We start from the raw sequence: 71,379 nt of genomic DNA on the forward strand, positions 1-71,379 counted from the left end.
TGCCTTTTAACGATGGCAACAACTGTCATACAAACAACATTCTCTCAGTCTAACAGATGCTTGTGATAATGAAAAAAATGGCCATTGATAATATACAGTATATGACATTATTTCCACTTCACTTACATACACAAGTTTTATTAGCCATGCAATCAATTTGAATCAATTGTTGGAATGTGCTAAAAAATATATATATATTGAGACAACACACATGCACACCCCCAGGGAGAACAGAACTCTGGGCTCTGGCACAGGGTCAGCCATCTTCGGCGTGCCTGTAGCAGTTTGGGGTTAAGTGCCTTGCATCAGAGCACAATGGCAGTTATGATGCCAGCAACCCCCCAGTCACCAGCTCACATCCGGCTCCCTCCTGGAGTGGGGATAAAACCAGGAATCTACTGATTGGTGGTCAGCCTCTCTAACCTCTAGGCTACCTGCCGCCCCTAAACATCTGCAGTAGGCTACACTGTTAACAATGAAACACTTTCACTGTTTTTATTTTATTTATTTATAATTATTTTTACATAATAATAATAATAATTAAAAAATAAAAAGATGTGGTGATCTATGTTGCAGTGAATATTACATTCAGAAAATACTAGCGCTTTAAAAGTTCCTCAGAAAACAAAATCAAGGTTGCTTATACCCTGAAGTGCAAGTCATTATTTTGCCTGTGCAGTTTCGATACATCACTTCACACATCAGTTCAGAATGTGAGGTGTCTAGGTCCTCATTAGCCACTGCTAGCTTGAACTCACAAAGCTAAGTTAGACAGCAATTAGGCCCTTCGGTACCTGGCAGTTCATGTGGGCTAATAGCACTGTAGCAAATCAGAGAGACTAACCAAACCACCTACATAACTGGTCCAATGTTGCCACCTTGTGGCTATACTATACAGCATTTCATTATTAAACTTGCTTGCGGTCGGCCTATTGTTTTGTCTAATCCATATTTGAGAGAACAACAAGACCCAAGAGAAGCAACATATCTTACATTTAAACTTGAAGTCTTAAACCACAAGTGCATTCAGTGTTTCAGTCCATACAAATGTGAGAGTGTAACAGTCAATTAGTGAGGCCTGAGGAGGCCATAGCAGAGGAGGCCAGAGAGGTTCAGTTGCGGAGGATAAAGACACAGTAGACAAGGACCCACAGGACCACGAGCATCTCCAGCTCGGATGTGACCCAGTCACAAGAGGACACCACAGATATCCCACCTCCATCACTAGAACAAGACAGGGGATACATTTCCACATTCTCTGCAGTGTTTTCCTCCTGTAGGGTTGCCCTGAGATGATCTCTCCCTGAAGACTTCTCCATGTTCTTCTCCTCATCCCTCTCTTGCTCTTCCTCTTTAAAGTGATTTTCACTCACAACTCCATTCTCCTCTATCCCCTCCATCCCCCCCTCTTCATGGTCTGATGCACTCACATGTCCCCTCTCCTTGGTCTCCACCTCCTCCTCCATCCCCCCCTCTTCATGGCCTGATGCACTCACATGTCCACTCTCCTTCTTCTCCTCCTCTTCCATCTCCCCATCGTCATGGCCTGATGCACTCACATGTCCCCTCTCCTTTGTCTCGTCCACCTCCTCCATCTCCATCTTCCCCTCTTTAAAGTCCTCTGCACTTTCAACATCATTCTCCTTTTTCACCTCCTCTAACTTCTCCTGTTCAATGGCCTCTACACTCATGTGTCTATCCTTCATCTCTTCCTCCACCTCCTCCTCCATCTCCCCCTCTTCATGGTCTGATGCGCTGACATGTCCACTCTCCAGTTCCTCCTCCTTCTCTTCCATCTCCTCCTCCTCCATCTCCCCCTCTTCATGGTCTGATGCACTCACATGTCCACTCTCCTCTTCCTCCTCCTCTTCCATCTCCTCCTCCTCTTCCTCCACCTCCTCCATCTCCCCCTCTTTAAAGTCCTCTGCACTTTCAACATCATTCTCCTTTTTCACCTCCTGTAACTCCTCCTGTTGAATGGCCTCTACACTCATGTGTCTATCCTCCTCCTCCTCCTCTTCTTCCACCTCCTCCTCCATCTCCCCCTCTTCATGGTCTGATGCACTCACAGGTCCACTCTCCTTTGTCTCCGCCTCATCCTCCTCTTCCTCCACCTCCTCCATCTCCCCCTCTTTAAAGCCCTCTGCACTTTCAACATCATTCCCCTTTTTCACCTCATCTAACTCCTGTTCAATGGCCTCTACACTCATGTGTCTATCCTTCATCTCTTCCTCCACCTCCTCCTCCATCTCCCCCTCTTCATGGTCTGATACGCTCACATGTCCACTCTCCTCTTCCTCCTCCTTCTCTTCCATCTCCTCCTCCTCTTCTTCCACCTCCTCCTCCATCTCCCCCTCTTCATGATCTGATACACTCACATGTCCACTCTCCTCTTCCTCCTTCCCTTCCATCTCCTCCTCCTCTTCCTCCACCTCCTCCTCCATCTCCCCCTCTTCATCGTCTGATGCACTCACATGTCCACTCTCCTTTGTCTCCGCCTCATCCTCCTCTTCCTCCACCTCCTCCATCTCCCCCTCTTTAAAGCCCTCTGCACTTTCAACATCATTCCCCTTTTTCACCTCCTCTAACTCCTGTTCAATGGCCTCTACACTCATGTGTCTATCCTCCTTTTCCTCCTGCTCCTGCTCTACCTCTGCCTCTACCTGCTTTTCATCTCCTAATTCTTCTGTACCAATTTTTCCATCCACACCTTCCTCCACAACCAATCTCTCTCTCACCCCATTTACATCCTCATGCCTAAAAAATACATCCTTGTCTTTCTCCCCTTCTTCAAAGTTTTCTTCTGTACTCACCTCTCGCTCCATAGCTGTTCTTCCCACCCCTCCCAATCTCTCTCTATCCTCTCCTATCTCTTTGACCTCTTTCATGTCTTCCCTTCTAAAGGTCTCATCATCCACTTTCTCATCTCCCTCTACAAAGTGATCCTTTGCACACACTTCTTCCAGCACCACATTCAACCTTTCAAACATCTCACTGACCCCATCACCCTCCTCCCTAAAAACCTCATCCTCCTCTTTCTCTTTTCCCTCAACATCCCCCTTTTCTGCATTCACTTGTTCCACCACCACACTCAGCCTCTCTCTATTCTCCACCTTCTCTCTGAACCCTTCCATGCCTCTTCCCTCCTCCTCCTCCTCCTCCTCCTCCTCCATATCCTCCTCCTCCATGACCTCTAACCTCTCCTGCACAGGATGGAATGGACACATAATGTCCTGCACTTCACTGCTTTCCTTTCCATGATCCTTATAACACAACCCAGTGTTCTCTTGGCATTTACATTGGTCCCCCTCTATTTCTTCTGTCTCAACAGCACCAATCATCTGGATGTCCACTCTCGATTCCACAAGTTGTTGACCTGGATCACATTCACGTGCACTCTCCTCTGTTCCATTCTGGTCCACTATGAACAGTGGGTCTGGTGCCATGTTCCTTGCTGTTAGCCCCAACGCTGAGACTAGTCCACAATGTTGATTGGAGTTAGACCACACTGCCTCATTGGACTCCTCCTCCTTATTCAGATCCAGGAAGTGTTGGTTGGAGTCGGACGATACTGATTGGCCAGACTCCTCCTTGTTCAGATCCAGGATGTAGCTGTAGGCATCCTCCTCGTCTGAGTCCAGCAGTGGGAGAGTGTAGAGGCCCTCCTCAGAGCTCTGAGAGAAGTAGCCTTCGGACCCACAGAGCTCACAGTATACGTGGTCATCAGCCGCTCCATGTCCAGACCTCCATGTCCAGACCTCCTGGTCAGCAGAATCCACATTTAGGCCAAATGGGCTACTTGGCTCAGTGGCACTTATGAAGATGCTAGTATCTTTATTTAGGTCTCTGGTGGCACTAGCCCCCATCTCACCTATGGTGGAGCTTTTATGATCATTTGAGAGAGAGATGTAATGGATGTTGGATGGCGCAGAGGAGGTCTGTTCAGGCGGAGGAGAGGGGGGTGCCTGGAGCTCCCCGACAGGGCTGGACGTCCTCCTCCTCAAGGGCGGTAGGTCACTGGTCCTCTCCTGGCACGGAGACAAGGCCTGGGACATGGGATGAGCGGGGGAGGCCTGTCCTGAGCTGGTGGACTCAGGTTGATCAGCAGGATTGTCCCTCAATAGGTTTACACACTTTGACTCAAAGTCAAATGCATTATCCTATAAATGCAAAAAGACATTTGGGTGTTTGTATGTATACTGTGTAACGCAAGGCCACTGAAATAACAACTGTAGAGAAAGCAGTGGTACAATACACAATCTGTGGAGGTAGAAATTGGTGGACAGGCCCATTGTAATGCATAGAATGGAATGAGGAATGTTGTCACACCCTTTCTCAGTCCATTCCATGCATTACAATAAGTCCATTCTCCGATTTCTGCCTCCACCAGCCTCCACTGGTACACCTATATTACTCACTTCATCCAGGCCAGGGTGATGCTCTAGGAACTGGGACAGGTAGGTTATAATGCACTGCTCATCAGGTGTACTGTGTGTTACATCTGTTACCAAAATGGAGACATGGGACAATCAAGACTTGACAGGTGGTGGGACTAGTGAAAATGCATGGTTACAAACTGGGTGCAGAAAGGTTATAGGTGAATTGTCAGATACATGAAGGCGACAGTGCTTGTGGAATAAAATGTGACAGCAGTTGGTCGGCAACCGACCAAATGTTCGGACGTTGAACATTTTATTTAAATGTTTCTGAATAAAAGTCAAAACATTTTGATTGGTTGCCGACTTGTTCCCACTTTCACCAGCTGCTCTCACAAATACAGCATTTGTTAACAGTTGTCCTCCTACCTTCAGGTTCCATCAGGCGAGGTATCCCCAGGCTTTGCTGTGCTATTCCGAAAGCCTTGTCAACATTTTCCTTGGGTTCTCTGGACTCGGTGCCCCTCATATCCACCAGGCTAGGATCAATGGACTTAATCATCGCCAGGAAGGCCAGACCACTCATCCAGCTCTTCCCAAAGTCATGCACCTCTACCCCAAACCTAGCATAACAACAAGCGAGGGAAATGGTCAATCAAGGACTGAGTGACAAGATCTGGAATGGATCCTGTTACCCCCCCACCCCTCTCTCTTTAAACTCACTTTGACGTGCATCTTTGCACCCAGTACAGAAGTGTCTTGATAGCTTTTCCATGATAAGTTGGGGGCATAGAATCTTTTCTGCACGTGTTGGAGTGGGCAACACTAGGCAGAGGTGACCGGGCACAAGCAGAGGGGTAGGGGTTTATGGGTAAGGATGAGAAGCTGCAGGAAAGGTGTTTCTGGATGTTCACTGTGACCTCCTTTACCTGACAGAAGAAACAGAAAAAAGGGATGATATTACCATCAGGGCTTTTTGATTAGTAAGCTGTGTGTGTGTGTGTGTGTGTGTGTGTGTGTGTGTGTGTATGTGTGTATGTGTGTGTGTGAGAAAGAGAAAGAAAGAGAGAGAGAGAGAGAGAGAGAGAGAGAGAGAGAGAGAGAGAGATAACAATGCAAAACACTTTACTTGAAAGTAGAGAATAATATTCCAGATAAGCCTAAGGACAACAGAGGGATTGCCATCAGCCACACTTGGCGCATCAATGCTTAGTAGCTTCACCTGTTCACAGCAGGGAACATCAAACATGATTATGCAATAAGTCTGTCAAGATAAATCTACATCAAATGGCAGCCAAAAACAACAATCCCAAATTCTAATTGCTGCCTTGTTCAGTTGCTACCACTTACATGTCTGTCGTCAAGGAACGTCAGGGCCTTGGCAATGTTGTTCAGCTTGAATATGCGGTGGGAAGATGGTCTGAACCTGTAGAGCTAGACCACAAACAACAACAACATAAAAACTATGACTAAAATCAGTAGATCCGTCTAATCTCTATTAGATTTTGATCAAGATTGATTAAGATTAAGACCTTTGGATAGCATATCAGCCCAATAGAGCTCTCAGGTCTTCTGACGCTGGTTTTCTCTGTGTACCACATGTACAAAAGAAGAGATTTGGTGAGGCTGCATTCTCATTTTATGCAACCAGATTGAGGAATGCACTGCCAGTTTACATTAGGGATGCAACCTCAGCAAATTAAGTCAAGACTAAAAACGCATCTTTTTAATATTGCCTTTAAATGACTAAATTATTAAATTATGATTATATTGGAGCACTTTGAGCTGCAAAGTTTGCAGGAAAAGCGCTATACAAATAAAAGTTATTATTATTATTATTATTATTATTATTAGATGAATAGCAGGCTGCTTTGTCCTTACCAGCTTGCATCCTGACAGTTCCTCAAGTAACCCCATGAGAACCTTGCCATCCTGAATGTCTGTGAACAGGTCTTGTATCTCCATCGGAGGGTCGCACTGGAAAAAACACATTCACACCTGCTGTCACACTCTCTGCTGTTGTAATGTTGACATTCAACTCATCCTATACAAGTTTAGTTCAACGTCAACAACGTAGTTTGGTGCTAGGGGACTACAGTGCAGATGCAGATGGTCTGACACCTTACTGTAGTTTCAAATGGACTGTGCCTTACCCTCTCCAAGTGCACATTTATCCATCTAGTGAAAGTTCTCTTCTGGACAGCTTCCTGCTCACCTGAGAAAGATATGCATAAATGCATTATGCATTAATGATTTTAATGCATTCGTCTAGAATGCATTTACACAAGAATATGTTTACCTGATTTATCGTGTTATAGCACACATTACGTCTGTAAAAGCAAGTCTAGGTAAAAGCGTGAGCAGGTAAGGGCAGGTATGTTTACAAGCCGGAGGTGATGGCGCAAATCCGCGCGCCCATAGAATGCGGAATGTGCATAGTCTGCATACTATTAAAACAGCGCTAGATAATTCCCACGAATGTGTGAATCAAATTCTTTCAGAATTGATTGCGCAAACTGATTCACGTGAATTCCAGGAAATTCACAAGAAACTGAACGTTTAGAATCAGTGAGATACGATACAAAACAACCTTTTCCATAATCCAACTCATGTACAATTAGTATTGGTGCGTAATGCACGTAGGACTAGGTAGATTTAAGTGAAGTCTCGGTCCTCCGATTGTAGAATGTTAGGCCACGTAGCACAAAATCATTCTGTCGATATTCTTTACCTTGAATGCACTCGTCCATCATTTATCTGTCCGATAGTTTCCTCCTGTTTAAACCAGCTGACCTTCTCGTGTCTTGCCATGGAAACTGTGGAGCCTAGTCAATACTCAACTGTGTCACTCTCTATACATTATCAGCTAAATCTCAGTGAAAAGCCATTATTGTTCATTATAGGACTGTTCTCAATTCGAAGCAGTGTGTTCATCAGTCGGTGATAATGTGCATATAAGGAAATGATCATGTTAAGCAGGGAATCTTGCCTCAACACGCTAGAACTCCTCCTCACGCTATTCTTCCAGATGTACCTCGATCGAATGTGTTATTTAATCACACTATACAACTTTGAATGGATTAAAATGGACATCTACACAACTTATGCAACATGGAGGTTATGTAACATGGAGACGGACTGTAAAGCAATGACGACTGCAAAGAAGAAATCTGAAATAATTTACTTCAGATACAAATTCCAGAGTGCATCTTTAATAATAAAACATGGAATGTTAACAGCGGATTTTGAAGAAAAATTGTTGACACACTTGACGTAGGCTTTTGTCCTAGCTCAGCAATTGACACCTGATTCAGCTAATCAAGGTTTTGAAGATCAGTTGATAAATGCAATCAATGTGATAGGTTGGGACAAAAACCTGGACCGACTGGAGCTCTGCAGGACCAGGACTGAGTTATCTTTGTCTGGGCCTTTGGGGCACAGAAGGATAGGGATAAGAAACCTGCACTTTGAACATGTTGATTCAAGCCCTGTTCCAGGTGTTACCCCTCAAATGCCACACGACCACATTCAGTGCACAGATGAGTACAATTAGTGCTAGTGTCACAGTAGTTGAATCTCAAGCCTTTCCTCGATTCCTCAACTACTAAAAAACCCATTGAAGGAGAAGAGCCATGATTTAAAAAGAGGGAGGTGGTAAGGAGAGAGGATTTGATTTGATTTATTAGGAATTTACAATATAATCATTTACACATCATGACACTAAGTAATGTCCAGAGGATAGCACTTGAAAGCATTATTTAAAACACTTATTTCCAAAGTGGTCCTCGATGGAAACATAAAATGAAAACAAAACATCACACAGTATAAAACATAAAATGAATAAAACATCACATCACATCATAAAACAGGATAAAAAAACAGTATAAGAACACAGCATAAAAAAACACATTAAAACACACAACATGGAAACATAAAGTGAAACAAAACAAAACGTTTCAAGCAAGGAAAGCAAGGAAAGGCTTGAGATTACCCAACATATTATGTGATGTCACAGAATGCATCAGACAGACTGAAGGCGCTGCAGCTCTCATGTCATGATGGAGTGTCACGGTGTTGGTTTGCAGGAGCTGGCCACTTAATTCAACTATGAGTGCCCTTACGAGATTTTCTCCAGCCCCACATAATATAAAAAAGGCAGCTTCATATTAATACCACTATAATTATAAACAAAGAAATGGAAATGCAATTGCGATGTGATTGTCATTTTTTCCACCATAGCTTTCGGTAATGATGGGTATTAAGTTAATCTGCATGATATTTATTTATGTTCAGCCTTTTGGATATTTCCTGGGGCCAGAGAAAATCTCAGGAGTATGTGGATATTTATAGAACTGGAATAAGTACTGCCCGAAACCGGTAAGGGCGCTCAAGTTGAATTAAGTCGCAAACTACAGCAATCCAATACCATGCCACTCAATCTCATGTCAGAGGTAGTCTGCAGTCAAGCAAAGACTAAGTAGTGCTGGAAGAGTTGAGCTCCTGCAGCTGCAGACAGCCGCTGACAGCAGGCACTTCTGTAAAAAAATACAAATGCGCAAAGAATTAAGACACCATAGAGAATTGTACGGCAACTGCTAAATGTATGAATATATAGATCACTAATGTACCTTTAATAACAAGGGCCACTTCCCATGATACTTGACATCCTGTTCAGAGAAAAAGAAAAACATAAACAAAAAAAGGTAACTAAATGAAATAACAATGAAAGTTCCAAATAGGCGGAATATAAGATTTAAATGTGTTTTAGAGAACCAGTTGAGGATGTGGCAACACAGAGAGTTTGATAGGAGGTGCTTCGCCTTTTCAAACGAGTCTCTGATTGCCGCGTGGCTTTCTCTGCCTGCTTCAAGAAAGGTGATAGTTACAGAAGAGAACGTCACCGCCGTGGAAAGCAGGGCCATTATTATTGTCCAACGAACATCGCACGTGAAACTCCTGAGCCTCCAGAAGTCACGCCTGAGCTTCTTTGATTTACTTTATGCCACCTTGTTTAGCCAGAAGCAATGTTCTCTGCAGGAAGCTGTGTTACAAGGTTGCAATGCAGGGGGGGACTACAGTTAAAGACACACGGTAGCTGAAAGTATCTCCGGATGAGGGTCAGTACCCTCAGTGAAATAAAAACCCGGAGACCGTGGTCCTGAGTGATAGAGACAGACTATAGCTAATGCTTTCTCTACCCCTACACTTCACTTCATCAACATCAGTTGGTATTCTTCGAAAAGCGACAAACCTGCTTTGGCATGACGGACCGGTGACCATGTTCACAACAGCGCTTGTTGTTAGCTGTTGCATCCATAGATATCAAACCTGTAAATATCCAGGATGCATCACTGCCATCGCCGGAAGTAGAAGTTAAATGGCCGACAACCGGAAGTAATCGTCTCAGTTACTTTTTAAAAATCTAAAATGTATTTTATATATAAATAAATACATTCATGAATTATAAATATATGTTACGAATACGTTTATAAAAAGATATGTTATGTTTGTCTTCTTATTCTTGCGTAACCAATGTAATTGACGTTTGTACTTACCAATGGCAAGCGGGCTGGAGTTTATGCTTGTCCAATGAACGTTCAGATCTGGTCGCTTCCATCTTGACAGAACGGGTAGGTGGAAGTTCGCGTCTGTACTAAAAACTGTGTGGTCTTGTCGCGAAGTCTGTTAAAGTGTGACTGTCAACTCAAGTTGCTGCTGCTTTTATTTACTTTCAGACTAACTAAAGCCATGAATAACTTAATTAGATCAACTGGTCGGTGTCTCCGGGCGAGTTCGGCGCTCTTCCTGCCGAAACAAGCCGATGGAAGTGTGTCGTTTGCGCCCTCGGCTCGCCTCCTGTGCACAGCGGCCACAGAGAAGGACCTTGGGGAGATGGTGAAGAAGGACAAGGTGGTCGTGTTTATGAAGGGGACCCCGGCCCAGCCCATGTGTGGCTTCAGTAACGCCGTGGTCCAGATCATGCGGATGCATGGCGTAGATGACTATGCTGCCTACAACGTGTTGGAAGACCAGGACCTCAGGGAAGGTCAGCCACTTTTTTAAATTGATAGCTATTTGTAAGGTAGCTAACGTTAGCTGTCACCTGTGAGCTTGTGTCATTATGCCTAACTAGTGATAAACAATTTGATTAATTTCACTTAAATCTCTTATACGCCTCTTTGAGATGAGGTTGTTTGGTTAACATTATTATCCATGACTAGTCCCCATAACTTAAGTACTTGTTGAGCTGAGCTTTTCAAATCTAGGTTGTATTTTTATCAGTACTATGCAGCAAGACAAAACGGGTGTGGTTCAAAACGTCAGGCTAATCTTACTACTGGAATTGCTGCGTGACTATGTAACTGGCACCAGCTTGACAATTTGATACAAGCCTGGTTGTTAAAGTGTTTCCTGGAGGGAAATGGTTTCTTCCAACACATAGTTTCCCAGTTTGTTGTGTCAATTGGGGAAGGGTAATCTTGCAACACCTTTCTGGAATTGGGTCACACTGACCACACCGGTAAGTGGTTATGATTAGTGTGGTGGTGGTAGTACTAGTACCGGTAGTAGTAGTGACACACAGTAACCATAACCTCTGTCTCACAGGAGTGAAGGCCTTCTCCAACTGGCCCACGATCCCACAGGTGTACTTCAACGGTGAGTTTGTGGGGGGCTGTGACATCCTTCTACAGATGCACCAGAACGGCGACCTGGTGGATGAACTCCAGAAGCTTGGGATCCGCTCTGCACTGCTGAACGCTGAGAAAGAGTCCAAGTAGAGTCCCACAAACCAAGTAGAGCCCCACAAACCACTGCAGCACAGCTGTCGAAGCTTGAAGTTGACTCTATGGCGCCAATAACAAATTGACCCCCTTGCCTAGCCACTACCCTCACCACCTGCTTAGATCTAAGCAATCCATATGTATTTACACAAAGTGCTTTAGGGGTTGGGGGGGGTATGGGCCAGTGTCCCCAACACAACTCCCTATAGGACAGTGTGCGATACAACCTGCTGAAGACCAAACTGCCCATAGGTGACATGGGGAATGTGTTGTGAAATGCACCAGAATCCCTCCAAACGCACTGCTGTATCTGTGGACTGACTCAATACTTCACAAACAAACATACTCTCGCTTAACAGTAGTAGACCCACTCAAACGCAACAACTATTTTTCCAACCTTCCCTCCCCTCCCCTCCAAAATGCAGGATCATGTTAGGAAAGGTGGGAAGGTCACAATTTTATATTAAGTATTCAGACAGGTTTGACGATTTCCTGACAGTAATCAATTTATTCCATCTCCATCTGCTGTATGCATGCGTGTTGTCAACGAAATGCTTATGTAGTTCACTGTATATTTAAGATATTGTACATTCAAAGGATATTATTATTAAATGTATTTAGCTGCATTTATCAATGTTTATCAATTACATATTTTCTGACAAATTACCTGGATTATCCTATTTCTTTCTATTAATTCTGATGTTAATTATTTGTTTATACCTTATATTAATTTATGGCTGAATACACTAGACATCAAAGTGTCAATCAACCACCAAATAGAATGGAGTATTGATAGTGTCATCATATTTAATCAAAGTTCCTCAACTTTGATTAAATATGACAGAGAATATTCTGACTGTGATGAGATTACTGCCTGCCTTGATCAACACCACACACTGTATAATATTAACTGATGTACTGTATTACACACTGTATTCTCTGTTTGAAACTACTGTAGTAGTTGTTGGGGGTTGTGCTAGTAACGTAATGTCATCAGTCTCAGTGAACAGGAAACTCTCTCTGAAGTGAGACAATAGGGAGTAGGGGGCTAGGGGTTGTTTTTGGACAGGGCCCAGATCTCAAAACAACCACAAACAAGAAATGTCCCCAGGTGAAGCATATGGCTAAGTTAATATCTGTGTGTGAAACTTACCTGTGTGCGTGGGACTTTTGACATAAGTCTGACACCATAGAAGCACACCCTCCTGTGGAATCATGATGAATTTTCACTTCCTCCACTCGTCAATGGTTGGCTGTTGCTTTATGTTACATCAGCATGACCAGTGATTTTTCTAGTGCAGTAATCACATCAGGATTCCCAAGGCATAGTCATTGTGTTTCACAAATAGATTCAATCAATTTCAATCATTTGTATTTGTCGGATTTTTAACAAAATGTTTTTTTATTACAAAATACTATTTTACATGGTTACGTTTGTTGAAAAACAATGGTAGACTCTTATGAAACACATGAAAAATTAAAAAGACATGGGTTGACCAAAAACAGTGCTTCTCAATCCTGGTCCAAGTTCACATTTTTGTTCTAGCCCAGCACTAGTACACTTGATGCTACGGATCAGTGGCTTTTGATCACCCCTCAGAGTAGGGATTGAGAAACACGTGTGTAGGGAATGGGTGAGGAGGGCAGGTGGTGTTGGGGTCAGAATACGGTAAAAGAATGTTAAGGGAATGAGTTTGGTGTGGTGCTGGGGTCATGATGAGGCCAAAGGTCAGAGTTTCTGCAGGAAGCGCAGCACCAAGTCCCTCAGGGTGGTGCGCAACAACTCGTTGTTGTCACACACGATGTGTGTTCCGCCCTCGTCCAGCTGGATCAACGTGTCTTCTGCCTGTAGGTGCAGGATGTGACCGTCGGCTGTCTCCTCCACCTTCACCTCTGTGATGCCATGCTAGAGGGGGAGAAAATTAAACCTTACACCTCTGTGATGTGGGGGAAGAAAAAATGTGTTGCACCCACTTTCAGCCCTGGTGCCGAGGAGGAGAAGACATAACACCACCTGCTTGTCTATGGCACATTAGACAGTGTATATTAAAATTATTATTATTATGAATGGTTTAAATGTTACCCCTAGCAATAGGGCTGAAACAAACTTCCACTTATCCCATTGAAACTTTCTGACTGAAAGTCTGGGTTGACCTCAATATCCAGTCCCCACAGATATGGCAAGGGATTGTTATCAGACCAGGTAAATGAGACAGTTCTCTTTTGCAGTACCTTATGTAGAGTAGCCAAGAAGGAATCCAGGGGTACAGCTCCACTGAGCAGGGGCTTGGGGCCCATGACCTCAGGGGGCTCCTCAACCACACGCTTCCTCTTCTTAGTGGGTGGCACTGGAGGGGGCTTGGGCACGGTCTGGTAGAGCAGAGAGAACAACACACAAGTCAGTGGTGTGTACATTATAGCTTTCCTGGCCAATCTTTGTGACTTTTACTGTCTAGGCCACTTTGTTATCTGACCTATACAATAGATCTCACAATAGATGTGCACACAGACACACACACACCTGCAGAACATGTTTGTTATCCTTGGAGTACAGAACTGCTGACACAGTTGCTATGGAGATGCCCGGTTTAATCTCGGTTGGCACGAGGGACTTGGCCAGCTGCAGAGGGAGAGAATTCAATATAAATGTAATACAACTTTATTCCTCAGGGACAGGGGGCAGGGTTTGGTGTAGAAATGAGAGCCCTCATTAAAGAGCAATTAGTGGCAATTGGACTATAGTGTACTACTACTATATCACTCCCTGTCATCCTGGTTATTATTTTTGGTGCCCTATATCTTCAATATAAATCTCAGAATTAGCTTCGATGGTTACATGACATCTTCAACTCATTTACATGTCTCTAGGGAGCTGGCAACGTCAACGTGAGTGACACGTCATCCACACACTGGTAACACACAGCACTGTCTGTCTGACCTCTGGCTGCAGCTGGATGCGTTCGTAGCTCCGTCTGTGGGGCAGGCTGAGCACGGAGCAGCGGCGGTAGGGCATTGGCGGAGGCTGCAGCTCCAACATCAGGTCTGAACGGTGCGACTGGGAGATCGGAGGCTGGGTGTACTGTTCTGGGCACACTACATGGAGAGGCTAGAAGGGGTGGTGGGAGGGGATATAAAGTGGCAAAGATAGACAATCAAACCAATACATTGATAAGGGGAGAGGGAGAGAAGCATGAAGAGCTCATCTTTATTGTCAGGGCCACTCCACTAGAGACTATAGCTTCTTCTCATTTTTAAAATGAGATCAAACAGATATTAAAAAGGTGTATTACCTGAACCTCCTTGAGCAGCTTGGACACCTGGTGGAAGTTGAGGCGTGTGTCGATGGGACAGTATACACACTTCATGGCCAGGGGCTGGTAGGGCGCTAAGGCATCCAGGTAGGAGAAGTCAGGCTCTGTGAAAGTAAAATGTGGATAGAATGACTCGTTCACACCTGTCAGCTCATTTTAGGGACTGAAACGTCTTGTTAATTCAATAAAATGTGTGTTGGAATAAGCATGTCATTTCTGCACATTCAGTAGAAAAGAGTTCTAGGGGTACTGGGCAGGCTATCACACTGTATATGACCCATCTAGACCTGTTTTCACTTGGCTGAGTGAAAACCCTGTTTTATTTGGCTGAATATATATTTGGCTGCTACAGATACAGTTTAAACAGTGGACCTCAACGTTTTAGGGCCAGGCTTTGATGATGAGTCCATCCAGGTTTTCTCACCAGTGAAGATGATGGTGTTGAGGCTGGACTTGCCCCACAGCTCCATGAAATGAACCACATCCCCGAAGCGAAGGGACGGGTGGCCGGTGAACACCACACACGGCTGACGGAACTCACGGCTGAAGTCGCCATGGATACTGGGGTAGTGCTTCAGCTTATTGGTCTGGATCAACTGAACAGACACAGACAGACACAAGTGTCAAATAGGCCTTGATGGATTCAGAATTATCTCTAGCTAAATTCTAATAATAAAATAATGTATCAATTGAGATGTAGTTTCACATTTCACATGGCATATATCTCTATATAAGAGTGAGGCAGTTGACCACTGTCCATACATATTGTTGGTGGACAGCCTTACCTCAGCATGCGGAAAGGGAGGTTCTGGGAGGTACACCTTGGACTGCTTGTTGTGACAGAGCCTTGCGGAAGAGAGGTAAGAGGCGATGTGTCACATCTCTACAATGGCAGGCATGTCACTAACAATCCATTCAAGTGTACAGAGTAGACCCTCCTTAAAGCTCAGCTACTCCCCGCTTGCTCACAGTGAGTCAAACCTGTAGAAACCTGGACGCTCAGTTATACTCACCACTCTGCGAAGATCTGTGAGAATTCGAGAGAGCTGTTGGCGACGGGAGAGATGAAGTAAAAGGGGGTGGTACCAAGGTTGGCGTTCTCTATGAACTGGTAGAGGCACTCCAGCAGGTCATAAATCACCCCCGACGAGTAACAGGGCACGAGCACATTGCCACCTGCCCGGATTGTCATGGCTACAAGCACAAGCATACAAACAAACTGTTTTGGTCAGGCACAACATGACAGATCAACATTATAGCCTAATCAGCCTAGCTTTCTGTGTTTTTAGCATCACACTCTTACCCAGGTTACTGCAGAATTCTCCCAGCATGCCATCTGGGTTGGCGGTTGGCATCTGTGTGAGGCCTGTCAGAATCAAAACGTCACTATTCTTCAGGGAGCTCTGGTCCATCGGCTGGGAGGGGGAAGAGATTCACACTCAGATTGACATGTGGTGACACACAATTGTCCTGCTCAAATCCATCCATCCATCCATCCATCCTTCCTTTCTTTCTTCCTTCCTTCCTTCCTTCCTTCAGTGAAGTATTAACTGATCTAACATGAATGGATTGGTGAAAGCAGAGGTTCTACTGTTTAGCTTTCACAGATCCACTAAACTACCATACATGCCATACTGTACCTATCACTATCATTGTGATCAGATGTTTTTATTTCATGTTCTGTTTCACTATTTTCACTATTTGCTTCTGGTTAGATGCTAAACTGCATTTCATTGTCTAGTACCGTACTTGTACTCTGCAATGACAATAAAGTTGAATCTAATCAAATCCAGTCATGTCAGATTAATGATAGCTTCATGGGAAGAAGTAAGGATGCATTCAAACAAGGCCTCGTCTCCATCTCAGTAGAAGTTCAGCCTATTGGTCCTACCTGAGGATGTGTGGTAAGGAGGGAGGAGCCTGAAACATAGGAGATTTTCTCATAGTGGGATTGGATGTTCCAGTTTGAGCTACCCAATGAGTAGCCAGAGCTAAGGGGGGTGACCTGCACAGCACCAAACAGCTCCTGGAGAGAAAGCAAGGGGTAATGTTGGAAACAAGAGTTGTTGAGTCAGCAGTGTTATCTCAATTTGAATTGTAATCGAGATGCGTGTGAGTTTTACAAAATATCTGTGTTCATGTGTGTGCGTGCGTGTATATACATTTGGAGGAAGGAGCTCTCACCACTTTCTGAGAATAACCCACAAGTTGCACCTTGCTGAGAGCGGAGTTGACCTCCTGCATGCTGTAGCATCGCTTCCACGAACACACCTCAACGGCATCCTTTAACTGGCCAGGGAGCAGCCTTGTGACCCAAGACAAACAGACACAGAATCTAAAGCCTCTTTCACACATAGTTCCCTGTAATTTCCATGGAATCCCAAGCTGTGTCGACCGGGCATTTTCGCCGTTCACACAAGCCAAATGCTGGTAGATTCCTGTGTTGCTCCCTTTCACACATGTCGGCAATTCCCTGGTTGCGCGATCTACTTGAATCATTGCATTCAATACATGCATTCAACTGGATGCAGAACTGGAGCAGGACGGGCACGTGGGACTGCCAAGTACTATATATATATCTGCCATATCATACCTCCATTTTATATTGAAAAATATGATGTATACATGTGGGACGGAGGTATGATACGTGGTGTGTGGGGGTCTCGCGCGCCTGTCTCGTTCCAGCGAGTCAACGCATATTACCAGTGCTTACCATCACCAAGTTCGCTCGCCAACTCAAGCACTTGATTACCGTTGATATAAACATACTATACTAGTCCATAAGCACAGTATGGACTTGGTGAATAGTGAAAAGCATAATACGAGTTGACTCAATTAGTTAGTTTGAACAGACTTTGGGATCAAGTACAACGTCTCCATAGGCTACATTAGAACTTTGCATCCTTGGAAAAAAATGGTGGGATGTAAGGATCTTGTAACTTCGCAAACAATAGCAGCATTTAAATAGTTTAGTTTATGTTCAATTGGAAAAGGTAGTGAGCGCAGATTTTCGTGTTTTGAATTCGCTGGGAGTTTAAAAATGCCTTAAAAAAATGCCTTTCCACCAAAGAACTGGATATATATATATATATATATGCCATATATCATACCTCCACTATGATTGGAAATTAAGTAGTGTCCAGTTGTGGAATTATATTTAGCAGTAGAGATATTCGGAGTCTGGGGCAGTTCTTAAGCGCTCTGCCCTGCTGGTTGCGCGATGCAGGACAGCTGTGAAAGGAGACTGACCAGGCAATGTTCAGGCTTCCATTCACACTTACCACAACGGTACTTTCCATGGAATTATACATGGTCTCGACCAGGGTAATTGCCCGCGCGGATTTCCCTGGTCAGTCGCATTCAGACATGCGCCGACCCTGGAAATTGCATGGAATCTACTGGGAAGGCTTGTATGTGTGAAAGGGGCTAAAGACAGAGACACAATGTATATTTGTAAGCTAATTTCCCCAGGTGATTCTCTAAAATCTAATTAACAATTTCAAATGCCTACACTCTGCCAGGAAATTCATAATTTCATTCCTCAATCTTTGTCACTAGTCATACCTTTGTATTTCCTTATTCTTCCAGCAGGTAGCAGACTGAGCCTTGGGGACTCTCTCCATGAAGTTCACCAACTCCTCCATGAGCAATCTAAAAAGGGGTAGATATGTAGAATCAGAGCATTACAATCTTAAGCCTATTGGAAGGCAACGAGGAACCATCCCCACATTAATTACACCCAACTCTGGTTCAATTCACACAGCACAGTAGGATAAGGGGTGGGTTTCAGACCAGACTAATTCAATCAATGCAAATGTCATATAGGGCCTATAGTCCTATAGTGCCATTTCCATTGTGTTTTGAAGAAACATGTTACTGTGATGTAGTCTGTCCCCACCTTCCTATCTGCAGTGTTGGCTCTGTGGCGTACACCGTCCCAGTAAAGCCTGTGTGCTCTGTGATGTAAGGCAGGGCCATCATACAGTGGTAGTTGGAGATCAGGATGACATCAATGGTGGACAGGTCCAGTAGCTCTTTCTGAGAAGGATGATGAGACGCAGGGGGGAAAAAGGCTGATGTCAGATGCATTCCAATAACAAGGCAAGATCAACTATACAAGAGGTGAAAGAGATGAGGTTTAACACAAATAATTGCTTACCTCAGGGAGACAGAACTCTGGCTGTGAGTCCACAAACACACGGCCTGCACACTCCTTCAGCTCCTGGATGGGTGAAAAAACTGGTGGTGAATCTGAGTAGCCTAAATCCACAAGATATCATATTCACAACAAAAGATGACCTCATCGAACGTACTCTACCTTCTCAAGGTTTATGGTGCCATCTTTGGAGATCCATCCAGGAAGCTTTGTGAGCCTTGGACTAAGGAGAGAGAGAGAGAGAGAGAGAGAGAGAGAGAGAGAGAGAGAGAGAGAGAGAGAGAGAGAGAGAGAGAGAGAGAGAGAGAGAGAGAGAGAATTGTATTCGTGAAACTTGAGCAATGTCTTCAATTCACTTCAAGATGCAATGGGTCTATGTGCGAACACTACTGGTAGCTAACTACTAAATCTGTTGCCATGTATACAGCTTTGAGGTTAATGTATTTGCAGGCGCACAAACAGACTGGATGAACAGACACATCACTGGTCTCACCTGTGCACTAGAGGCAGAGGCAGAAACTGCAGGACAGATGTGGTGTCCAACCCGCAGTCCAGCATGATGGTGGTGGATTTGAACTTGAGGACATTGCAAGGCAATGTGGGGTGACCCGACAGACAGTACTGAAGAGGACGAGACGTATGTTCAGAAAGCACAACAGCCACAAAAACACATCATATTACTTGGCATTCATGGCTAGCTAGCTGTCAGGACGTTACAAATAAAAGTCAAAATAGCCAGCAAGCAAGTTGGCACATGATGTGACCAGGCAAGCAGTATGCCAGATGCAATATAATGTCATATGAAGTAGCTGACAGGTTAGCTTTAGCAATTGACAACCTGTTTGGCATACCTAACAATAACTCGTTAGTTGGCTAGCATATGAAAGCTATTTTATGAGAAGTATTCTATCGTCAAAATATCGACTCACCAATTTCATCTTTCACAATTAGATATGATAAATAACGTTGATCGCAGCATGTCAGCCTTGCTCTGTCTGGGATGTGTGTACAATGTTCATTCTACTTCTCGGACTCACGCCTACTATCCTGAAAACCCCCGAGCGAACCATTATGGAACATACCGCCCCCTGCAGCACTGGAGAGTACGATACAAGTTTGTTTATTTTTTTTGGGACATACGTCATTTGGTGCTATGTAATTAGTTAAATGACCACATTACAAGCAAAACGTAACTTGATAGTACTTGAGACAATATCATGGTAGTAGCAGCACTCAACAAGCGACAACAGTGTTAATGCATTGCTGCGTTCGTAAATTCGCTCTGGAAATCTGATCAGCACTCATGGAATGCCTCTTGTCCAATCAAATTACTTGGTCCCTTTATGAAGTTGAACCCAGTGTGTTTGCTCTGAACTCAGAGCAAATGTACGAACGCACCCAATGTCAACAAACGACAGAGCAGGGTTCAGGGTTGAGGCGTGCCACGCAGGTCATCGTGCTTCCGAAACAGTGTTACAGTACCTGTCAGAGTAGCCACTCCCGAATCACACATATGTATTCACACAATAGCTAGCTAGCTACTACACATACCAACCGATTATGTTTCGAAAGCTAACTAGCTAACACCCAACGAGCTACTGACAGTACCGGTATGTTTCCTCTAACTAACTTTACTATACGAATCTAGTCAGCTAGCCAGGTAGCTAGCCAACCTCCCTGAGGTCGATGCTTTCTAATGGTGGACTCATACAATTCTTAGCCAAGAAGTGTTTTACGAGTGGTCAAGGACAGGTATGGACATTGAATTATATCAAACTGAATTGTCATTAAGTGAATGCCACCTTGGTCTGCCATCTCAGTAGTTACATGTGTTGTTAATTACAGCATCAGTAACTAGCTGGCTAGTTTGTGAATTGACAGCCGAGTCAACCTGCCACACTGTGACACTGTAACAGTCAGCGCGTTGGCTAGATAACTTTGCAATTGTCTGTAAAGTATGTCATCATGGCATGCCCATTCAGGAGGGGACCGTTGTCACAATTATAGCTAGCCTAACATTTGACGTTGTTCATGATGTTATTGTAGTAAAACATTCAAGTAAAACATCCAAGTACATGGATGTAGGATAGGGGGCATCCTTTTCCTCCTCCAACACCTCTGTTATCTTTATGCCAAGTCATTCCCTGACTGTCGTTCTTCAATGTGTTTCCCCTGAAAGAAGTGCAAGTTGAGTGTGTTTGCCATGGGAAACACCTGCAGTAACAACCTGGGGATCCCCCCTGCCAAGGGGCCCAATCCAGTAGGATGCACAGACTTCATGATGGATTATACTGTGACGGTAAAGCATTTTGTCTTAAACACAAAAACTACTGATAACCAGTACTGTCAGCTGCTATGTAGCCTACTGGTATGATCTGAATGATTAGCATGACATTATTATGTTATCCTCCCGATAACTTATCACTGACAACCAATGATGCTGTGTGAAACCCCTAAGAGTATTGCACATTGAGACCTGTTAGACAATCATCGCTAAAGGGGGAAGATCAAGCTATTTGTCCTGTCAATTGTCTTGTCAATAGGGAACCTTCTTCCGGCTATACTATCCCTGTCAAGAAACAGAGAATGCTGAAAAACCAGACTGGATTCCCAGCCAGGAATACTTTAATGGGCTTGCAGACTTCATGAAAATCAATCGGAGCCTAAGTGAAAAAATATTCCATTACCTCTTTGGTGAATACTTTTATTCATAGCATCTATTTTCTTGGGAATGTCAAACTGTATTGTTTTATGTTGTGTGCAGTTGAAGCTATTCAGTCTCAAGCTATTTTGTATCGTTTGAAAAATGTCACTTTTCTTTTCTATCTTTTTTTGTTAAACTGAAAGGATCCTTTAAGATACCTGCTGCCATGAATGCCTCATTTAAGCCAAATGGGAAATATCCAGTAGTGGTCTTCTCTCATGGACTTGGAGCTTTCAGGTACAGAGGAAATGGTTTATCAGTGTATTCGTAATGTATTCAAATACTGTACATTTAAATGATCCTCTGTCTGTAGATACATTTTTTACAGCTTTCCCCTCTTACTTTCAGGACTTTATATTCAGCCATATGTGCAGAACTGGCCTCTCAGGGCTTCATAGTTGCATCAGTGGAGCACAGGTACTGTACAGACCATAGCACTTGAACCAATGAACAGAGACTTTCAAACTGCACTCCACTGAGCACAGTCGATAGGAAAGAGACTCCAGTTGACAGTAAATTTAGTCAAGCCAATGATCCCACCACACTGCTCAGTAAGCAGAGCTTATTCAGCTGTCTTTACCTTTCTGTAACAATACTACAGCTACTTTCAAAGTTTCATAAGTGACATCCCCCCTAGTACCTGCAATAACGTATTCTGATTGTGGGAGTTCAATTCACTGACAATAACAAAGGACTCTCCATAGATACACAGCCCCCCCATAGGGTATGCGCCAGTCTGTCTGTTTATCTCAGGATAGTAGTGGGAAGGGTGTGCAGACAATGGTTCAAACCAGGTCATCACATTTTTATCAGTATGGACTGCTAGGACCATATGGAGAACATAATGGCTGGTGTGGGGTGTGACCTAAGCCCACACATGCTCAACTACACAGGTTAAGCTTAGTTCAGTAGGCCCCACAAAAACATGCGCGGCAAAGTTCAACATGAGTAGCCAGTGTGCTAAAATGATTAATGATTGATTTTCTCTATCAAGCCTGTATTCAACCTCTGACCAATAGTATAGTTAGTATGATATGAAAGGAGTATAGATAGTGTCAGGTACAAATGTACTCACTCTAGAATGTTTAGATTTTACAGGCATCTTGTTCATTGAAGGACATTAATTAACTACAGTATAGAATTAACATTTAATAATTTAGCTCTTATCCTGGACAACTAAAATGAGCTATGCAAGTGCTTGTATACACAATGCCTTCTGAAAGTATTCAGACCCCTCCACATTTTGTTGTGTTATAGACTACATTTAGAAGAATTGTCCATCAATCTTCACACAATACCACAGAATGACAAAGTGAAAACACATTTTTAGGAATGTCAGTAAATTTATTAAAATTGAAATACAGAAATACCTCATATACATACAAGTATTCAGACCTAGCTAAAATGCAAAAATGTCATCAACAAATCACTCAATAAGTTGAGTGATTGCAAGGATAATAGTTCATGTAATTTTGGAATTAATATCTTATTAATATCTGATTTGCATTTTAGCTAATTTAATCTGATTTACTTATCTACGTGAGGTATTTCTGTATTTCAATTTCAATAAAGTTACTGAAATGTCTAAAAATGTGTCTTCGCTTGTCATTCTGGGGTATTGTGTGTGGATTGACATATCACAGCAAAATGTGGAAAAAGTGAAGGGGTCTGAATACTTTCCGAAGGCACTGTCTGAAAGTGAACTAATCTTTTTTCTTTCTTTTTTCTTTAATCCAGAGATGAATCTGCTTCTGCTACTTTCTTCTACCATAAAAAGCCTGAGTCTGAGCAGAAGGACGAGGTTTCTCCTAACGTCCAACCGTGTGACCCGGAGAACCTGGCAGAGGAATGGATGTACTACAGAGCTCTGAAACCAGGAGAGAGTGAATTTCCTTTAAGGAACAAACAGGTATACATGCTGTGCCATACACACAATGTGATGTGAAGGGTATAGAAAGAAGTGTATCGATATGTTCTATGTTTCATTACACTCTGCAAGACCTGAATCCAATTGCATTTAATTTAGTACAGTATCTGAGACTCCAAAGTGTGTTATGCGGAATACATCACTGTCTGATTGTGCTTTTTATTTGTAGGTTAAACAGCGAGCTGACGAATGTGTGAGAATGTTGGACAGGCTCATCGAAATCAACTCAGGGAATGCTGTGGAAAACGTCCTGCAGACAGGGTTTGACTGGACGACTCTGGAGGTTAATATTTAGAAAATTATTAATATGATTTTCACAAACAGATGTGAGTTACATGAGTTACTGCGATGACGAAACAACCCATAGGTTCCCTGTATAGTGGCGTCCATAAGTATTGGGGAAAAGAAGCATTTTGTCTTCTAGCTCTTTTAGCTAAGTTAAGATTTGAAATCAAACACTATTACTATGGGGTCAAAGTAGAGATTCACAGCTTTAATGTTTTTTTCTTTCAGATTGGTTTCACCATTTACAAAGTACAACATTTTCTAAACATACTCCCCCCCTATTTCAGGGTACCAGTAGTATTGGAAAATTGGCTTGACGGGTGTTTCTGGTTTGTCATGTGTGTTCTGTCAAGTCCTTTGTGTAGGCATAAGAGAGCACATTTGTAATGAGTGATTCTAAAGTGGCATTCTACTTGAGTATTTGGCTACACTTTGGGTACTGATCATGTGCTTACTGTCTTGTTTGCCAACTTCCTCATGCTTCTGTGGTCATTTGAGTAATCTAATGTGGGTATTACTTCCCCCTGTCTACCCCCCTCTTCCCTCCTCTCTTCTCTTTCCTCTCATCTCCTTTCTTTTCTTTTCTTGTCTTCTCTCTCTCTTCTCTCCCACAGAATTCCATGGATCTGTGTCGGTTAGCTGTGATGGGCCATTCTTTTGGAGGAGCAACAGTGATTGAAACCCTCTGCAAAGAGGTCAAATTCAAGTATGTGGGAACTGATTTCATCAGATTTTCTTTTTTTGACATTCAAACTGTTGTTTTGCAAAACCAAACCAGGGTGAGTTACCCAAACGTTTTGTAGCTTTCAGGAGCTCACCTTAGTTTAGTTTCGCAAATTGTATCACTTTTCGCTCCCTCCCTACACAAACTATCAAATAGTACTGTAGCATACATACTGTAGTAGTTCATGCATTTGTTGACGTCCACAGGTGTGGGATTGCTCTGGACTCCTGGATGACTCCCCTGGATGATGAGATCTACCCCAGAGTGAAGCAGCCCATCTTCTTCATCAACTCTGAGAAGTTCCAGTGGGCAGGCAACATCAGCCGTATGAAGAAGCTTGACTCAGCCACCATACCGAGGAAAATGATCACTATCAGGTATACAAATATGTCGTAGTCAACAATATACTCTAAATTGTATTAAAAACAGTGTGACTTTGATTTGATGACATTAGAACATTTGATGACATTAAGATTAGTTCTTTCTTTTGTTCTTCCTCTTCAGGGGAGCAGTCCACCAGAGCTTCCCAGACTTCACCTTCCTCACCGGCAACTGGATCGGCAAGATCTTGAAGCTGAAAGGAGAGATCGACCCTCAGATCGCCATAGACCTCTGCAATAAAGCATCGTTAGCATTTCTGCAGAGACACCTAGGTACGTAGGCAGCCATGTTGTTTTGTTATATACTTGTGTACACTTTGTACTTTGTGCTTTGAAGCAACTTGTTTAAGACAAGACAAAGTAAAGTGGCCAAGAGTAAATGTAAAGGCCATTTGAATGAAAGTTGTGTGATGTGCACTTGTGGAAAATTATGCTTTATTTTTCAGGTCTTAAGAAAGACTTCAATCAATGGGACCATCTTATTGATGGAAAGGATGAGAACCTGATTCCAGGCACCAACATCACTTTGCTACAGTCATCCATCTGAACTAAGAGCCTCGCTCACACAGACACGATACCCACAATCAATACTCGCTCAATTAATGTGGTAATACTTCAGCCTTGAATGTTGTCTGTTGACGTAATGTAAAATGGATACAAACATTTCTACTACAGGACAGTCAATCTTTACCATTACCAAGTAATTGATTGAAGGGATATTATTTCCAAGTATTGTGAATTTTATAGAATTGTATAGCTTCATGGGACGTATATTACCAGCAACTACGCATTCTTGACTGTACGCAAATGAGTCATTATTCTACTTGAACCTTTCTCTCTTGAATTCTATGCTTATACTTTTCCACTAGAGGCAAACTTTGGTTGCAGTGTGGTAGTAAATATGTAATACGCAATACCTGAATGGGATTTTTAAGAGAACAGTTCTTTCTTTGTTGAATACTAATGCAGGAGTCCATGGAAATCTAGGTTGAAGATTTTAATTTATATAATAATTTAAAAACATGAGCCCAGATTGTTAGCTACCTTGATTATGATTGAAAACTTGATATGGTATTTATTTATCTAGCATGATTGCACAGAATATTAAGATTCTAATCATTATGTTTTAAAGATGCAGCAATAATCAAACTCACTGAAAGACACAACCACGTCACAATAAAATGCAAGTATGAGTGAGTTTCCTTATTTAACCAGATCTAAGAAAGAAACCTTAGCTTGTGCCTTAGCCTACATTATGTGTCTGTTCATACTGGGTTACTCAAATGTAACAGCCTCTTTTCTACCCTTCATTTCCATGTTTTTCAAACCACTAAGCAATAACTGTCTATTTTTCATTTGTACACTACTACTGTAATCCCATGCATTTGTACAGTATACCATACTATAAATGATGACTACTAGTTCTTTATTGTGTGCCTTTAATTGACTGAGTAAGTATTCAAGTTTCAAATGTATTGTTATGTCACATTACACAAGTGCAAGGCAGTAAAATTCTTCGGCTTTGGTTCCTGACATTGCAGCATAAGACAATAAGGCAGTAGGTATAATTCAAGTCCAGAATGAAGATTCACGCATGGAACACAGAAAAAATAGGCACGAGTCCTAATCACTAGATAGCGTGCTGCGGCAGCCAGCTTGAGACGCGGGCTGTATGGCTGCTCTAACCCGTTAACATTGGTTCCGAAATGAAATGCACACTCTGCTCAACCTGCTGTTCACCTGTACCTTAAAGTAGGAATCTGGGATTGGTACATATATTTTGGACTTTTGATTTATGAAATAATTGTCTAATGGCAATCTTGACTGTGCTGCAACATGCAGTGTTAGCTAGATAGCTGCTCTGCATGTTAAGCACATCACATGCTGATAGAACATGAACATGCTAAAAACACATAACTGGATGACAGTCCCTTTTTTATTGATGAAGATACATGTTAAATGTTATGTTCAAAAATACATTTTATGATAATAAAGAAGCATGGTTTACTTCATAGGTTGCTGTGTTATTACATTATCTGGGTCACATAACAGTGAAACAATTATTGTTAATCGCAATTATTTCTGAGACAATTGTACAGAAACATTTTGAATTGTTACAGGCCTATATAGAGCCATTGATTCTTGAAGAATATGACTTATAGATGCCTCAGGAGCTTAGTTCAACTACGGTACCCCTAACCCTTTGTAAACAAACACTGTATAGCTTCAAAACATGGTTAAAACTATTAAACATTTTGATGTCATCAATGCTCAGTCATGGCAACCATAGCTCTGTCTCTATGAATTTGAGAGTGGCCCCATCCCTCAGCTATAATTGACCAAAAAAGTGGCGGGGACTGCTTTGTTGTTTGAATCCCAGATTGCCCCTTTAAGAGACAATTTGCACTGACTCTGTATGCACCCCACCCATATTTTAGTCAGGAACCATTTATTTTATTTTTTGATAATATGAAATGGTTATACAATTAGCCTTGCCGTATTTGGGTGGCCCATACACAAACCGCTGATAGACACAACAGAGCAGAACCAAAGCAGGGGGGTATTCCATAAACAGCACTGGGAAGGAAAAGGGTAATCCAGTCTTATTTTTTATCAAAATGAACTGATTCAAAAGTCTTGAGAAAAGTATTAAAAAATAAGCCTGGATTTTCATTTAGCGACATTGATGGAATACCCCCCAGATCGAGGCTGGGGTGGGAACAAAAAAAAATACTTTCATAGCACAGTAATGACCGACAGTAGCAGCAACAATATTGTGGACAAGAGGTGTTTTGACCATATAAAGCCCCCATATCAACGTGAATGTGTCAACAGCTGATCTGTCACCTGACAGACAGCTTGCACCGACTCAAGCGGTTTCTAAACCACTTCCTCCTTGATACTGACAACATGTTGTTTTGGTGTCATTTGAGTTCATCACTCATTGTTTGTAAATGAATAAAACATGACTCATTTCAGGAACTGCAGATAATTTATTGTGCAAACATTGAACGATTTTCTTTCTTTTTTACAGGAAAATAATCTTATGACATGCCAGAAATTATTATATTTGTTGCCTAATACAACAATAATAAAATATTTAAATTCAGTGCTTTTTTTCCCCGCAGGAATTACTTGGCAGTTTTTGAAACTTAAAAAAGGAAACATAACAAAATATATTCTAAACTAATTTTGAACATAAATCTATGTTGCAGATTTTTGTCCAAAAACAAAATAAGATTTAGACTCCTTATAAAACTCAAGATCTTAACCACAAGGTGTTCTGTTGTTACTGCCAACATTTTCCACAGTACCAAATCAAAAGAGGCTGAGATGGTTGCATACAACTATCAAAAAAACAAAGGAAGAACAGGAAATTAACCAAGAAAGTAACATAGTACTATACAAATGCAGTTTGATGCAACTGAACTGAACAAATTAGCACTTTCAACTCCACAGAACAGACTAATTGAAAGCTATTCAGGAACTTGTGGGTGTGCCTGCCAAACTGCCCACTAGTCTCAGTGGCTGCTTCTTCTTTCAATTATTTGGGCACTCCCGCTGACGCTGCTCCATGGGCCATGCCTTACTCACAAATATGACATCATCATCATCAGATGTGTCTTCAACTGTTAGGGTGAGGTGAGTCACCAGGGACATCTGGAGCTCTGAGAGGGAGATGGAAGGATAGTATAAGTGAAACAACTAGGACAGCCCACATTACTGATGCTTTCTTTCCTCTTTCTCCAGCACCCAAGAATACAGGATTCTTACCTCATAAGATCTCCTCTTTGAGAACACAATAAAACACAAATAATAGCACAGGATATTCATCAGACATTCACATAATTAGTGTGCACAATTTATGATGACATACCAGACCAGTCTTCATCAGGAGAGGAGGCCTCCTCCTTAAGCACATCATCCTGTTAATTAGTGGAACTTCTTTAGTGTGTGAAGTTCATTTGATGCACACACTGTGAAGACACACTACCTCCCCTACAATGCAGTTCTGTTACCTTGTACTGTGTGGCAGCACTTGGTACAACCTCCACCCCTGTTGCGTCTTCAGTCTCCGCTCCTTGGTCTACAGGCACATCTACATGGGCTTTCACATGAGTTGATAGAGAGAGCAATTATCCATCTTTATATTCTTCTAATACACATCTGTAAAATGACAACACTTTCACCAAAGATGACACATGGTGTGTAACAATTTCTTTACATACAATGTCTTCCTCATACTCTGAAATATACCCTGGGTCCCTAGTTCTCACAACAAGCAATATGATATCAATATGATATACCTATGTAGTCTTCAACAGGACAAGGAGCCTCTTCATCCAGAACATCATCCTTAAATGGAATGGACCACAATCAGTGAGTGTAGTTGAAAGTTTGTTGAATACAGATAATGGAAAGATGCCGCCCCCTTCATCTTCAGAGTTGTCTTACCGTGTCCTGTGTGGAAGTACCTTCCATCATCTCCACACCTGGTGCCTCTTCCCTCTCAGCTCCCTCTCCTCTCAACAAGTAAATAGCTAAGTACACACAAAAAAACAACATCCTTAAAGAACAGTTTTCCTTGTTTTTAATTTGTGGTTATAACTCTACAAGTATTTCTAAATGGAGAACCTCACCGATGCAAAGAGATGTTTGAAACACAAGATAAGGATCACATACTTACAGTCTTCAAGACAAGAAGTGATCTCCTCTCCAGGCAAGTCAACCTTAGATGGAGTGGAATATCATGAGTTTGCCATTCAATGTTTGTCTGATGCATTATAACAATAAAGTAACAACCTCCATCCGCCAAATATAGGAGTATAGGAATATAGCACTTGTTCAGAATCAGAATTCAGAATCAGAATTCTTTTATTTGGCCAATTATATTTGCACATACAGGAAATTAACTTGGTGAGGTTGGTGCATAAAAAACAAAACAATATACAAGGGAAAATTATTATAAGAACAATAAATTATGTAGTTTGTGTGAGGCTAGAGGCTGTGAAGTGGGTATGGGGCATGTACACTATAAATTAGAATAAATGTAAGATAATATAAATTACACTGTCAGAGCATTGTATGTGTGTCTGTGTATGACGGGGGGGGGGAAGGGGGCAGTGAGTGTTACAACCTCCACTTCAGCTGTTTCTTCAATCTCAACTCCTCTCTGGTCTGCAAGCACCAGGTCGCTGAGGACTAACGATCAACAGGTAGACAAAGAACATGTAAATAGAGGACAGTTCTTCCTTGTTCACATTTAGCAAATATTTGTCCCCTCTGCTTTTATTAGTTCATCCTATAAAGCGCTTTAATTGTACTGCATACTATATGTTTGTGAATTCTATTCATCTAAATTAAGGTTGATTTTACATCATATTCATATGGAAAGCCCAGTATACAGTTTGCCCAAAATGTTCTCACAACACAAAGTGTTTTTGCTATTTGAGTCCACAAGATATGATCACATACATAGACAGTCTTTGTCAGGATGAGAAGACTCCTCCCCAGGACCAGAACACTCTTCACGAAGCAGATCAACCTTCAATGGAATATAAAAAGTGTGCCATGCAGTTTTTCCTCATGCCATAACAATGCAAGGGTTTTACTAGTTTCACTGCTTAAAGCAACGTTCCATGGAGGTTTTCTTCAGTCTCATGCAATATCACAACAGAGTAACTCCCCAGCCCCTACCACCTCTCCATCTTCTGTTACCTTGTCCTGTGTAGGAGCACTTTTTACAACCTCCACTAAGTCTGCTTCTTCAGTGTCAACATGTTGGTCTGCAGGATCATCTATAATGGCAGGATCATCTATAATGGCATTGAAAATGCACATCGATAAGTGAACACAGTTACAACGGTAAAATATCCTGTTAGCACTTGATTAAATGGATATGGTAAATGGACTGCACTTATATAGCTCCTTATTCCAAAGAGCTTTACAACGGCCTCTTATTCACCCATTCACACACACACCAATGGTGGCAAGCTACCCTACAAGGCACCGGCCTGCTCATTGGGAACAATTTGGGGTTCAGTGTCTTGCCCAAGGACATTGACACATGGCCAGCCGAGGATCGAACCATCCGACCTTGCAATCATTTGACACCGGCTCTATCTCATGAGCCACAGCCACCAGATGAATCATGCAGGATCCCTTAGACTTACCACTAGAATCTTCTGATGAAGCGTGCACATCACACAGAGGCGATTCATCCTGGACCTGTAATATCAAAGAATGCTGGTGTTGTAATGCAACAGTGTCATATCATCAGGTACATAGACAAGTGTCAATAATGGGTATGAAAGCTATCATCTAGGTCAGAATGCATTTTCATATGGAGATGTTGGGAGATAAACAAATATATCAATGTCATGTTACAAACCTGGTCTGGTTCGGCAGCCACTACATGAAATGCTGAGTACGGCAGGTCTACTACCGTCTCTGCATCATGATTAGGGCTGGGTTAAAAAAAAATCGATTTCCCGATTCTGAATCGATCTTCATTGAATGAGCGATTATCGATTCATAAATCCCGAGACCGATCTTTCTTCTTTTTTTTTTTTTTGCTTGCAGCTTCAACCCGCAACGAGATCTCGCGCTACAAGAATTTATCATATCTCACGCAACGAGAGGTCTCAACACTAAAATCTAAAAACATGGTGATGGCAGGGACACTCAAGTCACCACCAGGCTTAAAGTCAGATGTCTGGGTGCATTTTGGATTTTAAAAATATGACGATAGAGATGAGCTGGACAAAAGCAAAGTCATATGTAAGCTGTGCGCAGTGGAAGTTAAATTTAGTGGAAACACCACAAATCTACGGAACCACTTATTGAGGCATCACCCTGACGTGAAACACGGAACAGCGGATCCGAAACAGGCCTCGCTGATAAAGACGTTTGGTTGCAAATTGCAATCAAATTCTCCCCGTGCCCAACAAATTACAGAGGCTATAGCACATTTTATTTGCAAGGATATACGCCCGTACAGCGTTGTTGAAAATGCTGGCTTTCGAAAACTCGTCACTGTATTAGAACCACGCTACGTGTTACCGACACGCAAACAGTTAAGTGAAGTGATAGTCCCAGACATGTACCGTACGCGCAGGTGAAACGTGATATCGCAACTTCACTTCAGGTAGGCTATGTTTGTAGCCCCTTTATTTACATCGGCTGCAGTAAAGCACGTTAAAAAGCACTTTTTGTAGTGTCTGATTTAGCAAAATGTTGGTCAATGATGTTCATTTATGTTCCAATAAAAAGTACATTCATGTAACTGCTTTGGAGTCAATTCTTAATGTAAACATTGATATGTTTAACAATGCTACATGTTATAGGGTTCCTTGAACCATTTATAGCATTAGTTCTGAGAATCTCTTTCATATTCAAGCAAAAAATGTATATTGTAACTAGATCGAATCGGAATCGAATCGAATCGTGAGCTGTGAATCGGAATCGAATCGTTTTGGGAAATCAGTGGCGATACCCAGCCCTAATCATGATCCACCGGAAGAGCCTATAGTTTAAATGAAAATGATTTCACAATAGGTTCAATTTCAGGGTGAATTCCAAGCACAAATACAATTTCAGTGTCGTTAAACTCTGCTAAGAGCAAAGATCCCTGTTCAATACATTACCATATCCTCTGAAGCGGGACTGATATGGTCAGTGTCCTCACTGACACCAGTGTCTTCATCCTCATCTGTAAACAATAAGGTTTTATTGTTAAGTCTACAACTGATTAACTCAAAAACGGTACATGACATTAAACATTGGGAACTGAGATGGTAACAGGGACGAAAACATATGTGCAAATCCTCATAAGGGGGCGGCTGTGGCTCAGGAGGTAGAGCCGGTGTCTAAGCAAGGTTGGCAGCTCGGTGGTTCGATCCCCGGCTGGCCACGTGTCGAGGTGTCCTTGGGCAAGACACTGAACCACAAATTGCTCCCAATGAGCGGGCCGGCGCCTTGCATAGTAGCTTGCTGCCATTGGTGTGTGAATGTGTGTGTGAATGGGTGAATGAGAGGCCATTGTAAAGCGCTTTGGAATAAGGCGTTATATAAGTGCAGTCCATAAGACTGACACATCAGGCGTTGTTTATGCAATGATTGAATTGCTTTTTTCACTGATCCGTAAAAGAAATAGCCATGCTTGATTAAACGTTCTGGCCTGAGACATGTGTTAATGTATTTTCAGGATGTGAGACAAGCTTACCCTCTTGTGACTCTCCAATCCATGATGCATCATCACAGGCATCACAGTCGTCTACGAACAACAGCTCAAACATGTTTTGCGGGTCTACTATCATCTCAGCGTCATGATCGACCAGAAGAACCTTACATGAAAAGAAGAGTCAAACGATCATAAAACACTGCACATCAAATTATAAATCAACTTGTTGCTTGTCACACGTGTAACAGCATTGATTGTATTAACATGCTGTAACATAGTCCATTAATAACGACTGATTGCATATTCATGGTCTTATGCAGTTACGCAATAATTATAGTGTTGTTATTAAAGGTTTACCTTTGTCGAGTCCCCAAATTTTTTCAAAACCTTTGCTTTGCAGATACTGTTGTTAGCCTCGGACCAGACGGCACAGGTCGACCCAACTGGAAAAGTGTCTTTAACCCTCTTCAGACAACCAAACTCTAAAATAGGCAAATGCATAGAAGACCCAACCAATCAACACTACACCCACATAAACAATGAAAGTGCCAATGTAGCAAAGCTACTCAAATGATATAGAATAAAAAGCGATGTTCAACAAACATTATTCAATGATTCTAAATGTATAACTCACCAGACTCTGGAACAAGATCTGACTTGTTTTCTTCACCCTCATTTCTGATTTCATATTCCTCCTCTTTGGCCTCCAACTCTACTGGAATGGCAGGACCGGACACCGTCCTCTCACCACACAGTTTGAAGACTTCCTCATAGATGTCATCATGACTTTGGTCGACATTAGAGAGTGTAGTCTCTTCAAGGTTGTACAGTGCAGATTCTGAGTCATTCAGAGTGAAGGCTTGTTCCATTAATTGTACATTCTCCCTCTCTTCGACTTCCCTCTCAATCTCAATAATGTCCTCATCAGACCTAGAAATCAACATGGCTTTTTCTTCATAGTTTAGTTGGCAGGTTGCTGTTTGAGCTTCCCGAGAACCTCCACTCTCTGAGACACATTCAAGGAGTCCTGCATCGCTAACGAGCTCTTCACATATTACGATTGGAATGTAGTTCATTAGATTCTTTAAGACTGACCTGAATTCTGACCTAACCTCATTTCTCTCTGAGGGCAAATCATCTTTTTCTTCCTCTGTAAATGGCTCTCCATCACTGCCATGGCCAATGTCATTACACTGTGTATTTTCAAGTGTACTTTCAAGTGTCTGTTTCTCTTCCTCCTCCTCCCGAGTGAAATCTACATCTGTTGCTTGGGTGATGATTACTGAGATGTCTGGTTCCTCGTCACAATTATCAGTGCATTTTTCATCATCCATTACTTCCTCATGAATGTCACTGTGGAACACACCATCACCTGTGTCATGCTCTTGGAGAGTTTCAGATAGTTCCGGTGTTGCAGAGTCTACCACCGCTGTTTCTTTTAAGGCTAACTTTGACTCACATGGCAATGGGAGCACATCACATGAAGTGTCTTGTCCAGTTACATCAGACCTGTCGTTGTCTTCTCGGTCACTATTAACAGAGCTCTTCCAGTGCACTTTCATTACCTCATTTATGTCCCGTCCATCACATTCTACCTGGACATACCATGTGGCCTGTCCCTCTTCACTGGACATTCCCAGAGATGTCAGGGTTAAGAGCTTCTCAGCTGACAGCTCTGAAAACTGGTCTGCTGCACTGTCATCCCAGGAGCCCTGTGAAACATCAAAACCTTCCAGCTGACAGAGGAAGGCCTGTGGGGGAGTTTCAATCAGCCCAGATGGCACAACCCGGACATCAGTCACCTTGACTTTTGACTCATTTCCATAGTCAACAAACCGAATGGATAAGACATCTCCGTCTTTTCTGATGACCTCTGCACGATACCACTGTTGATCCTCTGTGAAAAGAGCAATGCAAGCGCTTCCAGCGCACAGGGTTTCTGGATGAACACATTTGTATTCCACTGCATTACCAGCTTCCGAGACAATTTCAGTGATCCTGTCAAGTTTGTCTGAATCAGCTGAGGTACACCAAAATGCCTGAGGCCCGATAACAGATGAGGCATAAACATCCAATGCTTCTCCATCGGATATATGGGCTTTAAGGTAAGACTGTGGCTCAAGGTTGTCTACTGGGCATTTCTCTGGTGGCACAATCATTACAGTGGGACTTTGATGGGGTTTTTCTGTACCTTGTCTGGGGCTCTCTGTTTTCTCATGTGTGACGTCAGACAAGGCAGTTGGGTTTCTGGGAGATGCACTGCATGTGATCGGTCTGCCACCCTCTTCAAGGCTAACCTCCCACACAGATCCAGTCTGTTTCATGAACCTGCATTTAATCTCTTTGACACCACTTCCACCAATGGCCTCTTTGAAGTTATCTAACACTTTCGGACCCGGTTCACTATTCTGTATGTGAGCAGGGACTCCACTCAGGAAGCAGGGAATGCTAAACCTGGGATGTTCGAGGAATTGCTGAGCAAGTCTACATATCTTGGAGGCTGACACAATTGCTGTATTTCCAAAATCTATGAACTCAACAAGAGCCTTTCCATTTCCCAGCATTTCTTTTACAACGGCTCTGTACCATGAGGAATCATCTGGGAACTCTGCATTAACTAAGTCACCTCGAGTCAAATCCTTGATGTCAATGGTTGCAGTAGTTGACTGTTCATCATTGAGTTTTTCCACAATGGTATAGATGTCATCTTCCTCCTTGATCAGCTGCAAAAAGAAATTCAAAGGGCCGTTGCAATGCGAGACAAAAACACCTGCGTCCATACCAGGTTCTACACATTTTGAAGGCAAGTCTGATAGTTTTGGAAGGCTTTGCACCTTTGCTTTTGGAGCCACATGTATCTCCTTTTGAGACTCACAGACAGAAGACCTCAGAGTTTCTAAGGGCTTTAGTTCCATCAGAAGGGTCTGTTTTGTCGGTATGGTACTGGCCTCTGTTTGTTCTGGGCAGTGTTCTACATTACCATTTCTCCTCACAGGGGCCTGCCTTTGATGTGGTGGTCTGTAGGGCGCTGAATTGTGACTCTCGCGCTTATGGTTGTCTTCACCTATTGGACGTGCTGGTTTCAGAGCAAACCCATGTTCGACCTTGAGAGCTTGTGTCTCGCTGAAGGATACATCATGTGATTTTCGCCACTTCACGTCATATCCTGTGTATACAACCTGTCGTTCTCTTTGCTTCTCAATGTGGAACTTCTCCTTTATCTTCCCATTCACTTGTGTTTTCTTATAATAGAGCTCAACCAGCAATTTACCACCAGGTTCTTTGGCCACCACGAGAGCTCTGACAGTCTGGTCAGTCATGCTAGTCTCAAACCAACTGTTCACCTCACTTGGAACATCACCCGGCATATCAGAGAGCCCACACTCAACAGCTTGCACAGGCACAGACATGATCTCGCTGGCCTCTATGGGAACGGGAAGTATATCAGCTTTGTCAACCACTAGTGTGTCGCCATAATCCACAAAGTGTACAGTGATGGTTGGCTGTGTGGACTTGATCTGTCCTCTGTACCACAGTCCATCTGTGTATTTTGCAAAGCACACATTTCCTACGGTTTTGGGGCAGTTGTCCCTCTCCAGCTGACGACACAGTTTGTTTACATTCCCAGCCAGTCTTTCAACTGTGTGAGCGTTCCTTTCCAGCTGGCAGTAGAAGTGATTGACATTTTTCACACTCGTCACGCTCACCACCTCTTCTGCCCCCGTTTTGACGCTGTGAGTGGAGTAGTAGTATGTGTCCAGTCGGAAATGGGATGGAGAGGCTTTCTTTGGAGGGGCACTGTTTGCAAGCCCCCTCTGAACCATCAAGCTGCAGACACTTTGAAAGGGTGTTGCCAAATCCACCACATTGAAGACCACTTTATGGGCATCCAACATGACAGCATATATAGTGCACTTCAAGTCCACATGGTTTGATGCTGCCTCGTTCACAAAGCCCTGGAACTGTGCTATGGCATCCTCACTCCATTCGACGCTGGTGGGAGAAGTAGGGAGAATTTGGTTGTACAGGCTGCATCGAAAAGCCTGACCTTGAAGTTTCAGAAAAGTCTGACTTATTGGACGCAGGTCTTGCAGAGAGACGGTCGTTGTCTGGCCATAGTCTATGAAAAGCACGGTAACATGAGGCGTTGCATGCTTTTGAATGACCAGAGCTCTGTACCAAATCCCGTTGTCTGTGTAACGTGCAACGCATTTTCCTTCTACGGGCTGTTGTTCAATCGGGCTGTCAGCATAGAAGCTCTGAATGTCTTGCATGAGTACTTTCAGGTGCCCTGTGGTTTGTGCTTGTTGACACCAAAAGTCATTTGGACTCTTAATGCATGAAACAACGACATCAAATGAACTTCCAATTGGAAACAAATACTCCTGAAAGGCAACACTAGGTTCTTTCACAGTGGAGTCAGTAGTGGGTTGAACTTTTGGAGAGCCTTTAGCCTTGTCATACAGTATGGCACCTGGATTCTTCACTGTAGGTTTCATGTTAGGCTCAAAGAGGAAATGGTGTGCTGTTTTGTTTGCGTCAGCTTTGTCTGCAAAGCCAGCGCTGCACAACCACATACTGACATCTTTCTCTCCATCTCTAGAGGGGTTTGTGAGCTGAACAACATAAGCACCATTATGCTTAGCTGTCACATGTACATCCAGGACCTTGTCTAAGACGGATTTTGTAAAGGAGACTATAGCATTCGGGCTCCACTCGTCTTCCTTTGGTCTCACACCAGCAAGTCCACATTTCAATGCAAGCGCTGGCAAGCTTTGAAACTTGCCAGGAAGGACACAGAGGTTGAACCTGTCAATGGTATCAGTGTCTCCATAATCTACGAAAAATACCTTGACCTGGTGGTCATCAGTGACTTCAGACACAGTCGCTCTGTAAAAAGCATCTTGTGATTTTGCAGCACAGTACAGGCCAACTTTTGGATTTTTGACAACGTCTGGGCTGTCTGGATTGCTATAGAAATAAGCAATATCATCCATCAGTTGATCAAACTCAACAGCATACATCTGTGTTTGAATCCAGAATTCTGATGGGTTGTTCACGTGCTGCACAACAGCCACATGTGATGAGTTCAGTAAGAGTGTTTCCTCTGGAAACTTTCCCTGCATTTCATTGTGTTCAGCAGAGAGAGGTGACGCACTTCTTTGGTTTTCGATTGGGTGCCGCTCAGGTTTCTCTGCATTGATGTGAACGGCATAGTCAGCAAGAGATTTCTCACACTCCAACAAACACTTCTCCTGTGAGCCAAATATGTTGTTGATGTTCACGTTTTCATCCCCATAGAGGGTGACGTAGTGGACTCCCTCTGGAAGGCTCTGGTATTCAAATTTGGCAATCAAAGTCTTGTTCAGAAGCAGGGATTTCAGATAATCAATCTGTGGAGCTGTCCACCCAACTCCTTTGTCGATGATGCCATGGAGGGAGCAGACGTACGTCACAACAGGCATCCTGAAGAACTCAGTAGCCAGCAGTCTGATGTTTTCCACTTGAACAAACTGTTTCTTCCCATAGTCGACCTGCAGCACCTCAACCACATTATATGTTGGACAAACTTGTTGTAACACAGACCGATACCACCTTCCATCACTTCCTCTTGAGGCACATGGGGAGCCCAGAGTTTCAGGTCTGGGAATGCCTGTTGCCACCCGTCCCTCGTAGTGTTGGGTAATTTGCTCAGTGAGTTTCTTCAGCTCTTGTGAGAACACTTTTAACTGGCAGAAAACACGTAGTGGGTTTGTCACCTCTGTGATGATGACTGTCTCAATCGTTTCGGTTTGCAGCTCTGGATACATATAGTGTTGCTGCTTTTCGATTGGCTCATAGATCTCCAGTGGCTCGTTTCTCATGGGACTCATGGGATCATGAGATTCAGATGCGGCTACTGCCCCACTGTGTGGCTGCAAAGAGTTGGAAACATAGAGTGCGAACTTTTCAGCGGTCAACTTCTTGGCGAATCCCATTTCATACATTTGTCTTGATATGTCGGGGATATCCAGAAGAAAGGCTCTGTGAGGCACCAGGACATCTTGAACATAGGCGGTCACCATACTTCCACAGAGGGACTTCATGAATTCCAAGGCCATGATTGACCACTTGTTTTCTGGGGACAGGGGTAAGATGTTAGCGAGAATACAGAACTCCACCTCAGGGGCTAGATAAAATAACTCATTATCGCCCCATGCCAACATGCTTGTGGTGGCAACAAGCGATCTGCCCTCGTCTATGAGGAAAACACTGTAATTGGAACCATTTCTTGAGGTGATGCGTGCCCTGTACCACGTTTCATAGGACTGAACCAAGCAATGGTCTCCATGCTTTCCCTCCAATTCTCTAAAGGCTTCTCTGGGAAACTGGATATCATTTTTGAGGCGTTGATAATTTTCCATTTTCCTCTTTTGGTCAAAGTTGCCCCAGAACTCAATCATAACACAGAGAGGATTCAAGTTCACTTTCGTTATGAGAACTGAGACATTGGAACCGGGTGTTGGGAGTCCTGGGACTGACCACATGTTGATGCTTTTAAATCTAGTATTTCATTAATGCTCAATTCTCATCCACCAAATCAAACAAATCGAGGACCAATCTGAAGAAAAAAAGGAGAGAGAGAAAGAAGTGGATATGGTTAATTTCAGCATTTGGACACAAACCATGACATTTAACAAATAATGAGGTCTGTGGTCGGACATCTCTAATGTCTCACAAACACTTCAAATAACTTGGCAATGTCTTCAAACCCTAAGGGCCGGTTTCACAAAGAAGGCTTAAACCTAGTCCAGGATTAAATCACACTTGAAAATATCTATTGAGAATGCTTTTTAGTGTAGGATTAGTCCATGAAACCGTCCGTGTCTGATTATTTTTGCAACTCTAGTACAGTTGCAACTACTTAAGGCCTACATTGTCAAGCTGAAGACACAGAGAGAAAATGGCAGCTGTAATTCTCTTGTTTTTATTGTTTCTTGATTTCTGACTGTTTGATTATTAAATGTTTTGATTAGGGATGCACGATATGCATTTTTTCCAACCGATACCGATAACCGATGTTTACCCGCTTCTCGTGGTTGATAACCGATATGATAACCGATATGAGAACAGATATAATTTCACAGTTGATAACCTGTAGTTCATGGCATGCACACCTGAAGGTAAGAAAGGCTATGTAGTGAGGAAAGATTGATGATTTAATAGTGATCTCACCAAATCTAACTTACATCACTATTGTTAACACAACAAAGAGAACACTTCTGACTCTTCAAATGTTGAAATCATTTAAGCCTCTTGCACACATAGTTCCCTGTAACTTCAATGGAATCCCAAGCTGTGCCATCCAGCCATTTTCGCCGTTCACTCATGAGTCAAATGCCGGTAGATTCGCGTCTTGCTCCCTTTAACACATGTCGGCGTTTCCCTGGTTGCGAGATCTAAACTACTAGAACTGAAAGCGGCAAGTAACAGGCACGTAACATCCATATGCTGTATATATTAGGGCTGCAACTAACGATTATTTTGGTAGTCGACTAATCTGTCGATTATTTTTTCGATTAGTCGCGATTAGTCGTGTGGCTTTTCGCTGCGCGTAAATGGCGACGCAGAAGCATAAATCCGGCTTAACTAGCTATCTAACCTAACGTTACGCCAAGCTACAGCTGCTCACAGAGCTAGTTGATTGGCTAGCTAGCATTGCTGGCTAGACTACAGACAGCTCACGTTAGTAGGCTACGCTTGGCGCTGTTTATCTTACAGACAGCTCGCTGGTGGACTCAACATAATTGAAATAGCATTCACTTATCAAGCATCATTCATGATCATCCACCATGACTACCTGGTATTTTAATAGCGACCACCCCTCACTTCATTTCATCTCGCGTTCTCCTGGCTTCAACATGGAAAACCCCTGCTACGTAACGTTACATACAAGCGCCTCTGTCTGTCACATGCGTGCCACAGGGCAAATAAATTAATAGCACAAACGCTCATAGCATGTACAGCACTGTCCATGAGACGTTGTTTTCCAACATGTAACAGTAAAGCTAACATAAACATTACGACCCTAACAATATAACGTTAGCCAGTTGGCTAACAACGTTAGCTAAAACTTACCCAGCTGATTCTTGCATGGCTCCCGAAAAAAAAAAAAAGAAAAAAAAAAAACGTTTTTTTTAAATATATTTTTTATGCGATTAGTCGACAACAACATTCCACGTCGACGAATTTTCGTAGTCGATTAGTCGTGTCTAATCGACTAACCGTTGCAGCCCTAGTATATATAAATACATATATTTGACTACCAGCAAGACACCGGAGCACTCGTATCTATAACAAACGCGGAGATTGTATGAGCCCCACGTCAGTCAGCCTTTCCGTAGAAATACATCGCTCTGTTATATATCTAACGTTACATGTTTTAAGGCTGATCTGTGCATGATAGTGCTGCATTATGTTCATCTATTTATATCGATCTATTCTTGCCAATTCCTTATTACCAGTGGAAAGGGGGAAGGCTAAAACACTTTGAATGGAATAGATAGGACTTTCCGTTCAATGGAGGAAGCATGATACTCGCGAGTTCATCTCGCTTTTCCCCCCGTTGATGTATTAAACAATCTAAGCAATCTAATCAGAGCAGTTATTATGTAATAGTATTGATGGAGAGCAGTGAGCGGATGACTGGATGTGAGCATGTATTTGACTAATGCCGATAGATTCGCGTCTTGCTCCGAAACCGGAGCTGTCGGCGCAGACAGGATTTTACAGCATTCCTTCAAATTATCGTAATTCATGAACTATATGTCCAATCTAAAAAATTCAGACAGTTTCTGAAAGCAGAGAAGTTGCACTTTTTGAACAGTTGAACTTGTTTAGGCTTCACCGAACTTTTGCCGAACATGTATTGCAAATTGCAAACGCACTATCTGCCTCAGAAACTTGGAAGAATGTCCACACCGGGGAAGCCATGTTTCGCTCTCGTCTCTCCACTGCATGGCTGTACGCAGGCGCAGCATCATGAGCGCGACAACCGGAACCGGAAATATTTCCGGCTTCATATTATCGGCTCTATATCGGCTAAAATGTAATAAAACCGATAAATATTTAATAACATTAATTTCCCAATATCGGGCCGATAATATCGTGCATCCCTAGTTTTGATAATGTAGTATTGTTTTTGTGCTAATATATTACCCTGTCTATGATGTGTATATCACTGTTCGGTACCTTGTCATGTGTTTTCAGAATCAGAATTAATTTTATTGCCAAGTATATTCGCATATACAGGAAATTGACTTGGTGTGGTTGGTGCATAAGAGATGCAGATACAAACAACAATATAATAAAAATAACAACAATGTAAACAACAACACTATATGCAAAATAGTTTAAAGAACAATGGCAGAAAGGGGCAGTAGGACAATAATTATGTAGGCTGTAAATTAGAGTAGCCTATGTAAAACTAATATAGATTACATTGTCAGTTGTGTGTGTGTGTGTGTGTGTGTGTGTGTGTGACTGACAGGACGGGGGTGGAAGTCCCAGAGTTAATGAGGGGCAGGGGGCTTGTTTGTGAGGCCCACTTCCATGGGGAAGAAACTGTTCAGGTGGAGCATGATTTTGGTCTTGATAGACCGGAGCCCGTCAAGAGAGAGAGAGAAAGAGAGAGAGAGAGATAGAATAGGTATGTCTATCAACTTGCATCGACAATATCATAATGGTGTGTTTGGCGTAGGGGTTAAGGCAGCCAGCTAGACAGCCGAAGGTTTCCGGCTCGATACTTGATGTAATTTTTTATATATTTTTTTTTTTTTACATTTAACCGAAGCCTTCATGCAAATCGATTTACAATATATATCTGGGTTTCCGTTAACCGGTAATTACCGGTCTTTGTCCGGTAAAATGTGTTGAAGTCCGACAAATTTAAACCTCTTCGGTCATAATGTCCGGTGAAAATAATTCCCTCTAAGCACAATTTGAATACAATTCGCTAAAGTTTAATTGTCACATTCTGATTCCTTCTATATTAAAAAAGACGAATATATAGGCTATATATTTCTTTTATTATTATATGATTTGACGCCGGCATGATGATGACTCCGCGAAACAGCGGCAATAGCCTGCCTAGCGGCAGGGTTGCCAGATGGGGTTGACAATTTACAGCCTAACCAGTCTATTACCGCTAAACCCAGTAGCCCATTCGGCGATAACCCGGCCCATCTGGCAACCCTGCGTAGCGGGCCACCATAATAATAATAATAACTTTTATTTGTATAGGCTAGCGCTTTTAACCTGCAAACGTTGCAGCTCAAAGTGCACCATAGCGAGCGAGAGGTAAACATGGCAAGACAAAGTTTAAGTAGTGCCGTAGTGGCTCCTCCAGCCAGGGTTCCGGGTTGAATGGAAAGAAACTTTCCCCTGGCTGCGTTTAGATGGGGAAGGAAAAATGTTCTGCTCACCGTGCAAAAAATCGGGGAGGAATAACGGTTTCATGAGAGGAGCAACGAATATGAGAATGTCGGCTCTCACTGATCACAGTCGGTGCAGTGAGCACATATCAGCGGTCAGTTTGAGGCAACAGCAAACCGCTATGAAAGGCCACTGTGAGCAGGCTAATGAAACGGCTAACAATAAGCTGCACTCTCAGCTACAAGTTGCATTTTACATGGCAAAAAAATGGCATCGCATGTCATCAGTATGTGGGACTGACTGAGCTACTGAAAGCCTGAATAGCAGGCTATTTTATTTAAGGCTATCTGAGAAAAGGCATAGGCTACTAGGGGTGTAAATCACCAGCTTCATCACGATACGATATTATATCGATTTGTTTGTATGACGATACAATGTTTGACGATATCACAATGTCAGTCACGACTCACGATACGATTTCGATTCGATTCAAGATCGATATGACGATATGATCGATATGACGCGATATCATATGCCAATCTAACACAATTATCAACTCACAAAAACAACTAGAATATGATTTGACCATTTTATTTGTGAGCTCTTCCAGGTATCCAGCATTTAAATCATATTGTATTATACAGTATTCTTCTGTTACAAAAAGAAAAATAGACCCGTTCACTAGTCTCACAAACAAGAGATATTCAGCTTTAAAACATTAATGTCCTATGAAACAAAACTGCGCGGCCAAGCGATGTCCCCCAGACAGGCGAAGGCGCTGTCCAATCCAGTTGAGAAACTGGACGGGGGCGGGGTGAGCGCGGCCGCTGCAGCGAATGGAATTCCAAAACAAGCGCACCTCAAGCTAAAAAGCGAAAGACAGGACTTTCCTCGTGACTTTTTTAGACGGATTTGGTAGAGGCAACTCATATATAATGGTGACAGTCACGCAGAATGTGCCATTTCAAAATAAAGGTGTATCTTTAAGATGACGATATAGATCGATGTTTTTACATTGCGTCGATGTAATCAGATCGTTAGTCAATGAATCGATGCATCGATGTGAATCGATGTATCGTTACACCCCTATAGGCTACTATAGGCCTACTAACATCGAACGGAAATTAGCCTATGCACATTGCCAGTTCATTTAAAGCCTATTTATTTTCAAAGAGTTTTATTCTATTTTATTTTATCTGATAAAAGGCATATGAACGGAAATTAGGCTAGCCTATGTGTCACACCAGAAGCCTACATGTAACCTCTTGCACTTTTCAATAAAATGTTATGAATCTAGACATTGTGGTATTTCTTTATATTAGGGGTGGGCATCAATGATCGACGATCGATAATTGATCGATAAGGAACTTGGTCGATCACAAAATATTTTGCTCGATAATCGATAATAATAATTACATTTTTTTTTTTTTTTTTTTTTTTTTAAGGACACTAACGTTTTCAGTCATCCTCCTATTTGTGATTAACTGTTTTTTTACTGCTCCTTTGGTGAGTTACTTATTTTCTATATTTTTATTTATAATGTAAAATGTGTTTTTAAGTTAAACAATTTAGGCTACTCACTGCCTTGTTTAAGAGGATTGTTATCTGACTGTAGTGTCTAGTTTGAATGTGAATGAATGAGTGCAATAGCAACACAAATAAAGTTTTCCCCAAGGAAAACATGCTTGTTATTTCTGCCCTATTTTTTTTTTTGATTTTTTTTTTTTAGGAAAAAAAAGCTTAGCGATTAATCGATAATTGATCGTTAATTCTTGCGATTATCGAAAAAGAAATGTTGATCGTTTGCCCAGCCCTACTTTATATACGTATCCCAGCCTGCCTATCAATCGTTTCTCAATAAACAGTTATTTTCTCCTCATTGTCATACTCCCGAGTCCGATTAAGTATGATTTGACAGGCAGCTAAACTAAATGCCTTCCCAACCAGCGAGACCTGGTTATAGAAATGACGTTGTTTTATTGATAAAAAAGGGTAAAACTGAAAAGAGAAAATAGAAAACTCACATTAATCCCAAACAATTTAACAGACTTCAGTTAACGTAATGTGGAGTCCGTTCATTGATCGATGCAGGCTGTTCAGTTCCCAGTGTGGCGCGCGTTCAGCGCTGGACATATGGCATAGCGCGCATGCGAATCATGAAAGCCTATATTATTATATAGCTCGCATCTAATGAGAAATAGACATTAACACTGGGAGCGCTGCGGATCGCGACCTTATTCAAGCGCGATGAGGTGTGCTTCAGCACTATGATAGTTTAACATAGAGAAGAGTGTACTGACGCACAAAGATCGCTGGAGGGCGATGTCACGCAAGAAGCGTGAACACATTGATCAGAGCGCATGTCTTATCGCTGGAACAAGACTGACTGATACACACCACACCTCTGCCATCATACATCGGTCCCACATGTATTTATTTACCATCATATTTTTCAATATAAAACGGTATGATATGGTAGCCTACATTGCAGTCGTCCCGCAGTTCTAGTAGATCGCCGACATCATGTTATTTGATGTACACATTTCACGGCAAGAGAATTCCGATTTGTGGCAAACACCCAACAATTGTTCGTTCACTAAACATTATAACATGAACACAGTTATAGCACCAGTTCCTAGCACCTAGTTTCCTAGCACCAGGGGAGCCCCCCCTCCCAAATTTCGTTGTTTGGTACCTGTACTATATCAATGACAAATAAAGACCATTCATTCATTCATTCAAACAATGACAGTTACAGTCTCGCTCAAACTGTAGCGAGATTAGGAGACTACTAATTGAGAAAAGGAAAAGAAAATACATGAAAGAAAGGAGAGAAAGAGTACAGAATGATAAATCATTCAGAATGTTATTGGTTTTAATATTTCACAATCTGCCAGAATAAGCACGCTCCCTCGCACGCCCAGCCCATCATTTTTGATGCCGCTAATGTGTGTAATGAAAAGTGTGACAATGTTGAAAGACGGGCTTTGAAACCCGCTTGGCTCGCTCATGAATTGGCAGCTATTGTTTGCTAATGGGAAACGATCAATAAGATTACCCTCCCCCGTGCATCAAGTGATTGTATGAAGTCAAGTGATACTCACTTTAGAAACTAGTTCTTAGCCTACACGTTTCTTTGTCAAATACATGCTCTGCATGTTTCTCTAAAATGCATAAAGTTCCTATAAGCAGAGAAGTGGGGAAATTATTAGAGAAATCTGAAATGAAGCTTGAGTCAGCTGAGAACGAACTATGGAACAGATTAAATGCTATATATGGAGAGGAGATTGATTGAGACTGCGGGAGCTTTACTAATGAATGAAAGTTGATTATCATTATTAAAAAAGAATCAACTATCCAAATATGAATCTGCGTATATTATTATACAAAAATAATAGTAATAAATATTGCAATATTGTGTTATCATAGTTATGAGCTTCACAGTGATAAAGTATGTTTATTTGTCGTGAACTTCACGCCGGCCGTGCCCGTAACATCAGCAGACAATCGACTGCTGTAAGCGTGTAAGCGTTGAAACCTGCTTGGCAGCTTTGAAACCCGCTTGGCTCGCTCATGAATTGGCAGCTATTGTTTGCTAATGGGAAACGATCAATAAGATTACCCTCCCCCGTGCATCAAGTGATTGTATGAAGTCAAGTGATACTCACTTTAGAAACTAGTTCTTAGCCTACACGTTTCTTTGTCAAATACATGCTCTGCATGTTTCTCTAAAATGCATAAAGTTCCTATAAGCAGAGAAGTGGGGAAATTATTAGAGAAATCTGAAATGAAGCTTGAGTCAGCTGAGAACGAACTATGGAACAGATTAAATGCTATACATGGAGAGGAGATTGATTGAGACTGCGGGAGCTTTACTAATGAATGAAAGTTGATTATCATTATTAAAAAAGAATCAACTATCCAAATATGAATCTGCGTATATTATTATACAAAAATAATAGTAATAAATATTGCAATATTGTGTTATCATAGTTATGAGCTTCACAGTGATAAAGTATGTTTATTTGTCGTGAACTTCACGCCGGCCGTGCCCGTAACATCAGCAGACAATCGACTGCTGTAAGCGTTGAAACCTGCTTGGCAGCTTTGAAACCCGCTTGGCTCGCTCATGAATTGGCAGCTATTGTTTGCTAATGGGAAACGATCAATAAGATTACCCTCCCCCGTGCATCAAGTGATTGTATGAAGTCAAGTGATACTCACTTTAGAAACTAGTTCTTAGCCAACACGTTTCTTTGTCAAATACATGCTCTGCATGTTTCTCTAAAATGCATAAAGTTCCTATAAGCAGAGAAGTGGGGAAATTATTAGAGAAATCTGAAATGAAGCTTGAGTCAGCTGAGAACGAACTATGGAACAGATTAAATGCTATATATGGAGAGGAGATTGATTGAGACTGCGGGAGCTTTACTAATGAATGAAAGTTGATTATCATTATTAAAAAAGAATCAACTATCCAAATATGAATCTGCGTATATTATTATACAAAAATAATAGTAATAAATATTGCAATATTGTGTTATCATAGTTATGAGCTTCACAGTGATAAAGTATGTTTATTTGTCGTGAACTTCACGCCGGCCGTGCCCGTAACATCAGCAGACAATCGACTGCTGTAAGCGTGTAAGCGTTGAAACCTGCTTGGCAGCTTTGAAACCCGCTTGGCTCGCTCATGAATTGGCAGCTATTGTTTGCTAATGGGAAACGATCAATAAGATTACCCTCCCCCGTGCATCAAGTGATTGTATGAAGTCAAGTGATACTCACTTTAGAAACTACCGTATTTTCCGGACTATAAGTCGCACCCGAGTATAAGTCGCAGCAGGCCAAAAATGGGTCACGAAGAGGAAAAAACCACATATAAGTCGCACTGGACTATAAGTCGCATGGTTCAAGGGAACAGGCTTGGCGGGAACAGGCTTGGCGGAATCAGCGGGGAAAGAAGACCCTGTTGAGCTTGACTCTAGTCTGGCACTGTGAAGAGACATGAGAGGATTTGTAAGCCCAGGAAGGACATAATTCACGTTAAAACTTCTTCTGAAAGGTTAGAAATACTTAAATTATCGAGTGTAAAGCCAGGGCTAGCTAGCGCGTTGCTAACGAAGGTTAGCAAAATGGCGTCGCGGGAGCAAGCAAACAGGATGGAACAGCCTCTGAAAGGTAATAAATGACTTTAATATCGTGTATAACGTTCATAATAGCGTGTATAACGTTCATAATATAGTGCTTAATGTCCACATTGTCGAGTGTAACGACTATTTATCTTGTATAAGGCCATGACAAAGATAGCTTGGTGAAAAACGGAAGTAGTTAGGATGAAGGGCGGCCTACAAACAATGCAACATTGAACAGCCTCTGAAAGGTAATAAATGACTTTAATATCGTGTATAACGTTCATAATATCGTGTATAAGGTCCATAATATCATGTTTAATGTCCACATTGTCGTGTTTAATGTCCACATTGTCGAGTATAATGGCTATTCTATCGCGTATGTGGCGCTAGCGGAAGTAGCAAAATAGCCTCGCAGGGGTAACTTAGCAACATAGAACAGTCTCTGGAAGGAATAAATGACTTTAATATCGTTTATAACGTCCATAACATTGTGTATAAGGTCCATAACATCATGTTTAATGTCCACATTGTCGTGTTTAATGTCCACATTGTCAAGTATAATGGCCATTCTATCGTGTATGAGGCGCTAGCGGAAGTTACTCCTTGGTTCATGTCAGTCAGAGATTACCGTATGTCACTTCATGTCAGTCAGAGATTATGAATTATTGATATATAAGTCGCACCTGACTATAAGTCGCAGGACCAGCCAAAGTATGAAAAAAACCGCGACTTATAGTCCGGAAAATACGGTAGTTCTTAGCCTACACGTTTCTTTGTCAAATACATGCTCTGCATGTTTCTCTAAAATGCATAAAGTTCCTATAAGCAGAGAAGTGGGGAAATTATTAGAGAAATCTGAAATGAAGCTTGAGTCAGCTGAGAACGAACTATGGAACAGATTAAATGCTATATATGGAGAGGAGATTGATTGAGACTGCGGGAGCTTTACTAATGAATGAAAGTTGATTATCATTATTAAAAAAGAATCAACTATCCAAATATGAATCTGCGTATATCTATGTACAACCTTGTTGTAGCCTATTATTATCATGGTCGACATGAGAATTGTTGGCTACTTCATATCACAACTGAACATTCATATATATAGCCTATTGCATTATTTAAAAATTGACAGTGCCGTACATAGTGTCATTCAATATAGGCTACTACTACAACGTGGTCTACAGTGATATACAAAAAAGACATTAGGCATTCGTGTCATCATGTTCTTTACACATTACATAACCAATATTTATTTTGCAATCACAACAATGTCAACACAATCACAACAGAATCTTATTTAATCCAATCAGGTTGTATATATAATCTATATATATAATCTATATATTGGTTTCAATATACCTCCATAGCAGTCTACAGTCTAATTTAGCTATATCTATAATTACATTATGAGAACATCAGCATTTTTACGCCTTTGGTTGTATTGTCTGAACGAACATTGATTGGGAGACATACTGTACAGTTTATCATTTTCATAACTGTCTGCACATATACATATCTTATTTGGATTGTTATTGTAGCCTATATATAAACACAAATATCAGTCTTATGCACTGTGTCTCATTCAGCACTGAAGCCTGAATTTGAGCACAGTGTGTGCCCCCTTGCTACCTCTGCTGATATAAAAGAGAATTGCAGGCTTGGAGAAAAAGATTGCAGCCACAAATACACAGACACACACAGAAATACTGCTAAAACGCTTTATACTAACTCGATTTTGAAAATGTAAAAATGCTGGGTGGTAGAACGCACATATCTAGGAAAAGTCATGAAAGGAGGGTCCTGAAATGTGATCGAGTGCAAAGGTAGAATTTTTTTTGTACTCACTGGTGCTGTTTAACACCTCACGGCTGTTCTAGTGTTAAACGGCATATATAGGCTAGGCTACACAACAGTAATCACCGCGACAAACAGCTATATTATATTTTAATATGATGACCGGAATATCTCACGTTTGTCCGGTAAATTGAAATCTTCCCGGACACATTGACCGGCACAATTTTTTTCTAACGGAAACCCTGATATATACTATATGTCTAAGTAAGTGAATCATCTATCCATCAGTAATCATCTTTTTTTTTCTCCGCGTGCACTGGCGCTCAAAACAAAGACGTAATTTCACCAAAAACTAGACGGTGGCAACAATTATAATTTCATAAATAGCGGTTAAGTCATTAAAGCCGAGCAGGTGATTTTATATAGAAGGTGATCAAATACCAATATATCCTACAGCTGCAGCGGAACATGCGGAACGCGCATTACACACACACACACACACACACACACACACACACACACACACACACACACACACACACAGAAAGATCAATACGAAGTAGGGCCAGTGGTGTAGTCTAGGTGACACGCAGTACTAGGCCGTATACCCACTAGGAAAGGCCAAGGATTTCCATATACCCACTTAAAAATGTGTGATGATACCTGGGTTTCCGTTAACCGGTAATTACCGGTCTTTGTCCGATAAAATCTGTTGAAGTCCGACATATTTAAACCTCTTCGGTCATAATGTCCGGTGAAAATAATTCCCTCTAAGCACAATTTGAATACAATTTGCTCAAATTAATTTGTCACATATTCTGATTCCTTCTACATTAAAAAAGACGAATATATAGGCTATATGTTTTCTTTTATTATTAATGTGTAGACTAGCCTACGCAATGAACAAACAGCGGCAGGGTTGCCAGATGGGATTGACAATTTACAGCCTAACTAGTCCGCTAAATAACCGCTAAACCCAGTAGCCCATTCGGCGGTAACCCGCCCCATCTGGCAACCCTGTCTCTCAACGGCGCGAGTAGTTTAGTCAGTTAATTTAGTTTGATCTAGTCTAAATAAAACCACTGCAGTGACCGGAGTCAAGGTTATTGTTCTGCGTGTTTTGGATGTGCTAGAGCACAGTGAATGACCACCGAGGGCCGTGAGATGCGGCTAGTAAAGGACGCTAGCCATCTCAACCCCGTTCATTGAGTGCCCGTTCCAGCCCTGAGTCGGGAGAAGTACTACGGGAGTAGTGCGCTACTATCGACAACCTGGGCTACTGGTACCATTAATTAGGATTGATTAGATTAGGTTGACAATACCACACTACATTTGAGTTTAGGGATATCAATGTTATATATTTGTGTATGTTTTATCTTTGGGTCAATGACGTGACGCCTACTTTTTCTGTCCAACTGAATTTTTTACCTTAAAAAAAACATAAAAAAACATAAAAAGATAACATGTATGTCGAATACCTTCCCCATATACATAACCACTCTAACTTCTCCAAACATTTTAGTTATTGGTAATTTTTCTGCTATCTGAAGTGTCAAAACATCATGTGGGGCGACCGTCCAGCCTTGACTTCTATTTAGACAACCGGTTTAAAATCATTTTAAATCGATTTAAATATATCCCTTGCTCTATTTGGCATAATTTCAAACATGTTTTACATTAATTGACAAAATTATTAAGCATTTGCACTGATATTTCCATCATAAAATACAAACGAATATTGTCCGAATATGTTAATTTTATGAAATATCATCTCGGGCGACCATCAAGAAAACACAATTGTGGGACTTTTATTTTGAAACCACCTCAAGGACAGATGTTGCATCCGCCAGTCACATGTGAGGGACCCAGAGAAACAACTGGCAGGTTAGTAAGTCTCTCTCATATTTGCAAATAAATCTCTTTTTTAACTGCTGTCATGTACTTGCCACTTTTGGATATCATGTGGGACGACCCCCACAAAACTGTGAATAATACGTTTTATCTGTAAATCTATATTTTGATGATAAATTTGATAGTGACATGTGGTAAGAAGTAGCTAGTTTGGTTTCTGTAGCTAACTGTTAGCCTGTAATATTTGACTGAACTTGAAAACATCATCTGGGGTGACCTAGTATCATGTGGGGCGACCACTGCTGAGTGTCTTACATGATAGATATACGTCCTGTATTTGTAGTTTCGGTATATTTATATTGTATTAATGATTTATATACTGTACATACAGTTCTTTGTTTTAGCATAACTCTTTGTATACTTTAACACATATTTGTCTAAATTTCATTCATTTTCCATTCCTATTTAAGAATTAACGTTTCTTTTTGATTATTGTGCAATCTTATGAAAGAAATGTAAAAAATTGTATAGCATGACATTCCATTTAGGTAATTGTAGATGTATTAGTTATGTTTAACTAGTTTAACCTATTTTCTAGATGGCACCACAAACAAGCAAACAGAAGACTGCTCGATACAGGCAGCGGGTCAACGCAGACCCTGCAGCAAGAGCCGACTATCTTGCCAGGAAAAAGGAAAGGTAAAAAACTATAGGTAACATGCAGTAGGCTATATCTTTCTCTGGTGTATTTGAAACTGTCATGTTAGTAGGATTAGGAATGACCTTTTCTGTAATATCTTGAACTTAAGTTTGTATGTAAGTTAGGCCACCAGAATGCTTCTCGCGTCTCGAAGCTGACTTGCCAAGACTGGGTAAAGTTCAGAAATGCCTGGGGGCTCATTTATAAAAATGTACTTGAACGTCATCTTTAACTTGCACGTAAGCACATTTTTCTAAATGGACGTAAGCATTATTTATAAAACGGGCTGTGCTTGTTTAAAATTGCGTACGTCTGTCGTACGTACTTCCGTCTATAAATAACAAATATACTTGAAATTGAACGCAGGTGAATGAGCTTTGTATTTACGCCCTGTGATAGCGGCTCAATTATAGCAGCTGAATTAAGCCAAGTGCTATAAATAGGCTTGATTGAGGTGTTGAGCAGCACCTTTGACGAGTTCACACGATGGTAGACAAACTAAAGAAGATAAACTTTACTGAGGAGGAGATCGACTGTCTTATCAGAAATAGACGCGCAAACGCTCGCCCCCGAATTCCCCCGATCACATCAGGCAGGATGCGGCTGAAGGAGGGCTGGGATATACCCGACTGCCTTTATCACGCCTCAATTTAGAATGATTACACCATACAATAGCCTAATGGCATATAAAGGAAGACTGAAATACAATCATAAACATCAGTTCCCTTTAAATCTTGAATTAAACTAATTTTCTCGGCTGATAACATTGTTAATTTTATTACGAGCCACTTTCACTTCGCATGAATTACAGTTAAGTAGGCATTAACGTGTTCGAGTGCGGCTCACATGCCTGTAATAACTTTGCATAACTAGTAGGTAATGTGCGTACGTCAAGTCAAGACCTGACGTAGAGCTACGATCGTTTCCACTGTCAAATTGACTCACGTTGAAATTCTATGATTCACTATTTTGACATGGTTTTCTACGTACGCCAAGGGTAAGATCACATTTTATCCAGATTCTATAAATGAGGCCCCTGGTGTTAAAGAAATGCCTGCAGTTTACCATGAGTCTGGTCACAATGATTAGATGGTCATTGGTCACAATGCAATGAGTAAGGAAAATGAAATGATAAATAAAATGGGGAAATAAAGGAACGAAAAGAAAATGGAAGTGACAAATGAGAATGAAATGACAATAGCAAAGACAATGAAATTACAGTAACAATGAAATGGAAATAGCCTAGTTTGTTACATGCTGATGTTCCTAAACATCATTTTAATGTAACAAATGATCCACTGCTCCAACCAGCCTGTGTTGTAGGTCATATACAGGGAACTGGTACAACTGTGTTGTAGGTGTTTAGTGTTGATTTCATCCATGCAACTATGTTGGTGTTTATTGTTTATTGACTCTATAGAACTGTGTTGGTGTTTAGTTTTTATTCCATATACAACTGTTTACTTTTTATTGACTGAAATTGTTGATCCCTGTGCAATGTGACTACCAGGGTCCACAAAAGTGATGCTACTTAACCCTCCTTCTCTCTCTCATAGATTGACAAAACCAAAGATGAGATGACAAGGATGTGAAAATTTACATTTGTGAAATATTTGTTCTTGAAGAAGTTCCTGAAGCATATAATGTGCATTGCACTTTAACTTTTTAAATGTTTAATGTTTTTAACATTTGTGATATTTGAATGTTCCTGACGAAACTTGTAACCTACGCGTTTTACGTTTTACATTTTTTTAGTTCTGTGATATTTGAATGAATTTAAGAATATTTTTGACTTGACCACTTGAAAAGATTGTAATAAAAACTTTGTTCCGTTTTCTTTAGTCTGAACTGTATTGTGTACATGTTAAATAGACTTTTAACTACCTGCGGTTTTCTCATCATTTGGGGCGACCATCTGTCATGTGGGGTAACCAACTATTGGCAATTACTGTACTAAATTCAAAATAGAATATCCATCAGTTTTGGCTCAAATATTAATCAATTGTATACTATGCTTAAGTGGATATTATCTGTACACATTTTAAATCAGTTTTATGGGTTTTAGAACAAAAATGGGTATTGTAACTGCATTACGAGGGAGACACTGCCATTATAGAATAAACTTGTGAAGTCATGGTTTACAAAAAATGAAAGGGCACACAAGCCTGTCTTTCTTAAACAGTTTATTTAATTACTGATACTTGTTAAAATATTAGTAATGTTAAGGAAATATATGAATTTTTAGATAAATTACGGTCGCCCCAAATTACTTTTTTTAAGGGCGTGTCCTATTAATTCAACTTTAAAAACACTAAAATCTCTTAATTTGGGTTTTTTGCATAAATGCATGTGTACATTACATTCCAAATGTTTGAATAATGGCCAAATATATTGTTATTGTTAGTATTTTAAAATTGGCCCATTCAAAAGTCTTATCCGTCAATGACCCCTTTATGTATTAAATGTAGGGCTGTTACGATTCGTCGACTTGCGTAATGTGCGTCGATGCGTCGTAAATAAAAAGTCACCGTTGTATTTCTGTTCACTTTTCCGGCCGTGTATGAGTGAAAAATTGATAGCTACTAGCTAATGTTACACAAGCAATGTAGCTCACCACAGTTTGTATGTCTTGTCTTCTGGTGTTAGTAACGTTAGCTATGTAGCTGGCTAGCTACCGTAGCCTATTGTCATTGTGGTGCTCGCACCTACTGTACGTTATCTAGCTCGTAGCTCGCATGCTACATTAGCATCAATTTAGCTAATCATAACATAGCAGCGAGAGTAACGTTAGCTAGCTATGTAGCTACTAGCTAGCTATGTGTTGTGGTTAGGGCTGTTACGATTATTCGACGTCGTCGACGTCATCGACTACGTCAATACGTCGGTTAGCGTAATATGCGTCGGTTAGTCGTAAATAAACAAAATGGCGATTTTTTTTTTTTTTTTTTTTTTTTAAACCTTTATTTTACCAGGCGAGACAATTAAGTGTATGAGTGAAAAATTGATAGCTACTAGCTAATGTTACACAAGCAATGTAGCTCACCACAGTTCGTATGTCTTGTCTTCTGGTGTTAGTAACGTTAGCTATGTAGCTGGCTAGCTACGGTAGCCTATTGTCATTGTGGTGCGAGCACCTACTGTACGTTATCTAGCTCGTAGCTCGCATGCTACGTTAGCATCAATTTAGCTAATCATAACATAGCAGCGAGAGTAACGTTAGCTAGCTATGTGTTGTGGTGATGGACAGACTTCTAAATGGCCATGTTGGCATTCAAGTTGGCTAAACATAGCAGTGAGGTGGAGACAAATCCGTTCTTTTTTTTTTTTTTTTTTACAGTACAAAAATTATCGTTAGACTTATCGATAAATTAGTCGTTAGACTAATCGAATAATCGATAAAATAATCGCTAGATTAATCGTTAGAAAAATAGTCGTTTGGGACAGCACTAGTTGTGGTGATGGACAGACTTCTAAATGGCCATGTTGGCATTCAAGTTGGCTAAACATAGCAGTGAGGTGGAAATTAAGGGGCCTACACATTTTTTTTTAAAAAAATTTTTATTCTATCGAACAGTAAAAAAAAATATCGATAAATTAGTCGTTAGACTAACCGAAAAAATAATCGCTAGATTAATCGTTAGGAAAATAGTCGTTTGGGACAGTCCTAATTAAATGTTATAATTGTTCCACATTTGAGACCTGTCTTCCCCCCACTCAGTTATTCAGTCGGTGTCCATCATGTAAGTTCAATTTAGTCTATCGTGTTAGAGTTTAATTTGTGCCACTAAATTGAAATAGTCCACGGGTGTGTATCCCCCCGATACATCCTCCTCATTCTCATACTCGCGAGTCCGAGTAAGTATGATTTGACAGGCAGCTAGACTTAATGCCTTCTCAATCAGCGAGACGTGGTTATAGAATTGACATTGTTTTATTGATAAAAAGGGTAAAACTGGAAAGAGAATATAAAAAACGTACATTACTGTCGTGAAACTATTTAACACACTTCAGTTAACGTAATGTGGAGTCCGTTCATTGATCGATCGATGCAGTCCGTTCAAATAGCCATCAAAAGCTAAACTAGGCATACTTAAAATTACCAATTACATACTCAAATCCCATTAATGCAATTGAAATAAACATCTTAAAGTAGCCTACAGTCGTAATTCAAAGTAGCAAAGGTGACTAGCCTGGACATATTATGCCATAGTAGCGCATGTGAATCATGAAAGCCTATATTATTATATAGTTCGCGATCTAATCGTATCGGATGAGAAATAGACATTAAATGGCATAGGCCTATATAGGCTACACAACAGCTAATCACCGCGACAAACACCTATATTATATTCTAATATGATGACCGGAATTTCTCCTGTTTGTCCGACACATTGAAATCTTCCCGGACACGTTGACCGGCACCAATTTTTTCTAACGGAAACCCTGGATGATACGTAACGGCGTTTTGTGACAGAACTTTCACTTTCATTCATAAAATTCACCCCGTCTGTGTTACGAAGCACTTGACTTTTGGACCATTGGGACTGACTATAGCATATACAATCACCGGGGGGGAGATGCGACATGAAATATGACAAAATGCAGCACTATCATGCACAGATCAGCCTTATAACATGTAATGTTATATATATAACGAATCAAAGTGGACTGTCTGAATCAATTAGTGGCGGAGGAAATTCGTTTGTGGCGGCCCGCCACCAATAAATGCATATAGAGGAAACACTGCCATGGCAGCGGTTAATACCACTACGCCATCGTGACGATCTAACCGTATTTGGCTTGCTGCTGATATCACCACATTAGTGAATATTAATTTATTAAAATATGAACATAAAACAATAAGTAGGAGCTAGTATGACCTACGCATTTAATCGGTCAGCAATTTCGTGCCAAACCATTTCCCTCGCCTTATTAATTGTGGCAGTATTGCACTTTTTTTACATCTTATTTTTCGTCTTCATTAAGATCAATAAGTAGTAGCGCTGCGCTTTCACGTTCAGTCTAGTATCTTTTCGACAGTCAGCTCGTCTGGGCTCCTTCTGCCTGCGAGCACGCGCCCAAATCGAGAATTTCCAAACCGGTCTTGTGTGAACACTGATGACACAAAGCTGATTCTCATTCGAGGAATCACTTGAGACTTGAATCCCAATCACGAGTTGCCTGAACAAGGCTTTTCTTTTAATCGCAAATATACTAATCCAACGTACGTGGAATACCGCCCAGTATAAGTAAGTAAGTAAAGCAAACAGTATGCCTATCACCTACATATTTATTATGATCAAGCAGTAGAAATGTGTAGCCTTCTGTCTGCTCCCCCTGTCCTCACATAGGGCTTTCACACCGGCAAAGAACCGTGCCGGTTCGCGTTCGCAAACCAAGTCTGGAACCGGCCGGCGCGTTCAGACCGAAGCTCAATTGGTTCGGAACCTGAAAAGTTGGTTCGCAGCGGGCACCAAAAAATAGTGGTTCTCAAGTGAACCAAAAACGCGAACCGTGACGTCGTCAGAGGGTGTGTCATATTCTAGGCTGCAGAGACCAGCAAGGAGGAAGTAGACAACATGTAATCTAATCTAAATCTAATCATTAGTGATCAAAAACAATATCAAAAGTGTCATTATTCTCTCTATCTTCCTCACATGCTCAGCAAACACACACACGCACACGCTCGCGGACATGCGCGAACGCGAATTTCGTAATGCCAGTAATGGAGCAGCTGATTAGTAAAAGAATGCATATAGAAAGTGTCTTTTGTTTTGTTTCACAGAAAATTGTGTTTATTTCAGATACTGTAGTGGAAGATATTATCCTCTTTTCCAGTGAAATGTTTGTTTATCCCGCCCCTTCATCACCCAGCGTTGATGCCGCGGATGGTTCAGGTTACACTGGTATGAACGCGGGCTCATTCGCCAGACAGCACCAAGGTTCAGAGGTTTCCGAACGCGAACCGGCACGTTTCTTTGCCGGTGTGAAAGCCCTATCACAGGTATCAGTTCACCCATCAATCCCCATTGTCTATAGTTGAATAAATCAACATTGTGCAATTTATAACATGTTGTCTTTCTAGTTTGTCTTTGCTTTAACAGTTGTCACCCCACACAGTATTAGGCATTCAGAGCATGGCATACTTGTGTCCTTGCCCTGGGTTTGACTCTGAGTACCATCTTGCTTGCTGTTGAAAATATATTCATCACACTGTACTTGATATGTTCAGGGACAGCAAAAAACATGGAATATGTCACAAGCATCAGCTTTATTTCACTTTTGAACATCCTCAGTAGCATGTCACACCTGTTGGGACAGTTTAAATGTTCACTAGAAGGGTACAACAGACTCACAGGCATTTGTAAGAGCACAGCATAATGTATACAGACTGGATAACATAAGCTTCTAAGACTAATGTTAGCTAATGCTAACGCTATTTGCCAGCCTTCTGCAATCGTATCTGAGACCAAACCAGGCTACTTAACTGCAATAGATAATAATGGAAGATTGGACGCTCTCCTGCTTTCTTGCGTTACTCTAACAAAATGGTGGCGTTAAGGACCATGACTCGGATTTACTACCGGAGCTCAATTCCAATTTTGATTATGTCGCCATCCGGTGGTGCTGCTATTCCACTGACCCACCAAATCACTTATTTTAGAGAACTGTGAGAATTTGTCGTAGTATCATGACTTTCAGCATCAATGTCCTGGTCACAAATATGTATTGCAAGAATAACATCGTAATTTACAAAAGCATAATTAGCTGGAACGTCAGTATGCCAGACAATCTAACTGCAACCACTCAGCACATGGCATGGCCGAGGCAACAGCTCACTCGTGGATTGACTTGCTAATTATTAGCCACCTTTACCCTAAACTAGCTAAATGCGCACAGAAGCATAATGTTCTAGCCAGCAAAATAGCCAGTTAACACATTTCATGGACGCAGATTAAGACTAATCCTAAAAAGCATCCTCAATGGAGATGTCCCCTTGCACGTTAAACATTGTCTGTGAAACCGGCCCTTTGGATGTGAAGACATTGCCAACATATTGGAAGTGTTTGTTTCTGAGGCGCGTGTGATGGGAAGTGTTTCCCCGTTAGCTAGAACGAACACGGTTTAACTTACTAGTTACCACGTGTTATTAAAATGTTGGGTTTTACTATCATATCATATCTAAACAGCTTTCCGCAACACTTACCCCGGGTCCATTCAAACAACGACGAACCAGCTCCAGATCAACGTCGTGTTCAAAGGACAGCTAGCAGCCTGTTAGCTTGTTAGCCCGTCAGTCTGTTAGCCCGTCAGCCTGTTAGCCAATCAGCCTGTTAGCCACTCAGCCTGTTAGCCCGTCAGCCTGTTAGCCACTCAGCCTGTTAGCCACTCAGCCTGTTAGCCCGTCAGCCTGTTAGCCACTCAGTCTGTTAGCCCGTCAGCCTGTTAGCCACTCAGTCTGTTAGCCAATCAACCTGTTAGCCACTCAGCCTGTTAGCCTGTTAGCCACTCAGCCTGTTAGCTAGTCGCAACGAGGCGGGAGACAGAGACAGGTTGGTGTCGCGAGGAGAGACAGGTTGGTGGTAGTTGGACAGACAGCCAGACAGGTTGGTGTCGCGAGGGTTTCTAGAAAGCGAAGACTCGGGCCGTGAACGCTGTTAGAAACTACCCTTGTGTCTGTAAAGTATTTTCGAAATACAAAGTTGTTTGTAATGAGTCGGCTAGGGTCACGCCGAAGTAGCTAGGAATAGGAATTAGCGCGGTGTCTCTGAAAGTGCTGCCGCGGAACTCAGTTGGCGACCTTGAAAGAACTTTTTTTTGTTTTTTTGCGTAGTACTACGGTGGCGGCGGGGGAACATGGGTTGAATTTGAATTACATTTCGGTTTTTGTCATGACATTTACACATTTTTTGTATATCGTTCTAATAGTATTCAATCGTTCAACACATTTCTACATTAGTGTATTTTCTCCACATTGATGTTGTTGATTTTATTCGGCATGCAATATAAAATTATTGGATTTATTAGAATAATGATATGGATGGCATGAAAGAGATGCCCCTTGGTCTCCACTTTGCACTTATTTGATCTAATGGCCCTTTTCAATTGTGTTACATTTCAAAAAGAAGGGAGTAAATGAAGCCTTCTACACGACTTAGTAGACCGAGTTCTGTCATAGAACTTTTACAATCCTATTTCAATAAAACTTCACAATATCACAACTTTGACCCCACTGAATCCCCACAACTGGAGGAGAATATCTGAAACGCCTTGCTTGCTTGTTGAGTGTCTATCATGAGTTATAGTTTGCCTCTCTACAGTCCAATGTTAGCTGTCCTGCAGGTGGTAGAGAGGGAGCCATTAACTAATGTGGCTGCTAACAATTTTATTATTCTACAGGTGCTGGTCATATAATTAGAATATCATCAAACAGTTTATTTATTTCAGTAATTCCATTCAAAAAGTGAAACTTGTATAATGTATACATTCATTCCACACAGACTGATATATTTCAAGTGTTTATTGCTTTTAATTTTGATGATTATTACTGACAACTAATGAAAACCCCAAATTCAGTATCTCAGACAATTAGAATATTACTTAAAAGTTCGCACTGTGAACATAGAGCCGTTTCCTATTCAAAACGAGCACCACTGCTCAGTGTTGCCAGATTTGGTGTATTCCCGCCCAATTGGGCCGAAATGTTGTGCATTCGACGGTTTTTAGACTGTGGTTGGGCTGGAAAAGGTCAATTTCAACTGGCAACCCGAACTACTTCCCGTAAGCGGAAACTGCAGCATGGTCGGAAGTGCGTCATCACCCTGAGTCTGTCTCGTCGACTGAAGCAGTGTTGACAATTTGTTGTTCCTGAGAACATTTTGTCCAAAAAGTTCGCTAATCATGGCTATGCAAGCAGCGAAACGAGCTAACGTAAGTTATATTATATCGAGTTCTGGGTAGAAATGAAAGCTGCCTAGCTAGCTTGGCGTATCTACAATAATAACATAACGTCACGCCATTTAGCTACCATGCATGGCTACCATGCTAGCTAAACATCTTTCAGTTGTTGCTGAGTTTGTGAATGTAATGAAAGTTAGTTGGACAACTAGCTTCTCAACTAAGGGTCTGTCAGATGTTTGTTTAATTGACTACTTACGTTGATACCACGGGCGATAGCTTGTTTATTCGTTCGATAGCTAGCTAGATAACAGAGCTGACAACGGTTTTCACTTGACTTGGCTTCAAAGACAATCATCTCATCAACTGCTCGTTTTCTCCCCCTGCCCTGCAGATACGATTACCCCCAGAGGTCAACAGAATACTTTACATAAGGAATCTGCCCTACAAGATTACAGCCGAAGAAATGTACGACATATTTGGGAAATATGGACCCATACGTCAGATTAGAACGTAAGTATTATTTGTATGTGGAAAGCCCACGCCGCCGGTCAGCCATATACCATAGGATCCTATGTCAAAGTGTGGATCTCATCCATGTCATGTCTGGTTGTAGTGATGCGAGTTTATTTTGTGTTTTTCAGTGGTAATACCCCAGAATCAAGAGGCACCGCATACGTGGTCTACGAGGACATCTTTGACGCCAAGAACGCCTGCGATCACCTGTCTGGATTCAACGTCTGCAACAGATATCTTGTGGTGTTGTACTATAATGCCAACAGGGTACGTGTTATTAGATCAGTAAAGGATAGGAGAAGTGCTGCGTGAACTATCACCAATCCATTCCCATTTAAATCCATGCTTGCTTATACTTGAAGACGTTGAATACATAATAGTCAAATGCTAATAATGTGGTTGATTCAGTTTGCTCATAACTGTGAACTCCAAGTTAAATCATGTGCTCTTCATATACTTTGACTTATGTATTTGATCTGATCTAGTTAACATTGTCAAGTAATCATTTCAATAGGCATGTCCCCAGGAGTAACATTGACATAGCCAGGTTATTGGATTACTTATAGGTTTCTAAGAGCCTCATGAAGCCTACTCCTGGACATAAAAGCTTAACTTAGCCAGAGTTTTAGGCCACATCCACACAGAGACAGAACCAATCTTTTTCTTTTTCATTTAAAAAAAGTTTTCCGTAAACACTAAGTCGTCTCAAGAAATATGTGCGTCCAAACGAAACCACTGAAAATGCTGTAACGCTGCCACAAATTACACCAAAAACAGAAGAAGAATGGAGCATGCGCACAAACGCAACAACCCTGTAAGGTGCAATTGTTGTTGTTGTTGGCTGGGTTGGCGCATGCAGGTTAAGGGAGAGGTGGGGCTATGGCGTCATCGGTTCAGGAAAGATGCGTATGGCTTGTAAAGACGGAAATGCAAGGGTGGCGTCTTCAGATTTGTTCACTCTGGGACCTGGTTTTAAAAAATTGCATATTCAGGCTCCCAGAACGCGGTTCCGTGTGGATGAAACGTCCATACAATAAACAACGTTGGCACATATACCCAAATTCGTCTCCGTGTGGACATGGCCTTAGAAACTGGCCCATATGATTTATTATGGTGTATTACATTTTGAACACCTTGAATGTTGAGAAAGTCAAAATTCCCTCTTTGGGGCTGGAGCCCGAGCCTTAAAGTGAGAGTAAATATCAACAGTGTACTAACAGTAATCATTCATTTTGTGTACATATTTTATTTATTTATTTTATTGTTTTTGTCATTGTCTCAATCAGGCTTTCCAGAAAATGGACACCAAGAAGAAGGAGGAACAGCTGAAGCTTCTCAAGGAGAAATATGGCATCAACACAGACCCACCAAAGTAGCCATCTAGAAGATCACCTTTTCCTTTGTTCTTCTTTACCAGAATGTCCATTTTTGACATCTGTACATTTCTCTTCTTACTTGTTGTAAGCCAATGATGCTTGGTGATATGATTTACAGCAATGTGCATTCATGTAGATTTAGGAAAAACTCAATTGAACAATATTGTACTGTTCCATTTGTTACATGGTGTACACGTGTTAATCATTATTGTTTGTCCAATTGCTAAATTATACTGAGATTTGCTGTTTTGTCATTTTGGCAAGCCTGACCTTTTCATGATTAAGTACTCAAGGGTGAATATTCTGTCTGGGTAACTTCCTAGCATATTGGTATTTTTTTTATTGAAAGCAATCTGGTAGATATATTTCATTTGTCTTGTTTTTTTGTCTTTTGCTGTTTTTTTAAGAAGCTTTTTGTCTGCAATGGTTTATTCCGTTCAGTTTATCAGAGAAACGTTTCTGACAATGTGTAATTATGTTCTCAGTTAATTAAATTTCACCTTGTTTTTTAAGAGTGTAAAATAAGTTGTCCTTTCTTTAAAAGAAATGGTCCTTTTCTAAAAGCATCTGGCTGTATTGCTGTTCTATGAATTTAGTGTGTGTGTGTGTGTGTGTGTGTTCAAGAGTGTCAGTTAAGTCTGCTTGAAACTATTCCACTCACACAGCATATTGCTGACATAAGTGACCTCTGGTGGTCATATATAAGTACAGCATGCAGTGCCAACCCTGTACCATACAGAAACTCCATTCATGATTGTAACCTGCTTCACAGCTGATTTCCATTCACACCTTCACAGAACAGCCCATAGAGTTATTTTATTAGTTTAAATCACAACACAAGGAGTAGTGCAGCCATGTCATCGGGGACACAATACATGCTACATGTACAAAAGATTCCTTTTACACGGTTGCCATTGCTTACATTTGGTATATCTGATAATAATACTACAGTTTTTTTTAAGTATAAACATTTCTGGGCAAAGATGTTAATGTAAAGTTCAGACTACAAACAGACAGCCTAACCTCTTGAGGAATGGTGGTGATGGATTTGGTCTTGGCATCACAGTATTGTTGAATATGAATATCACTCGTAGATTACTACTCTGAAATGCCCAGTTGGCTCATGAAACAAATGGGTTAGTTTACCAAATTGCAAGAGTATAGTATCTATACAGGCAGGATCTGCAATGCAGGTCTTAAACAAACATACTGGCAATCGGGGGAATTACTTTATATTATATCCAGTCAAGACTGGGATCTCAGGCTATTATTTCCAAGCTGTTGGTTGGTTGGTACTGCACACATGTGAACAGGGACGATGAGCTACTATACATTGTGTATGTGTCAGTATGTGAGAGCGGGGAATAAAAAAGTACAAAAAGTTCAATCAATAAGAGGAGTGCAAGGTTACACTTTGGGACAAACTGTATATCGTACCAAACACATGGCTTTAAGGGTTATAGTAATCCTCTTGGTACAATTGATAAGGAATGGCGTTCACTCTTTCAACACATTGGTTTTACAGTCATTTTGTTAAGTTAAACTGAGAGAGACAAAAAGTGTAAAGTAACAATCCATTTCTAAAACACAATGTTGCACAGCCTTATTCCACTTGACCCTTACACTGGATGAGAGGAACTTCAGCACATTGATACGCAACACATGTTTTGAAGAAATGCAGTGATGGCATAGGCTAAAACTAAGTGGCGACAATAATAGTTATTGGATAAAACACACTTCAACTCTACTACTCTCCAAACAGATTTTTATAACCTCCCATTGGTTACGCCTTAGAGAGCGGTTCCCCAGACAATACCGATTAAGGTACTTTTTTTCTTCTTAGTTTTTCATTAATTTTATACTGGTTTTGTTGTTGTTAAATATTCCACATTCAATATCTGCTCATTCAAAAGGGGTTTATGAGATGGTAGATTTTAACTAGGGGTCGGCAGGGACCTTTTCAGCGACTTACTACTATTATCTACAAGGTAACATGCTTGCACGAGTACAGCAGTCCAAAAATGTCTTGACAAATCACAAAAAATACATCCCATACGACAATAGTACTTGTAGAAGGACCTACTGTTATATGATTTTCCTAGTTCAGTGGTTATTTTAGGTTAACTGTTTCACTGCAAGTCATCGATAAGGCTTTGTCTTAGATTAATCTTACAGGATGCAAAATGAGGAGATTATTTGTAAGGCCAAACCTAAAGGCATGCAAAATAACTACATTTATATTAGTCACTGACAGTACAAGCACGTTTTGGAAGGAAAGGTCTGATGAATATGTATCCATCTCTTCATCCATCCAGATCTAATCTTCTTAAGAATGGATACATGGTTAACTAGAGACAGTTAGGTTACCATAGGAATTTGGTTTGGTTGACATTACTCAATATATGAAACACACAGCTAGCGTCAGTAAACTTGAACAATAAATAGTAGCATAATTCAACAAAGCACATCACTGATGCGCAGGCTCCGGTGGAATGAGACTGTATGGAAAATACTTTGCACACTTCACATTTTGGCAGTTGATTTTTAAATAATTTCAATATATATATTCATATGTATATATCTATATATATTTGTGCGTGGTGTGAATATGTAGTGTGTGTGTGTGTGTGTGTGTGTGTGTGTGTGTGTGTGTGTGTGTGTGTGTGTGCGCGCTCAAACACGTGTGTGTGTGTGTGTGTGTGTGTGTTTGTGAGTGTGTCTTCATGGTGTGTGTCTGTCTGCATGTGTATGTACGTAGGTCGTTAGTGTAAATCTTTTTTTTGAGCAAATAACATTCTCATGCACACAAGTGTTTCAAACACAAGAAGCGGATCCATTGAAAGGCAGTCCAAGCATATTTTTTTCAGTGGAAATAGCTGCAAACTGAATGGAACATTAATTTTCCTCTGTGCAGTCCGTGGCGGCAGGCGATCTCACAGGCCCCCTATTTCTGGAGGTCACACTGCAGCAGTAATACAATAGAGGGGTCGCTCTTAGCCGCCTCTTTGAACTCCTCCAGAGAGATCTGGTCGTCGTTGTTCTTATCCATCTTACTGAAGATCTTGTCCACCCGCTGCTCTGGCGTCAGGCCGTCCTCATTCATCTTCATCATGATCACAGTCCCCACCATCTTGTAGATCGCCTTCACATAGAGAGGGACAGGGACAGGAAAGAGATCAGTCATCATCATTATCCAGAAAACACAAGGATTTAGGTCACACACACACATACAGACATGTACACACACAGTCGCACGTACGCACACACACACACCCATGCATGCACGCACCAACACAGACACAGACACAGACAGACACACACACACACACACACACACAAACACATGCACGCACCAACACACACACACACACATAACCACAACTATGAACTCTGATACCTCAATGATCTCTAGCATCTCCACTCGTGTGATTTTGCCGTCTCCATCAAGGTCATACATGTTGAAAGCCCAGTTCAGTTTCTGCTCAAAGCTGCCCCGTGATGTGATTGACAGGGCGCAGATGAACTCTCTGAAGTCGATGGTTCCATCCCCGTTCTTGTCAAAGGTTCTGAACGCATGCTGGGCAAACTTCGACGCATCTCCATAGGGGAAGAACTGAAACAGAACAGAAGAAGAAATCCATGGTGTCATTTTAAAAGGAATTATCAGAAAGATCAGAAAGTTCATAATCCCTCCATAATAATATCACATATAGCTAATGTATGCTTTTCACATGATTTTCATGGCACCAGACATTATTTGAATACCCATAGTATTTTACTGGGTATCAAGCACACTAAGTGTGTGTGTGTGTGTGTGTGTGTGTGTGTGTGTGTGTGTGTGTGTGTGTGTGTGTGTGTGTGTCTGCGCGAGTGTGCGTGCGTGCTTGTGCGTGTACACAGCTCTGTGTACATGTGTGTCTGACGCTCATTCTGTGTGACACCAGCCTGAGGCGTGTTTACGGAGATCCAGCAGTGGGCTGCAATGCGGACCTAAGCTTTGTAGTCTGTCTGAGTGAGAGGAGAGCAGAGGAGGAGATGAGAGGAAAGGAGAGGAGAGGAGAGGAAAGAAGCGAGTGGGGAGCGTCATTCATCTTCTGGGGAACATCAGGGTCCTTAAACACCATTAAACTCTCAGACACTGAGTGCATACCGGTAATTTCCACCCATCAAGTTTAACAGCGCTTGTCCACTTTAAAGTCCCTCTGAGTTGTAAGCTGCAACAAATCATCAAGAAAATGAGAACATGCAAACCTGATGGGCATTATAATTGAAACCTGCTACTATATAGACTACCACAACAATTCTAGCCACAAGAAATTCAAGGGCAAGCAAACAAATAATTCTTATTTTCATGTTTTTTATATGACATCTATAACAAAAGACTCACATCTTTGAGAAGCAGTTGGTTGTTGATGATCAAACACCACTATAAATAAATATGTATATATATATATATATATTGTACTTGAAAGAGAGAGTTAAGAGGATGGATAAATTAATATTCATGGGTGAATGTTATGTTCAATACCCTTGTGATTAGCCTCTATACCATTCAGATACATAACAAGCTGCTCAGTGAATCAGTCGAGGTCGGGCTCATTGTAATGCATGGAATGGAATGAGGTATGGTATCAAACACGCATGTTTGATACCATTCCTTATTCCATTCCATGTATTCACAATGAGCCCGTCCTCAGATTTTTGCCTCCACCATCCTCCCCTGCAGTGAAGGGCGAATAAACAGTCGTCTGCAGTCGTTTAATCATCCTATGCACGAACCGTCACACGCCCTGAGCATAACCACGTATCCATGGACAACCGGGTAGAGGTTAATGAGTGAATATAAAGAAGCTCCATGTATTAAATGATGAGGTCCTGTTGCAGCAGTGATCTAGAAGAGAGGTTTCCGAGGGAGGTTTCCACAGAGAACCACAGCTATTCATTACAGTTGACCTTCCACTTGCCCTCCCTGATAGGAAGAACAAAACGGGCACAGGGTAATATCTTTGTCTTGGTCTGCTGCCAGATGACACAGAGCCAAATGGGGCATGTGCCCAATTATTAATTTCACTTCTAATTGCTGCTTGCTTGTTTTATAACAGTAATGTCTCACTCACAAACACAAAACTCATTGCGTCACACATTATGTTGTTCTGTTCCCTGTTTTTGAAACAAGGAACAAGGACATGCCCTCGGTCTGGAGTCTGGACAGTGAAGAGTGAAAGCCCAATGAAGACAAGGGGGAGTCAGTCAGCCACTGTCCGTCTGCAATAAGGTCCCACCCATCAAATTCTGCTGCAGTGGCAAACTGATCAGACTGTAGTTAAAAGTTGAAGGGGCAAGACAGAGAGAGAAGGATTAAGGAGTGGGTGACAAATAGAGAGAGAGGGGAGAGAAGATAGAGAGGCATTGGGAGAGAGAGAGAGAGAGAGAATAAACAAGAGATAGAAAGAGAGAGAGAGAGGGAGAGAGAGCGAGAGAGGGCTGCTGGGACCGGCTCTTCTGTTCTGACTGAGCCCACAGCTTGTCTCGGTGTAACAGACCCGAAGGCCCGGTCTGCTTGACCCTGGCAGGATGTAGAGCACACGGTGATGCAGCATGCACAAATCAAAGTGACTCTCTCATGGGGCTGGCCTGCTGCTTCCATAGCGGGAAAAAAGTGGACCAGGATGATGAAGCCCGTAAAATACCTTTTGAAAGATTTTTTTCTTTTTTGCTTACTTGACTTTATCTGACGCTTCTCCTCCCCTCCCTGTCCTTATCTAATACAGATTAATACGGATACATCAGCTCGGAATATGTGAGAAAATACATCACCTCTCAAAAAAGTTAGCAACAGATGATATATGATTATGATTAACATATATATTGCCTTTGTGAATTAAAATCACATTCTCCCCCTTATAATGGCCTGAGAATGACAGTATAAATATGAGTAATTCTATGCCCCTGCCTTTCCCTGGAACCTCTTTAGTGTTTAGGGACAAACATTACCATCCAAATATGTCTGTTTCTTAGCTTTTGAAGAGGCTATCAGGCAGACTGCCAGTCATGTCCTAGCAGGGTGGTGGGGGGGAGGGTGGCCCAGGCCCAGGCCCAGACAGATAGCCACAGCTGGACTAATAAACGCTGATGTCAGAGATGAACCTTGCAGTGGTGAGTGATGCCCAGTTCCCAGCCAAGAGCCCTCCAGATACAACCCAAATAACCCACCACTAAGTGGAACATAAATGCCTTCATAATCAGACCACAAGCTGCCACCTCGCCCAGGCCAAGAGATGGAGGGAGAGAGAGAGGGAGGGGGGGGGGGGGGGGGGAGAAGGGAGGGGTAGACAGAGAGATAAGGAAAGAGAGAGAGAGAGAGAGAGAGAGAGAGAGAGAAGAACAATAAGAAGAGTGAGGGACAGAGGGAGAGAGAGAGATAGAGGGGCCAAGAGACCTGGCTGCAAACAACACATTAACTATGTGGTCACACTTTTAATGGAAGCTATTTCACACCACCATAACAGCAGCGACCATAACGAGGCTCAGGAAAAGATGGGTTACGTAAGCAGAATGAAAACAATGTGTTCCATAATGCATCAGTCTGCGCAGCCGGCAACACTCAAAACTGAAATCATATAAGTGGACATCCTGTCTCCTATAAGCTATCACTAAGACTGGATAACAGTCATGCTGTTATTTTTCGCAAAAAGCTACCCCGAAGGGGATAAAAAGGTAGTGGGTGACAACAAGGTGTAAGCAATAATAGGGACATAACTCTTTATTGGTTCATTGGTGATTCATCTCTGTGTGTATCCCACCCAGTCAGTGAACTGATGCCGTTGGGTTTGACTGTGTTGTTTTCCTGCCTCCTGCCTAGTGCCCTGGCTTAACCTTGTCTATTCCTTGTTGCTGCAAAAACAACATCAAATGAACCAAAAACAATAAACAAAACCCCATAGGGGATAATTGTTTTGTTCTATACGCATGCACCTACATCTTGTCTGGCGACTCAACCGTGGCAATCACAGTCCAACAGTAGCAACACTGCTTGCTGTCAGCTGATGACACACAGGACGAGGCCTGCCCAAATGGAGGCTCTCTCTCCTAGAACCACGACCCCCACTGAGTGATAATGCACACAGGACCAAGCCCATAATGCCTGTGCTGGACAGCTGCCATGGTGACACTCTCCACTCTCTCCTCTCTAAGACAGATGGGTGGCTTGTTCAATGTCTGCACAGTATAGATGTTTTAATATGACATACTAACTCAATGAATGTAAGAAGTTGTTACCTGCAGTGTTGAAACAAACAAAACCTTCCATAACACAGGATTTATGGAAAGATTTACAATTCAATATAATGTCATATGAAAAACTGCCTTGAGAATGCATTATTTATAATGATGTTATCTAGCTTTTTCAACTGGCATTGAACATATTCCTCATTGCCTGTAGTTCACTGTTAGAATTGGTCACTTGATATCACCTTGTCCCTCCGTATCAGCTCACCAGCACACTAAAGCATGACAAAACAATGATAAAAGTCAAGCTGTCTCATTCACATAAACCATAACCCCAAAACATGACAGCGTGACTTTGTTCTTCATCCTGCTCCTCACTGACATGAATCATGCATGAATAATGCTTTATGTTTTATGCAACTTTTCATAAAACAACAGACGCAATTAAACCTATTTTAAGACTAAAAGAGTGGCACAAGCAAGGCCTTGGGTAAAAAAACAACAGAGAGAGAGTGGGGCGGGGGTGCTCTGTCACTGACTGTGTCACTGCATATATGCCTACTCTACCTTGTGCTGCCAAAGCATTGCTCAAAGACGCTTGTTCGCCCAGCACAAAGGGGCTAATGAGACCATGCATAA

The 71,379-nt window shown here is 41.6% G+C and overlaps 6 protein-coding genes and 1 long non-coding RNA gene across 10 annotated transcripts in view; 3 read left to right on the plus strand and 4 right to left on the minus strand.

Annotated features, from left to right (window-relative positions):
• Positions 1 to 8,013: 8,013 nt before the first annotated feature.
• On the minus strand, positions 8,014 to 9,694 carry LOC308173372. The gene is made up of 3 exons (XR_013937889.1): positions 9,628 to 9,694; positions 9,005 to 9,043; positions 8,014 to 8,911 (listed from the first exon to the last, which is right to left on the minus strand). It is a non-coding gene; the product is annotated as an uncharacterized lncRNA (long non-coding RNA).
• Positions 9,695 to 10,017: 323 nt separating this feature from the next.
• On the plus strand, positions 10,018 to 11,957 carry glrx5 (glutaredoxin 5 homolog). Its single transcript, XM_080537907.1, has 2 exons — positions 10,018 to 10,422; positions 10,983 to 11,957. Exons 1-2 carry the CDS (start codon positions 10,125 to 10,127, stop codon positions 11,153 to 11,155), a joined length of 471 nt encoding a protein of 156 aa, XP_080394033.1. The 5' UTR covers positions 10,018 to 10,124; the 3' UTR covers positions 11,156 to 11,957.
• A 165-nt stretch (positions 11,958 to 12,122) lies between these two features.
• ints9 (integrator complex subunit 9) lies at positions 12,123 to 19,241 on the minus strand. The gene is made up of 16 exons (XM_080537918.1): positions 19,119 to 19,241; positions 18,788 to 18,848; positions 18,629 to 18,691; positions 18,368 to 18,507; positions 18,034 to 18,120; positions 16,654 to 16,774; positions 16,361 to 16,495; positions 15,773 to 15,884; positions 15,483 to 15,663; positions 15,255 to 15,315; positions 14,894 to 15,065; positions 14,449 to 14,573; positions 14,097 to 14,264; positions 13,680 to 13,778; positions 13,391 to 13,528; positions 12,123 to 13,064 (listed from the first exon to the last, which is right to left on the minus strand). Exons 1-16 carry the CDS (start codon positions 19,181 to 19,183, stop codon positions 12,888 to 12,890), a joined length of 1,905 nt encoding a protein of 634 aa, XP_080394044.1. The 5' UTR covers positions 19,184 to 19,241; the 3' UTR covers positions 12,123 to 12,887.
• An 829-nt stretch (positions 19,242 to 20,070) lies between these two features.
• pla2g7 (phospholipase A2, group VII (platelet-activating factor acetylhydrolase, plasma)) lies at positions 20,071 to 26,069 on the plus strand. Of its 3 annotated transcripts, none has more exons than XM_080543364.1 (11): positions 20,071 to 20,377; positions 20,805 to 20,924; positions 21,169 to 21,319; positions 21,473 to 21,566; positions 21,678 to 21,746; positions 23,067 to 23,238; positions 23,426 to 23,539; positions 24,156 to 24,247; positions 24,472 to 24,642; positions 24,770 to 24,918; positions 25,092 to 26,069. In XM_080543364.1, exons 1-11 carry the CDS (start codon positions 20,312 to 20,314, stop codon positions 25,190 to 25,192), a joined length of 1,299 nt encoding a protein of 432 aa, XP_080399490.1. In that variant the 5' UTR covers positions 20,071 to 20,311; the 3' UTR covers positions 25,193 to 26,069. The 3 variants fall into 3 exon arrangements, with proteins under 3 accessions (XP_080399490.1, XP_080399491.1, XP_080399492.1); XM_080543365.1 differs by having other exon boundaries at positions 20,808 to 20,924; XM_080543366.1 differs by having other exon boundaries at positions 20,075 to 20,235.
• A 2,116-nt stretch (positions 26,070 to 28,185) lies between these two features.
• Positions 28,186 to 39,354, minus strand: tdrd6a (tudor domain containing 6a; the record flags this gene model as incomplete). The annotated part of the gene is made up of 8 exons (XM_080524639.1): positions 28,186 to 28,313; positions 28,523 to 28,571; positions 28,665 to 28,744; positions 32,870 to 32,990; positions 33,185 to 33,309; positions 33,462 to 33,665; positions 34,041 to 34,180; positions 34,433 to 39,354. 8 exons carry the CDS (start codon positions 39,352 to 39,354, stop codon positions 28,186 to 28,188), a joined length of 5,769 nt encoding a protein of 1,922 aa, XP_080380765.1.
• Positions 39,355 to 61,532: 22,178 nt separating this feature from the next.
• Positions 61,533 to 64,029, plus strand: sf3b6 (splicing factor 3b, subunit 6). The gene is made up of 4 exons (XM_080538662.1): positions 61,533 to 61,654; positions 62,016 to 62,134; positions 62,266 to 62,404; positions 63,424 to 64,029. The coding sequence occupies exons 1-4, from the start codon at positions 61,625 to 61,627 to the stop codon at positions 63,511 to 63,513; spliced, it is 378 nt and encodes a 125-aa protein (XP_080394788.1). The 5' UTR covers positions 61,533 to 61,624; the 3' UTR covers positions 63,514 to 64,029.
• A 2,428-nt stretch (positions 64,030 to 66,457) lies between these two features.
• The window catches only part of vsnl1a (visinin-like 1a), a gene marked incomplete at both ends in the record, with an annotated part of 17,217 nt that continues 12,295 nt past the window's right edge, over positions 66,458 to 71,379 (minus strand). The window contains 2 exons of one of the 2 annotated variants that reach the window (XM_080543196.1): positions 66,458 to 66,655; positions 66,911 to 67,126. In XM_080543196.1, the coding sequence (XP_080399322.1) occupies positions 66,458 to 66,655; positions 66,911 to 67,126 (414 nt within the window). The remainder of the gene's footprint in view (positions 66,656 to 66,910; positions 67,127 to 71,379) is intronic. The other variant, XM_080543197.1, reaches the window with a different exon arrangement.

This window comes from Nansenia antarctica, assembly GCF_963989245.1.
Source record: "Nansenia antarctica genome assembly, chromosome: 1".
In the NCBI taxonomy this organism is placed as follows: Eukaryota; Metazoa; Chordata; class Actinopteri; order Argentiniformes; family Microstomatidae; genus Nansenia; species Nansenia antarctica.

Coding starts and splice junctions, on each gene's coding strand:
- glrx5 (XM_080537907.1), top strand. CDS start 10,125: ATGAATAACTTAATTAGATCAACTGGTCGGTGTCTCCGGGCGAGTTCG. Junction 10,423..10,982: donor AGACCAGGACCTCAGGGAAG/GTCAGCCACTTT, acceptor TCTGTCTCACAG/GAGTGAAGGCCTTCTCCAAC.
- ints9 (XM_080537918.1), bottom strand. CDS start 19,183: ATGCTGGACTGCGGGTTGGACACCACATCTGTCCTGCAGTTTCTGCCT. Junction 18,849..19,118: donor CCTCTGCCTCTAGTGCACAG/GTGAGACCAGTG, acceptor CTCTCTCCTTAG/TCCAAGGCTCACAAAGCTTC. Junction 15,316..15,482: donor TCACAGATCTTCGCAGAGTG/GTGAGTATAACT, acceptor CTCTTCCGCAAG/GCTCTGTCACAACAAGCAGT.
- pla2g7 (XM_080543364.1), top strand. CDS start 20,312: ATGCTTTCTAATGGTGGACTCATACAATTCTTAGCCAAGAAGTGTTTT. Junction 21,567..21,677: donor CATGGACTTGGAGCTTTCAG/GTACAGAGGAAA, acceptor TCTTACTTTCAG/GACTTTATATTCAGCCATAT. Junction 24,248..24,471: donor TGCAAAGAGGTCAAATTCAA/GTATGTGGGAAC, acceptor TGACGTCCACAG/GTGTGGGATTGCTCTGGACT.
- sf3b6 (XM_080538662.1), top strand. CDS start 61,625: ATGGCTATGCAAGCAGCGAAACGAGCTAAC. Junction 62,135..62,265: donor CCCATACGTCAGATTAGAAC/GTAAGTATTATT, acceptor TGTGTTTTTCAG/TGGTAATACCCCAGAATCAA. Junction 62,405..63,423: donor TGTACTATAATGCCAACAGG/GTACGTGTTATT, acceptor TGTCTCAATCAG/GCTTTCCAGAAAATGGACAC.